General features: G+C 57.8%; 1 protein-coding gene across 1 annotated transcript; it reads right to left on the bottom strand.

Annotated features, from left to right (window-relative positions):
- Positions 1 to 11015: 11015 nt before the first annotated feature.
- On the bottom strand, positions 11016 to 56047 carry ASB18 (ankyrin repeat and SOCS box containing 18). Its single transcript, XM_054570450.1, has 6 exons — positions 55807 to 56047; positions 41706 to 41850; positions 38038 to 38305; positions 24207 to 24711; positions 11872 to 11985; positions 11016 to 11201 (listed from the first exon to the last, which is right to left on the bottom strand). Exons 1-6 carry the CDS (start codon positions 55999 to 56001, stop codon positions 11016 to 11018), a joined length of 1413 nt encoding a protein of 470 aa, XP_054426425.1. The 5' UTR covers positions 56002 to 56047.
- Positions 56048 to 58999: the final 2952 nt, after the last annotated feature.

The following is a 58999-nucleotide window of genomic DNA, read 5'->3' as shown; positions in this document are numbered from 1 at the left end:
GCCCAGCTGTGCGGCCCGGAGCTCAGCGCGCGCCGCGGGGAGCCCCTCGGACTCCTGCGCGCTCCCTAACTCAGGCCCCTCTGCCTCCCCAGGGCCGCGACACCCTGCAGGGTGTGGTCTTTAAAGAGGACACGGCAGGGTTTGCCTCCAGCTCATCCTTTTAACCCTTTAGAGACCACACTGGAGGGAACGAGAAGGTGCTTGGCTCACAGCCGCCCACAGGGCTCTGCCTCTGCGGGGACCCAGTACCGAGCAGCCAGTGCGTCTGACAAACACCCGCTCTCCTTCCTGCAGAGTCACTTGCAAAGCAGGGCCGTTTCCTGTGGCTACGGCCCCCTCGGACAGGGAACCGCGCAGGGGTGGGGAGTGGGGGGCCCCGGGGGAGGGAAGGATGTCACAAGACTGGGCCAGGGCAGGGGTGCAAACTGGGGGGAGCAGCCTGCTGCATGGGCAGGGACGCTGGAATGACAGAGGCCCCCCGCGTAGATTCCCGGGGAAGGTCGCATAGTAAGTCCGCTGCGCAATCGGCTCAGCTGGGAGACTCAGGGGTGAGTATGTCTGTGACTGACGGACCCGCTGGGCGAGGTTTCCCCGAAGGACAGCGGTGATGATTAGGGAAAGCTCCTTAGAGGGACCGCCTTACATGACAGACCTTTCCAAGGAGAGGACGGGAGGGCGTGTGTTGATGGGGGCGGGGGGAGAGCCCATCTAGTAATCAATTAAATGGAGATCACCATTGAGGCCAGCCCCTCTAAATGGTAAACAGGGACACCTGACCTGCAGCCGCGCTGGCTCCAAACCCCCAGGCAGACCATTCCACCTGGGAGGGGAATCCCAGTGTAGGCCCTGGGTTCCCCGTGAGGGGCTTGTAAGCCTTGGGGACCCAGGGCGGTCAGGAGAGACTGGCCACATGGCCTGCTGCCCCTCCCCCACCCTGCCCCTTCACGCCCTCGGAGCCCTCAGCCCCTGGGCGCTCCTTGTGCTGCCCTGAGGGTTGGACAGTCAGGGCTGCTAGGGCGGGAGCCAGTTTTCGTCGGTGGGGCTTGAGAAATGACACATGGGTGGGCACTAGCATTTGCCAGGCGGGGCCGATCTAAAACTGCCCCCTAGTTAAATTGTGCAGATCCATTGTCCCTACGGCTCCCTGGCCCTGTCTGTGAAGGTTGGCAGGGCGCAGCAGGGAGGAATCCCTTGTTTTCAGGTCTCAATTGTCCCCACCGCCTCAGGTGCCCTAAATATACAGCCCGCACTTGGTGGTGACCACAGGAAAAACAGGAAATGGTGGCCTCCTAGGCCGTTGACACCGGGGACTCTTTGAGGGGGCTCGGGCTGTCAACGGGAAAAATCCAGAGGACTCAGGTTGCATGACGTTGCTGCCAACAGCTCCATCCCCCTCATCCAGGCAGCCCGAAGTCCCCAAACTTTGGAGAAAGAAGGGGCCCACGGCAAGGACAGAGGGAGCAAACTCACAGTGCACACGGCTTCCTCCAGGGACCCACCTGCCGGCGCGTGCAGGTGACCGCGGAGGAAGGAGGAGCAAGGAGAGGTGCTCTTTGAGACGCAGTGGGCAGTCCAGAGAGCTCCAGAATGCTGTCCCCGGTCCCCACACTTCCCTCGGGGGCACTTCGGGGTTTTGAGGGAAATGAAAACATGATGCACGGGACATGTTGTCTGTGTGTGTGTGTCTGTGTGTGTGTGTGTGTGTGTTGAGAGCGTTTTTTCTCTGTTGTTATTTTTAATGATGAACAGAAGGTCAAGGAAAGGATGTTCACGCCTTGCTATCCAGTGTTTGTTCTGTACCCCGACTCTAAAACACCCCTCCTGAGAGGACGTTAATCCTGTAGCTTCTTCACAAGGGGGCCGTGCGCGGTGAGTGCTTCCAGCAGGGGACACTGCCAGGGGCACCGTGGGCACCGGAGGAGGGGCTCCCAAGGGTGTCGGATGGCGGTCCGGACCAGGCCACAGCAGAGCGGCCGTGGAGGACGGTGGCAGCCCTACAGCAGGGCAGAGGGCCGGCTGCCCCCTCCAGGCCGTCGCCCTCAGCTCCCCTTTCTCCCGGGCGTGCGAGGAGAGCACGCTTCTGCGGGGAAGCCGGCCAAGGTCGGAAGCAGCCCTGCGTGTCTCCCCCCGGAGAGCCGCCTCTTCTCTGGCGTCGGTGACAATAATGAGCACGAGTCTTCAGAAGGAGCAGAAGTCGATCACGGTGGCTCAGAAGACGAGGGTGGTTGGACATCGTGGGGCTGATAGGACGCTTTCACGGGGTTCAGGGAGCCCCCCTCCCGCACCATGCCCCCCTTGGTTGTTTATAGAAGGTGAGTGTTTTAGAACCTGTTGGTTGCTGTGATCGTTCTAGCTTATCACTTGGTTATTATAATCCTCCTTCTTACGTTCCTCACAGAGCCACGTATACTGCAAACAAAACAAGGAAACCCCACAGAACTAAAGAAATCAGAGATATCTTAAAGTTCAACTTCATTCTAACCCCCAAACCTTCTAATTTAGTCCCTCAGCCCAGTGTGGGTCAGCTGGATAGTTATACTTTAAAATGTAATGACCCGAACAATTTATTGTACAAGCCAAATTTTACATTACACATTTTAATTTTAATAATCTAATGAGTTTTTCTCATATCTGTAAACAGAACTCATATAAGTATTGTATCCTTTTGCAACTTAATGAGGGAGTAGCAGGAAACAGTTTTATTTAAGGCTTCACAATGTCAAAAGTAGCCCCAACAGCGCATGGGTGTGCAGCGCTCAGGGATCGGGAGCGCCCCCTACGGGCCGTGCGACTAGTGGCATCTGCTGGCCGAGCGCCCCTTTATCGCTGAATTACAAGGTCCGAGACGTCAGTCTTTTTCATGCCTACGGTTGCCCAAGGAAAAGATGCCCAATTTCTTTTCATTGTAAACGTCTGTACCACATGCGACGTCTATGTCACAAACGAAGGTAAAAACCTCAGACCTCCATGATTGCATAAGGTGTGGAATATGATCAGATTTTGGACATGGTAATAGGAAGCTCACCTCGGCTCTCATATAAACCCACGGAGTGTCTCCTGACTCTGACTCATCCCGAGCAGCGCCAGAAAGCTGATGGATAAGAAACCCCTTGACCCCTGAGCTGGACGGGCCTGGGCGCAAGCCGAGCTTGTCAGCGCCTCTGCTGCACCATCTGCGTGCGTGATGGGTGGGACTCCCGACCTTCTCCCACCAGCAGCCTGACGACGTCCCTATAACGCGAATGATTAATATTATGTCAGGGGTTGTGGCAGGGAACTGAACTAGCATTCCGGCAGGGGACGTGGCCCACAGGGAGCCGGAGGGCAGCGCGGTTGCGAGCAGGCCCGCCATCCTGGGCACTGTGGTGCAGGGCGGACGCGGGGCCGCCAGGGGCGCCCGCCTATGCGCTCCCAGCGAGGATATCCATCGGAGGCAGCCTCTGATCACTGACTCCCGAGCACTTAATAAAAAATCGCAGGCCATCAACCGATCAAGACGAGGTCTAGTATTTAACAGCGCGCGGCGCCTCCTGGGAAGAGAGGGCCGGAGCACCGCCCTGGAGCGCGCAGCGCATTCCCCTGGGCGCAAACGAAGGCCCAGGCGCCGACGGTCCCCGGGGCGGTCATCTGCCGTCGCTCTCCGCACCAAGCTCAGCGTCGGAGGGGCGCAAGGCACTGCCTTCCCAGGGAAATAAATGACTTCTAAGTCATTTTAGATTATTTTGTCTTAAATAAAAGATCTGTTTAGGTGCTAAACAAACAAACCTCAACATTGGGGGAAAGACAACCAGTGCATTTTGGCCTCTTGCTTCACCCCAAACTCTGCCTCCCCAGAGTCCCACCCCGACCCCATGGTGTGAGTTTTGAGCACCTCGGGGGCACCGCGGGAGGAAGAAGCTGGGGGGCGGGACGCGAGCGGCAGTCAAGGGGACCCAGGGCTGACCCGCCCCCTCCCCTTGCCTCTGCTTTCAAGGCAAAACCTTAGTTCAAGCGCGCCCCCTGCGGGGCGACGTCGGGATCGGCCCCGCCGAGCCGAGGAGCCGGGCTGCCCCGACCACTGCCGGGCGCCCCGCACCGAGGTCCCGGCGGAGACCCGGCCGGCGCACTTCCCCACTTCCGGTCTCTGAGCAGCCGGGGCCTCCTTTCCTCACTTCGGGTGTGCGGGGAGCGCTTTTACTCTCTCTCAGCTTTTATTTTTTTTTGGGGGGGGAGGGAGGAGCAAACATTTCCAAGTTTAATGTGGCCCAATTATCTCGTTTGCACGACTTAAAACGTTTCTCTTTAACTCATTTCAATCTAGTAAATATGCTTCAGCAAGTAGCTAATTTCTCAGGGATGGCTTCGCCTCTGCATTTGCATATAAAGCGCGTTGAGAGCCGGCCCGTCTCTGGGTGCGCGGGGCACAGGCAGCAAGGCCTCCTCCTCCGGGAGATGCGCCTGGACTTGTCCGGAAGGCGGAGGCCCGCGATGGGGCCCTGGGGGCGGGGGCCGAGCGGCAGGGGTATGGGGACCGGGGCCGAGGAGGCGTCCCCCGCCCCGAGCCCCCCGCCCGCTCTTACCCCGGGGAGGGGGCGCCCCCAGGTGCCACAGGGGCGCGAGCGCCGCGGGGAGGGGGCGCCTTTATCCCCAAGTGCGTTTATGAAATCGCGTCTGGAGATAGATGGACGTGGATACAGGAGAGGAAATCGCAGCGCTCAGCCGAGCAATCTTCTGGCTTTAAATTCCGAATAAAAGTCTCCAATATTCCCGGGTCAGGGGGCACTGTCTCATTAAAACCACTCTCGTCCTGAAACTGCAATGCAGACATTAAAGTGCAGTATTTTTCAATTAGAGCTGACGAATTCAATCAAAATTCCATAGATTAGGATGAAATGAGGCATGGGTCATTTACAGGGGAATTTAATTGCCGAGCCATTAGACAAATAGTATATTTGCCATTCCCGCGTTATCCATCATTTTCGACATCAATACCGGGCCGCGTCGCCCCGTCCCGCAGCCGCCCGGCGTCGGCTGTAAACACGGCCTTCTCCGCGTCTTCTGATTATATCTGATTTCATTTAGGGCCACGGGGGATTATAAATGTTCACGCAATCAAGTTCATTAGGACTTCAAATCGCATTTCTGATTGGGATCGCTCTGCCGTCGGCCTCCCCGCGCCTTTCAACCCCCAGGACGAGGCTCTCAAAAACATCTTTTTGAATTGAAAGCTTCACATCCTTTTGTCTTCCGACGTCCCACCCCCCCAACCTCGCGCGCCTCGGGCCTCCTTCTCGGGGGAGCAGCCCTGAACCCTACTGCGCCGCGAGAGGGGCGGGAGGAGGGTGGGGGGGGGCCCCGCGGTCTCCGGGCGGGAGGGAAGCAGCCCCCCCACCACGCCGCGACCCACCCCCCAGCGCTGGAGCGAGGACCCGCCGCAGAGTGGGCGCTCAGGAGCCAGAGACTGAGCCGGGCTCCGGGGTCGGGCCCCGCGGTTCTCCGATCGCGGGTGGGTGTCAGCCCTTCACCGCACGCCCCCCGCCCGGCATCCTGGAGCCCGCGGCCGCAGGCCTCTGAGCAGCAGCGAGAGGGACCGACCCTGGGGACCGATGGGACCCCCTTGGGGCTGGTCCCTTTCTCTCCGGAGACCGGGTGGGGGCGGAACCCAGCGGAGCAATTCTCTCTTCCTATTAGCAAACCCAAGAAACAAAGGGACGGACTCTTCCGGGGCCAGCCGGCAAGAGAGGCTCAAGACGTCCCTTCCAGCACAGTTGAAAAATAATAGCTTAATATTAACTGCTTCTCATAAAAATATACTTTCACAGAGACACAGTTACAAGAAGAAAACCCTCATTTTACCCTCGTACTTTGTGCTCATCGCTGTTAGCTGCCTCAGTAATTTAATTGGAATGAAACGTGAGAAATGTGTCATTTTTGAAGCATTTATGCATCGCTTCCTAGAAATCTCATTGTGTTAACTAGGAGCCTACTGCGTTCTGTTTAGAACCCATAATCACATTTTTATGTGTCTGTATTACGAGCTAATGTGACCTCCTGTCTTTGGCAGATTAAAAAAAATGTTCTCTTTCCATAACATCTGCATCAAACTCTGGCTTGCAGAAAGTAGGCGGAAACCCCGTTTTCCCAAGGTTCTCCAAACTTACTGACTTAAGGGCAGGGAAGAAGAAATGCGATCGGAAAAGTGCCCACCGACTGAATAATTACACACCGAATTAAAACCCTGCCTTAAACATAGTCGACAGTGAACACTGCATTCTCCATCATGTTTATTGCTTACAAATTGCATTACAAAGAAATCTACTCTTTTTATTGGAGTGATTAAGCCGAGTGCGAGGGCTGCAGAAGCACCATTCCGGAAGATTAGATGGAGGCGGGAAAGCCGGCCGGTTACACTGCAGTGGTGAACATGTATAATTTTGTTAAAGAACACGTTTAACACGCAAATGAGGGTTGGGCTGTCACGACGGCATCATAAAAGAGTCAACTTAAAATAACATTTATATATAAACACATGGCCTATAAAATGTGCGTATTTAATACAAAGGAAGTAGGCACTTCCGTAATCAATATTTTAATTACTCAATTTTTATGATAGCATCACAATTCTATACGATACGTCACGATTCTATAGTTTCTTTATACTCTACTCCCCCCTTACCGTGTGAGCTCAAATCTTGTTTTCCTTCGTTCAGGGGTGAGCAGGTTGGTGGACAAGGATAAGACCGTTTGCTTATGGCGCCACCTGCAGGGCCCTGTGAGAATGAGTTTCAATGTGCCAATCCTCCCTGAGGCTCTAGAAATTTAACCTCAGGCTTATTTTAGCCATGCAATGAAATTAATATTTGTTTTAAAAGAGAAAGACGTTGGCGATTTCCAGAAAAATCCTGGATTTTGGAAAGTATATTTAAATCCAAAAATAAGATGCGGTATTGGCCATAGTTGAGACTTTGGGGCTTCCGAATAGCCCGAGTGCACAGAGAACGTTTGTCCGAGGAATAATTTATTCTTCAAATAACGGAGTAAGAGATGCCATGTTCCTGTTTTATCACGTAGTCCTTGGGCAGCCCTTAAGAGATGAGAAGCACTCGGCCAGCTAACGGCGTTGGCGATTGTAGTGATTAAGCTTCCTCTCCGGCGCGCGGCAGGGCGGGTCACGGAGTGCCCGGGCACGTTCTCCAGGCCTGTATTTTATACCATTTTGGTAGAGGGTTAAGTATTCTTTGCCAGAGTTCAACAGCCTTCCCCTTCCACATGTGTCATCAAAAGGTGATTTCAGCCCTGGCTGGTGCGGCTCAGTGGGTTGGGCACCAGCCTGAGAACCAAAGGGGCGCCGGTTCAATTCCCAGTCAGGGCACAGGTCTGGGTTGTGGGCCAGGTCGCCAGCAGGGGGCGCGTGAGAGACAACCGCACATTGATGTTTCTCTCCCTCTCTCCCTCCTTCCCCCTTTCTGAAAATAAATAAATAAAAAATTTTTAAAGGTGATTTCAGAGACGGGAAGTATGATGATTCTATAGTTGCTGGGGTTAGCAAATGCTTCTGAAAGAGCCACTGGTTTTGGTTTTCTTCAAAACACGCTGAACTGATGATTATCACGTAACTTAAAATTAAATGGATACAAATCCACTAAAAAGAGAAGCCCAAGGCTGTGTTCAGAATTTTAAATGCCGTATGCCACAGGGTGTCACGTGCCACGTCCCAGTGCTGACAGCCAGTTGGCCGTCCGGCCGTGCTGGGGACCCGTCACCCTGTCCAGGGTACAGGCAGGATGGAGAGGGGCCGGACCACATGGTTGGTGGAGAGCCTCGCTTGCATGCTTGGGGATTCTCTGTGGTCAGAGGGCGAGGAATACGGTCGAAGATATTCAACAAAAGTGGGCGGGAGCAGTGGTCCTCTGCTCTCTTTTTTAAGTAGAAACAACATTTACCCTTTTGTTACCTTCTGAATTTTGGGCCATGTGAAAGCATCTTTAAAAGCTACATGTAAATTTAAAGAGAGCCACTTAGGTCTTATGGGATTGAGTTTAGGCAATTTGCTCAAAGAGAAAAGTAACGGTGGCCCCCATATAACAGAAATACCAAGGGACACCCTGTTCCCTGGAGAGTGTGTTTGGGAGGCTGATCTTGGCCACCTTACTTCTCTCCTCCCTCCCGCTTTCCCTTCCTCTCCTTCCCCCTCCCCCGCCCCCTGGCCTCACCCCGCCCCCTGGCCTACCCCGCCCTTCCCTGCCCCTGGTCCCTCCTTTCCTTGTCTGTGTGGAATGAGGCAGCCCCCTCAACCCAGAACTTCCTAGTACGTGTGGCACGGAGCACAGTCAGACACAGTCATCAAACAACACAGTTGTGACACTTATTTTATTTTTTGATTAATAAAGCAAATTGCTAGCAGTAATTAAATTCTGAAAAACTAATAACGGGTCATTATTCATCAGATTTTTAGAAATATGAAATTAACATGTTTTCAAAGAGTTCCACTTTGTTCTAGGACTCTGCAACCCATTTAAAATTTAATGCACTTCTGAAAAACAGCCAAACTGCTTCCTAAGGTGGGTGGGAGGAACGGGGAGGGGGGGCTGAAGGTTGGGGGCAGAGCAGGGGGGGGTGTCAGGCCAGGCCAGCGTGCTCACCCCGATTCTGATGGCCATGCCCAGTGAAGACAGGGAAGCTCAGGGCTGTGGCTGCCTGTCCTACTGTCCTCGCCGTTTTATTTGTTCTCATACATAACCCTGCTTTGCTTCTCCCTGCTTTGCAGCCTTTATCTGAATATTAGACTATTTTCTTCTAACAATAATAGAACAATCAGAGTCATAGAAGGAACTACTCACCGAGCTCCTGCTCTAGGCGGGCTGGGCGGGGCTGACCAGGAGGAGGGGCTCCATGCAAGCTCCGCCCCTGGTGAGGCCAACTGTGGCTCAGGGACTGCGCTTCCCGCTCAGCAGAGCAGCCTGGACCTGGGGCCCCATCTCTAGGGACCATCCTGGGCTCCTACCCACCCCCCAGGCGCCACACCCCTTTCCAGATCAGAGTCCTCTTCCCGGGATCCCACTGCGGCCTCACCCGCTCACCTGCCGTGTGGTCCTCGCAGCCTGTCCGAGACGTGCAGGACCCTTGGTCTGCAAACCAAAGCTCCCCCTATCTGCGCCCCCACCCCAGCCGTACCTCCTTCTCGTGGCCAAAGCACGGGGACCCTCCCTCCAGAGGACAGGTCACTGCTCCTCCTCCTGCCCTGCACCGTCCTGCATCCCGGCCTTTGTTGAGGAGGGGCTGGGGACAGCCACGTTGCGTGGCCTTTTCTAGGTCAGGTGAATCGTCCCTCTCGGCGGGCAGATGTGGGTGGTGAGCTGAAGGTTCTGCGGGTCGCTGCCCTGTCACGCATTCCCTTGCAGACCCTCTGCATTGAAGTCTGACCGTCTGCCAAGGCTCAGCCAGGCCACCCCCGTGACCACGTGGGGGGGGCCTTGACCCACACTGGGCTTCACTCACGGCGGGCACAACGCCCCACCTCACGCGGCAGTGTTTGCGGCGGTGCGTGAAGCCCCCTCCCAGCCTGCGACGAGGGGAGGGCATGCTGCCCCCTCTGAGGTTGTCCTGGAAACACCTTGTCCTGGTTCAAACTGGACAAAAATGGTGCCATCACTGTCCGCAGGGGATGACCTTAAGAAGTCCTTGTTTATATGGTGTTGAGCCCTGGCTGGTGTGGCTCAGTGGACTGGGCACTGGCCTGCAAAGCACAGGGTCACTGGTTCGATTCCCAGTCAGAGCACAGGCCTGGGTTGCAGGCCAGGTCCCCAGCAGGGGGTGCGCGAGATGCAACACCACAAGGATGTTTCTCTCCCTCCCTTCCCCTCTCTCTAAAAATAAGTAAATAAATAAAATCTTTTAAAAAAAAGTGTTGAATAGAAAACTTGAGGTCAAGTAAGGTCAACAGGTGAAGGGATGGCTGTCATTGGAAAGATAGTTTATTACTCACGGCTCCCAAGAGAGGGGACACGTCCCCCCAGGAGGCCACAGAGGGAGGCACCAGGGCTGGCGGGGGGTGGGGTGTGCGGGCAGAGACTTGACCGTGCTTTCCGTGGAAGGACCACGTGAGGCAGGACAGGCTGGCGCGGGATGGGCTACTCAGAGTCACTTCAGGCGCGGGGCCAGAGCGGCCGACCCAGTTGTCTGGCGCCAGGTTGCGGGGTGGTCGGGGTGCCGGGGCGTGAGCGGCGGGGGGAGCGAACTCTGGGTGCATTGGCGTGCCTTAGAAAGCGTGCTGGGTGGCAGGTTGCCTGCTAAGTCTAGGAACGGGTGACCCTGGGGGGGAGCAGTCTCTCCAGAGGCAGCAAGGCCTCAGATATCGAAGCACCAGAACCCAGAAAATAAGAGACTGCGTTGATACCGTCCTGGCCCGTTCGGACATCTCTCTTGTTACTGATGTTGGGCTGAGCTGGCGGCAGCCTCTGTCAACCTGTGGCTTCCTGGATCACCAGCTAGAGCTGGGCCAACCGGGGATTGGTGAGAATGTCACACAGAGGACTCCCGGGGGTAAACGTGCCCGGCTCACAGCCCGCCGATGTCCTTCTGGGGTGCCCTGGACCGCCCTGTGCTGGGAAGCACCCGTGGGCTCCTGGGAGGGTGATTCATTATGGAAGCAAGTGTCCTCCTTCCACAGACACGTCTGTCACGTTTCGGGGACAGTCTTTCCAGGCGCCCAGCTCCCAGGAGGGGCGGGGCATTTTCCTGGAGGCAGCGGCCTGAAGCCGGGGGGCAGCAAGCCTAGTGCTGCGCCGTGGTGGGCAGGCAACAAACCTGGGACACGCAGGCACGCCTTTTAGCTCCGCTTCTGTGGAAGGGCACTTTCCGACACAGCACTATGACGGTCACACTTGTCACCCTCAGTAACAGTGCTGAGAGACAGCAGGGCGCTCGAGTGCATACCAGGGGGAACCTGAAGGCGCCGCCAGGTCCGCCTGCCCGCTCGGGTCGCTCTCCTCTCCATGGAAGGGCAGGGACGGGGCCAAGTCCAGAGGCCCTGGTTTTCAGTGCAAAACACCCTCTGGCTCCAGAAGGAGGTAGCTTCGCAGGGGCGCGGGCAAAGGTAACCCGGGTACCAGGCGAGAGCACTTCTTGCCAAACTGCCTGCGGATGGCGCAGCGGCAGAGGTGCTGCAGGCTGCGCGGGCGGCGGGCCAAGGCGAGCAGGGACTGGTAGAAAAGCCGGTGCGCCTGGAAGGGAAGGCAGGGGCGTCAGTCCTTGGCCCCGCCGCCACAGCCGCACGCCTTCCTGCTGGAAGGCCCCGGGGGTGCTCTCCACGGCTCCCCGCGGAGGAGCAGCACTGCCAGGCACGATGCCCCCTCCTCCGGGGGTCCGCCCCTTCCTCGAAGGCAGCGCCTGCGCAGGCGCAGCGAAGGGTTGGCGCTTTCCCAGGGCGCAGGCAGTCTAGGGAATTCGGCTCTGCCCCGCCCCTTTGCACTGGGCGGCACGTGCTGACCAGCAATGAGCACAGGGCTCAGTCAACGAGGTTTCTGGGAAGAAAAGCTCTCTCTTTCTTAATCAAGTTGCGCGTGGCCGTAGTGCCTGCAGCTGCCTCGGTCAGAGACGAAGCCGCTAGGCGGGCGCCAGGACCCGTGGACGCAGGGGCTCGCGTCCACCCTTGTCCGCATGCTGAGTCCTCGGGCCCTGCTAGTCCTCTAGCCGGCGTGGGCCTGCCTGTGCTCCGGGTAGCGGACAGCGCCCCAACCTGGCTGGGTGTCAGCTGAGCCCCCCAAAAGGAAAACAGCAGTACTCACGGGCGCCCCAAGGCCCCCTCCGCTCTCCTCCAGGTGCTGCGTGTTCACGGGGGAGGCAGCCCAGACCGCCCCCGCGGGAGAGCAGACGCAGCCGGCAGCGCCTCACCTGAAACGCCTCCTCGGGAATCACCTCCCTCCAGGCCTCGGACACGCGGAGCTGCGGGTAGGAGTTGAAAAGAACCTCGATGACCGCTGGGGCGGGCGCGCACGCCTTCAGCACCTGGTCGGACGGACGCGGGGAGACCAAGGTCAGGCTGACTGGACTTGGGCCCCAAGGGTGGCAAGGGCGGGGCTGTGGAGGTGTGGGCGCCCCGCCACTGTCGGTGTGACCCCACTGGCCTCAGTCCCACCGGGATCGGTGGCGATCACAGTAGCACACAGCAGGCCTACTGTGCGTCCAGCCACTGCGCACGCCCGGGTGGGCGCTCTGCCCTCGGGTGCCAGGAGGCCGCGCTGGTGGGGGGGGGGGGCCGGGGGGGGGCAGCTGCGAGCCGGCGACGAGGTGCCGCGGGGGCGCGTTCGGCCCGGACCGTGCTCCCTACTCCTCACCTCAGTTTTCTCATAGGTCAGGGCGCCGGGAACAAACATTGCTTTGCTGGTGAGTTTCCTCCGGACTTGGCTTTTCCCTTTTATTTTCACAGTCCTCCCTGTCAAAGGACTCCTACCTTGTTATTTGCAAATTTAAAATCCATCAGCGTCATAAAGATGGGGACACTTTGCTTTTAAAAAATAAAGGTTTTGCTACAGAGGAGAAATTTGAGGGGACACAAAACCACCCAATGGCATGATGAACCCCCACGCGCCCACCAGGGGCTCAGGGTGGGCCCTGCCTGTCTGCGCGCTCGGCCCCTCTCCCTAGAGTTAGGTTACAGCAGAGCCAATGCACCTGTCGATATTTTAGTGTCTCTTAAAGGACCCTCTAGATACAGGGGTGTCTAACTTTTTGGCGTCTCTGGGCCACGCTGGAAGAAGAAGAGTTGCCTTGGGCCACACGTTAAGTACACAAACACTAACGAAAACTGATGAACAAAAGCAAGGTTTTAAGTAAATTTACGACATTGCATTGGGCCGTATTCACAGCCATGACCCGCGGGCCACGGGTTAGACACCCCTACGGGAAGAAACATCAACACAGTATCTCTGTAGCACCTGAGAAATCTACATGTTTCTTAGTATCAGCTAGGCAGTGTTTAAATTCACACATTTCTCTTATATGCCATTACATGAAAAATTGTTTGTTTGAATAGGAATATAAACATAAGTGGGTTCAGGTGAAATGATGCAGTTTTAGATTTGTTTTGTTTCATGTGAATTATTTGTTGAAGAAACTAGTTTCCTGTCCTGCAGAGTCCTTGCCGCTGGGGTTTTGCGCATGGGGTCCCCGTGGGTCTGGGGCAGGCGGCTGCACCCCTGCTTCCTGTACATGGGAAGCTGGACTTGGAAGCTCCATCGGATTCAGACTCGATCTTAGGGAGGGGCAGGGGAACCCCACAGCTCTCTGTTTTTGAGGCCTGAGGTTTACCAAGTGTTATAAAATTGGTGTTTGTATTTTGGGGTTGAGAAAACAAGTTTAAGCAATTTTTCCAAGACCAGGCAGCCAATACCTCAGTGGACAGCACAGACGGAGCTCACAGACCCCCCGAGCATGGGGTCACACAGACAGGGTATCTACTGCACTCCTCACTGCAGCCCGTCCGGCCCCCCACGCCCACGCCAAAAGCCCCTTTCAGATACAGAGAAACAAAACGGGAAGTTCATATTTCCGTGTCCCAAGATAAGCCCTACTAATGTTTTGGGTGTGCTAGTGCTTCATGCATTTAGACAAAACATTAACATATGTAACAAGAAATGGGCCAATACTTTGCAAGTTATTTTGAGCCTTGGGTTTTGTATAGTCAGACTGTGACCAAAAATGGTAAGTGGGTATCATTTTAGTGGCTACATAACATTTCATTTTACAAATGCATCATCTTGTAGCCAGTGAGTCAACCACTGTGAGCTGACATCACAGTCTTGAACATAACCCTAACTCCTTCTGCCCCCAGCCACTCCTAGGCAGTAACTCCACGCCTCCCCCACCCCCTCCCCAGCACTGAATTCCTGGAAGTAGAAACACAGGGGCAAAGGCTAGGTGCATTTTAACGCTTTTAGAGCATACTGTCAATTTGTTAGTGTTTAAATTGCTATATTTCTTGAAGAATTGAGTATGAGTGTGCCTCTTTCTCCCTGCCCAAATCATCTTATTATTTAAATTTGAGGCCCAGCCCGTGTGGCTTGATGGGTTGGGCGTTGGTCCCACAAACTGAAAGGTCGCCAGTTTGATTCCTGGTCAGGGCATAGGCCTGGGTTGCGGGTTCTGTCCCCAGTCAGGGTGCCGGGGGAAGGCAGCCAACCGATGTGTCTCTCCCTCTTTCTCCCTCCCTTCCCCTCATCTAAAATAAAAATGAACTAATTAAACAATTACATTTGATAGGTACACTATGGAATATTTATACTTGTTTTGGTTGACCATTTGTCTTTGTTCTTTTCTGAATTGCTACATTATGTCTTTTACTCATGTTTTCTATAGCGTGTACATTTTTTTCATTTGATTTGTAAGTACACCTTATTTATGAAGGCTATTTTTCAGGTAGAAAATCATTTTTGCAAACAATGGTATTTTCTCCTCCTCAGTATTAGTATTCCGTATTTATTTTTCTTGTCTTAGTGCATTGGCTAGAGCTTCAACGTTCAATGTTAAACAGTGTTGATAGCAGGCATCATCATCTTGTCCTTAATTTTCATAGGATTGTCTCTAATGATTCATCAGAAATATAATATTGGATATTAGTTTCAGACGAATACTCTGTTCCAAGTTAAGGAAACAGCTTTCCATTCCTAGGTTACTCTACATTTCAGGATTTAATTTTATTTTTTGCCTTTTTTAAATCAGGTTGATGCAAAAAGACTTTCCAATATTGACCCACTTTTGCCTTCATAAAACAGATTTGGCTGTTCTTCTAAATAAAATGGTAGATTTCATTTATTAAGGTTTTCATATCTCTGTTAATAACTAAATTTGGTTGATAGTTTCAGTTTTTTGTCTTTTTGTCAGGTTTTAATATCACTGTATGTTAATGTAATAAAACTATCTGAGAACATGCCTATCTTTTTAATACTCTGAAAGACTTTTAAAAAGTGGATAGTTATTGAATTAAGAAGGCACGATTGCTCTTGCACTGGATATCACCTAAGCCTGTCATTTAGTTGCAGGCAAAAATTTGATATTTTCAATTTCTTCCCTGGTTATGGGCGTATTTTGTTTTCACTCCATCTTGAATCAATGTTGTTAATCCCTAGTTTCCTGGGAAACAATCTTCACTTCACAGAAACTCAGTGTTGCACATGTCTCAGGCAGGGCCCGGTGGGAAGCGGGCGGCAGGCCCGATGCGGACGGGGGCTGTTTAGCCCGGTGCCACTGCAGGGGAGCCACCGGGGGGACCGTCCTTGAGGCGGAGCTGGCAGCAACACTCTTTCCATTCCTGGGACCGAGGGTGGCGATGGGGCGGGCTCTCCTGCCGGGGCTGTGATCCTTGCGGGGGACGAGCAGCCAGCCTGGAGCGGGCAGGGGCCAGGCGGACACACCCTCCGAGCTCCCTGTCCGCCCTCCCTGCGGCGGGGGCTGCCGGACTGCGCTGGCCACGCCCAGCAGGGCAGGGGCAGGAGCCAGGGGGCGTGTCCCTCTGCCTGGACAGGAGGTACCTCCTGGGGAAATAACTTTGGTATTTGCATTCAGTTTGAGAAGGTGCCTTGCAGATATTTAAATTGTCTCCCTTTTGCCTGGGTTCTGTGCTCACCACCTGCCCGCTATGCCCGTCACTCCACAGGTATTTCCTGGGCTCCGGCCAGAAGCCGGGGATGTCAGCTGTGTGTTCAATGGCAAGCCCTGCCTTCGAAGACCTTTACAGCGCCAAGGACACAGTCCCAAATGTTAACGCACAAGACCCCGGGGGCCACGGCCCTAGGGTGGGGGACCCACAGGTGCTAGGAATGGCACCTGACCCAGACCTGGGTGTGCAAGGGGGTCGTGAGCTGCTCAGGGAAAGATTTCCCGAAGTGGTGACATTCAAGCTAAGACCTGAGTGTGGGGGGGGGACGACAAAAGGTTTGGAGAGCTGGGGGGTGGGGGGCCAGAGTGTTCCAGGTGGGGAAAACCTTTGCCAGACGCGGGAGGTGGGAGGGACCAAACACCGTTGGCGGGGGCCCGTCTGACATGGGCCGTGACAGCGGGGCTGCAGAGGACAGAGCGGTGTCCCCGTGAGAGGGGCGGCGCGGCATCGGGAGGGCACAGGGAGACCCTGACGGGTGACGAGCAGAGGAGTGACAGGACCAGATTTTCCCTGAGAGGCGGCACCCTGGCCACAACGTTGAGAAGCGGTCCGGGGGCCACTGCTGGAGGCAGAGAGCCCCGTTAGGAGCACGCTCCCGCCATCCCGGGGGGCGGTGGCCGCGGCCGGCCCGCGGGGGCTGGCACGCAGGCTGGAGCACAGGGGCGGCTGGGAGAGCTGCTGAACGGAGGCGGCAGGGGGAGCGAGCCTGCCGATGGGCGCCCCACTCCTGAAACAGTCTTCCCCGCCGCCGCTCGGTCAGAGGGCGCACGGCCACCGTCCCCAGTGCGGCCCGGAGCCCCGCCGCGCTGCCCAGGCGGCCGAGGCTGCGGCGTCAGGGACCCGGCTGCGCCCGGCGCGCGGGGCTCTGTCTTGCCGTGTGCGGCAGCAGCCGCGTCGGACACAGGTGTCCTCCGCTTGGATGCAGTCTTCGCTTGGCCTCTGCGAGCCACGCCATAGGCCGTCGTCTCAGTCTCCCTGGTGGCTTTCTCCACTCTCCATCCTCTTGGTGTTGGAAGACCCTGTGTTCAGTCCTCCTTCTTTTTTTTTTTTTTAAACCCTCAGCTGAGATTGTGTTATATTGACTTGAGAAAGAGAGACAGGAGAAACATCGACTGACTGCCTCTCTTACGTGCCCTGACCAGGGATCAAACCTGCACCCTAGGTACGTGCCCCGATTGGGGATCGAACCCACGATCTTTTGGTGTTCAGGACGGTGCTGCAACCCGCTGAGCCACCCAGCCAAGGCTGGTCCTCATCCTTCTTTTATTTCCTCTCACTCCCTGGATGTCCACTCCCACTTCCGGTTGTCTGGCTTTAAATGCCGTCCCTCTGCCCCTGACCGGCAAGGTGTCTCTCCAGGCCAGTCAGCACGCGGGCCTGCCCGCCCCACTGCGACAAGGTGTCTCCGCTCAGCGGTGTCTCCCACCGAGCATACTGGACGCCAGCCCCCTGAGCTGCCCCCCACCCCCATCCCATTTACCCAGGAATCCTGTTGGCTCTGCCTGCCCCAGCGCCCGACCGCCCCTCTCCGCAACGCCCCCGCCATCCTCACGCAGACGGGGCAAGTCTCCTCCTGCCAGCCGATCCCCTCAGCCTAGAAACCAGAGGGTCCTTCCAGAGGCCAGCCAGGACCGGTCCAAACGCATCATGACCTCATTAGGGGGAGTCTGAGTCCAGCCTGATTTTAATTCCTGCATGAATAACCTGTTTTCTGCTTGGATGCTTTGCAAGATTTTCCCATGCCTTCTTATGTTTACAAATTTCATTTGTTCGTTCATTTTTGTTTTTAATTACAGGTGGCATACATGATATGAGTTTCAGGTGCACAACACAGTGATTCAACATTTATGTACCTTACAAAGGGCCAGGCCTTTCAAGAACATTTTTGCTGGAATGTACGTAAGCATGTGACGGCCACCATCGATGCGCAGAGAACATCCATTCACCTTCTAAAAGTTGAAACCGTCAGTGCAGCCGAGTGTGTTTCCACGGCATCTTTGACGGTCGTTTTCCATCCGCTCTCCACGTGTCCTTCAGTAACTTACGTCGCGTGTCTGTGGGTTGGCGCTCTACGCTCCGTCCCTGTGCCCACCGCTTTCTCTTTGTTTTTGGCTTTTCTCTTCCTGTTGCACTTAAGAAGAGGTGGTGTAAACTTTTTTTTTTTAATTCTCATCTGAGGACATTTTTAAATTGCTTTTAGTGAGAGAGGAAGGAGGAGAGAGAGAAACGGAGAGAGAGAGAAACATCGATGTGAGAGAGAAACATGGACTGGCTGCGGCCCCCAAGCGCCCAGATTGGGGACCAGATCTGCAACCCACGTGCGCGCCCTGACCAGGACTCAAACCTACAACCCTGTGGTTACTGGACGATGCTCCAACCAGCTGAGCTGCACCAATCAAGGCAAGAAGAGCTTTTAACCTTCGTCCTCTGTCATGGGTACTGGAGTTGACCTCCCGACACTCCAAACGGTTAGGTTTCTCCAGTTGTGGTAATTCCATCCTTCTCATCATTTATGGGTTTGGCGCAGGACTGGTTTAAGCCAATGGGGCCCGTGAAACACAAGGAGGGACTTCCTCAGGGAAAGGACTTCTGGGGAAAAGCAACGGGCTGGCCCAGCTGTTGCTGGAAGCCGCCTCCTGACCCAGAGAGGCGCTGTCTGGAGGGTGAAGCTGATCCCTGAGTCTGGAAAGCATCAGGCCCCATGCCTGTCACGAGGTCAGGCTTAAGCGGGCCTCAGAGGAGGAGAGAGGCGACGGGAACACAGGAGCGTGCAGAGCGAGAGCCCGGCAGGCGTGTGCCTCCCCCCGACCGCCCCCCCCCCGCCGCAGTGTGCTCTTGCCAAGTTGGTATTCCTGGCCAACCCAGGCCACAGCAGCACGCCATTTCCTGGAGCAGGTTGTCCATCTGATGGACAAATCGTCCTCTTTGGTGTTGGGAGAAACTGTGCCCATAAGAGAGGGTTCACCTGGACCCCAGGTCTCTCAGGGTCACAGGTAGATGGGATCCCAGATGACACCAGCCTCCTCCCGCCCTCCTCAGGCTCCCTCCAGGGTCCAGCCGGCCTCCGATTGGCCAGGTAGCTTCCTTCTGCGAGACGTTAAAGGCTTCCCAGTGGCTGCCTGCGACCGGAAGGGCTTCCTGTCGGCCCCCCCGGCCCCCGCCCCCCCCAGCTCCCCTCCCCCAGCCAGAGCACCCCTCCCCTGGGCCCCTCCTCCCTGGGTCACAGACTGTGACAAAGCCTTATTGCCTGTCTCTGGGAATTCATTTCCTGTCTCTCTCCGGTTCCACCTCTCTGGGGCCCGCGGGCCCTCCCCATGCCCTCAGCACCGTGCCCCCTCATGTCTGCCAGGCAGCTGGCTGCCTTCATTATTTTTACGCCAACACAGTTTAAAAATCTCCGCTGCCTCCTTGCCGTCTGCGGAGGAGCGGCTGCCACATCACTCTGACATGCTGATGTCATTAGCGTCCGCGCGCACTCTCTCCGGCTAATGAGGCGGCAGAAAGAAAATTAAGGGGAAAAATCACACAGGCACATTGCCCTGTGTGGAGATGGAGAAATAAAACGAGCAAGAAAAACAGAGGCACGCTATTTATGATCGCTCCCCCTGCTCCCCAGGGACCGGGCGCACACGCGGCGCCGCGAAGGCAGGAAATGGAGTCCCAGGTTTTGACTATTGCTACCCCCGCATCCGCCCCTAGAAATCCGTGTCATGGCAGCCGCGTGAAGTCACTGGGCCTATTTCTGTAAGTAGGTAAAAAGAAAACACAGAACTTTGCATCTGTATTTTCAGCCTGGCCAATGCCCAGGAGGCAGGGCAAGGCCAGGGCTTTGCAACGTGTCTGGAATCTGTCACTCTTGCCGGCGGCCTCCGTGGCCCCTCTCTTGGCCGCGCTCACTGGACGGACACCACAGGCTGGTTTCCACCAGCCCCTGCCCCCGTGTGCCCTCTGCATGTGAGCAAGGGCCCCCAAACGCCCATTTCATTCCATCACTTCTCTGCGCAGATCCCCATTGTTCTCAAGACACAGGCTCCAACCCTTAGCGGGGCCCTGCCTAGAGGTCCTGTCTCAACGGCCCCTCTGGCTGGCTCCACTCCGGCTCCCGGGCCACCTCTTCACTGTGCGTGTGGGGCGCCCTTTCTGCCCCAGGACATTTGCCTGGACGTTCCTTTCGGCCGGAAGGGCCTCTCCTGCCCTCTTCACGTGGCTGAGGCTTCCGCCTGCAGATCTGGGCTCGCTCCCACGGGCTGGGGGGAGCCTGTGGCCACTCCCCCGAGCTGGGGCAAGCCCCGCTACTTGGCACTCCCAAGGTGTGGAGGGTCTTTGCTCTCCACCTGCTCTCACCGCAGCAACGTCCGACGGGTGTGTGTAGCTGTCACCCTCTTGAGGGCAGCGCATACACACGCCCGCGCAACACACTAACAGCTCCGCCCTGGGCGCAGCAGCTCCTTAGGCGGGCTGGCTGAGGGCCAAGTGCTTCAGGGGCGCCCTTGGGGAGCATGGCCTATGTGGTTTGGGAGACACAGTCCCACGCCGGTGTTGTGTCGGCCCGTCCCCCACACACGGGCAAGCGCCAGTTTGAATATTTACAGCCTCTAGCACGTGCCTGTCCACCAGGCGCTGGGGCCTCGGCCCAGGGGGTGACGGAAGCTCCTCGGGAGCTGACAGCACCGGGTGGGGAACAGGCTGGCAGGACCAGACGGCTTTGACGCGGGAGTCGATGCGAATGGAAAGTGCTCACGGAAGGGTCCCTTTACGTATCAAGGGACGCGTAAAGCAGGCCATGTGCTCCGCGCGGTGAGTCAGCGTGGCTCCCCACCGCCGCCCGCCGACAGGTAGGACAGAGCGGCCCTGGGACACGGGTCTGTCTGGCAGCTCTGACTTCGGGAAGCCAGGTGCCACCTGAGCGTGGGGCCGACTCACCCTCCCGCACCCCCTGAGCTCCGTGTTCTGTTCGGGGCTCTGCCCTTCAGAGACACTGGAAGAGGAAAGCAGTGCTTCGGGGAGAAAAGAAAACACGGGGCTTGGCGGTTGTCTCAGGACCCCGGCTGCGGGCGCCGGGCAGCAGGGAGAAGGCGCACCACGCCCTCGCTCCAGACCAAGCGCCCGCCCGCCAGAGGCAGGGCGAGCCAGCGTGGCCCCGCGGCTGGGTGTGCTGCCCGCCCTGCCCTCGGCTCTCCTCCCGCTGGCCCTTCCGCCCTGAGCACGTCCAGATTTCAGGCCTGGCTGCCTCCTGCCGCCGCTGCCCCCGCGCCCCATCCCGGACTCTGGTGTTAACTAGGGGTCAGCCAGGCACACAGGCCTGGCATTGTCAACACGCCTGCTTCCCAAGCAGTGACACCGCTTTGATTCTCGCCGCAGAGCACTGTCCTCGGCGCGGATGGATGCTTGGAGTCCGCCTGCCGCGGCGCCGGTGCCTTTGTCTGGGCATGAGGGAACTGTGATTTATGTCCTAAGCTCACTGTGAAACCTTTTGCCTCAGTAATTCTGAGCTCCGTGGGTGTCTCTTTACATCTATTTCAAGTGCGGCTGCTGCCCACGGACCGCGTGCGCTGTGACACTCCCAGGCCTCTGTGTACCCTCGCCCTGGTGCGGAGTCTCGCCCGCGGCGTATCTTTGTCGCCTGGTTCAGTGTGTTTGCTGTGCGCGCCACAGGGCCGCTGAGCAGAGTTGGCCTGTGCCTTTGATGTCAGGTGCGGTGATTAGACCCCTTCCCTGGGGGAGCGCGCAGGTGGCCTGGGTGGAGGAAGATGCAGCGGCTGCGTTTCCAGAGTGTCTGCCCGGCTGGTCCTGGGCCCAGGCTGGGACATCGCGGGCACTTGTATCTCAGCTCCGAGGACCCGCAGGATGGTCAAGGCGTTCTGGCCGCACGCTGCTCCCGGCCAGGAGGGCCATGGGCGCCCCCTAGAGGTGCAGTGGGCTGCAGCACAAAGAACAAGCTCGGATCCCCATTTCCCGGGGTTTAACCGCAGGCGAGCGCCCTGGAGTTGCTGGGCCCGCTTCACTCACTCAACACGGACGGGGGCGTGCAGCGCCGGCTCTGCGCATGTGCAGGGGAGGGAACGGTGGGCGACGTTTTTTGGTGAAAGCCTCCGCGTACTAAGATTTCTCAGGGAAACACTAACGGCCTCCACAAGCGCTGGGAGGTTCCCTGTCATTCCTCATGGCCTTTGGGCCCCCGAAACAGGAAACGGCCCCCAAACCTAGACCCAGCTCGCACCTCCACTGACCACGCTCCGTCCCCGCGTGGCTGACACAGGACTGTGCCCCTGGAGGCGCAGCGGGGAAGGCCCTGCGCGTCAAGGTCAAGGCAGGATCATCCCCACAGCCTTGGAGACAGAGCTCCTGTCCCCACGGAACGAACCCCAGAGCTGGAAACCTGGGCACAACCACGCCGACAGAATGCCTTCAAGGCCAACAAAGGCCTCCTTCTAGCCCCTAAGGGAATACACCGACCCCTTTTTTCTTTAAAATAGTTTGCCCCAGATATTGTTCACTCGTGGCCCATCACGTAAGGCCTGTTTGTTTCTCATTTGTGGACGAGACAGGGGCCGCAGGCCAGGCCCGGCGAGCTCGGGGCAGGCCTGCGTGGCGGCCTTGGACGCCCAGCGACCGAGGGGAGCCCCCTTGGATGGCCTGAAACGACCACCTCCTAGCAACAAGCGGCTCGTGGCAGGCGGTCACGGCCTGGGCCGGCGTCTTTTTGACAAAGGTCGACCTTTACCCTACCTGAGCTTATCCTTTTGCCTCTATGAGAACAGGCCTTGGAATGTCAGGGTGCTTTCCTTTCCAGAGCCCTGAGGGCGCAACCTGCCACCAGAGGAGACCACGGAGCAGCTCAGCGCTACTGCCGTCGTGTTAACTGGCAGCGGGTAACCACCCTGTACCCGCCTACGTATAAGGAGTGCATGTCTGTTGGTTTTCCTTTTTTATCCAGTCGCAGAGATTTCCCACTTTGCCTTCTCCCATCTCCCTGATTTATCACCGATCTCCTGTGACCCCCTCACGCCGCCTCCTCGGACTGTCAGGTATAAAATACGGCGCGAAGCTGCCACTCTCCAGCGCATTTTCTCAGTCCGTTGCGATTTTGCTTCCCAACAACTGCTGTCAGTTTGGTTCAAATAAACTCATAAAAATTCTTACAGGTTTGGACATTTCTTACATTGACACACTCGTGACGCGTTTTCACCTGAGGAGGGGTGACGTGCGCACCTGGGTTTAAGGCAAACACCACGTGCCCTGGAGAAACAGCGGGCAGGTCTGGCTTCCACGCTCTGGGCCGATGAACGAAGGCTGCCTGCAGCGGGGGTGGTTAAAAGGGGCAGTAGCACGAGGGGCGGTGAGCGGGCCGGAATACAGGACCGCCGGCACGCCTTCCCTTGCGCGAGTCCGCCTTGCTGGGTCCCCGCCTTGGCAGGGCGCCACGGGAGCCCTGCCCCAAGACGGCGTGAGAGTGAGCACAAGGCACTCGTCACGCTGGTCAGGGACACGCTCCTTGGGGAGTTGTTTGGGTGGGGTTTCCACTTTTCACCTGTGTTTTAACAGATACGAACTTTACACGCATCTGCAATGCAAAGTTAGCTCTGAGAGAAATGCGTGAATCGCACCGTTTCAGAGCATCCAGAATGTGGTCCTTTTTGGGTAACAGCCTACGGTCAAAGCTTGTCCGGCTGAAGCATGTCTCTTGCCACTGACTGGCGGGCGCGGGCAAGGGGCACTTTGTAAATTAAGCGCACCCAGCTTTACAGCTAACGGAACGACTGCCCTTCAGGGAAGTCTTCTGAGGGAGACACTCTCTTATCCTAATCAATATTTTGGAACTTTTCTATTGGAAACATTTTTTGTCTTTTGAGTATTTTCTCTGGGGAGAAATCATTATTCTTCCCCTTTATTATTTCAGGCTAGATGGGACGCGTGGAAAAGGTGACAAGTCGCTCAGAGTGGGGTCTGCAAAGTGGGGTGGAGGCCCCATCAAGCCCAACTCTTCACAAGTCACCTCACCCGGTTGAAACCCAGGAAGAAGAAGCTCCCCCCCCACCCCATCTGCCTGGGATCTTACAGGAAATGCCTTGAGGACAGACTGGGGGGAATTTGCAAATGCGCAATTAATCTCATCAACGAGGCTGGGTATTTCATTTCAGAACAAATGCCAGATGCGATAAGATCGATTTTCATTGTTCCGAAAATTACAACAAAAGAGAAGCTGCCCAAAGAGTGTAAGTCATGACAATGTCATCAAAGCAGGTGTGGGGAGTCCCCAGGTGACTGCCTTGAAAGGACACATGCAGGCCAGGCCGGCTTTCTCACACCCCAACCTCTGAATTTCCTGGAAGCTTCTGAGCCCTCGTCCTCAAAGTGTGGTCCCGCGAGCAGCAGCCTAGGCCTCACCTGGGAACTGTCAGAAACGCGGACGCTGCCCCCTGGACCCACGGAATCAGAACCTGCGGTTTCCCAAGTCCCCAGGGGGTTCCCGGGGTCCCGGAAGTCTGAGAAACGCTGCGTGCCCCCAGCGGCAGGCAGGCCGGGCCCTGCACGGCAAAGCTCGGGGTGCGGGGTCCCGGCCACCTCTTACCTTGGGGAAGGAGTCGGGCCACACGGCGGGGGCGCCGTGGTTGAGCAGCGCTTGCACGATGCGCTCCGGCGCGGCCTGGGGCGCGCAGGCGGCTGTCTGCAGCACGCGGCCCAGCGGCGAGGCGCCCCCGTAGTCGAGCGCGGCCGCGTCAGCGCCGTGGCGCAGCAGGAGGTGCGCCAGGTCTGGGCTCGCGCGGCCACAGGCCTTGTGTAGCGGGCTGCGCTCGTCCTCGTCGCGCGCGTCCGGCGCCGCTCCGTGCCGGAGCAGCAGCGCGCACAGGCGCAGGCAGCGCTCGTGTTCGTCGGGCCGCAGCGCTGTGCCGCATGCCGTGCTCAGGGCCGTCTCGCCGCGGCCATTCCTCGCGTCCACTCGTGCCCCGTGGTCTAGGTAGAGGCGGGCGTGCTCGTCCAGGCTGTGCTGCGCCGCCACGTGCAGCGGCGTGTCCTGGCCGCTGCCGCCCGCGCGGTGCACCGAGGCGCCGTGCTCCAGCAGGACCTGCGCGCACCTGCGTGGGGGGACAAGGCTTGTCACCCAGTGGGCAGGAGCTGATACCCGGCACCCACACCCTGCCCCCGGACCTGCCACGCCCCGGCTGCCGTTTAGGGGGCTTCGGACAACCAGCAGAGTGAGTGGACCCCCGGGAGAGTGAAGGTAGCCCGAGAGAAAGCACCCAAGTTCAGATCCCCAGTGCCCAGGATGCGGCAGTTTAAACTGAGCGGCGGGGGGGCGAGGGGGGGGCGCGGGAAACCCACAAAGATATGGCAGAAACGACAGGGGGCGCGGGCCCCACGGTTACCGACTGGTGATCACAGCCGGGAAGAGTCCTAGGCATCTGCGCAGGGCGGACTGGTAACACTTAGGAGTAATTTGTAGCTGCCTGGTGCTACTTGGGGAGGTGATGCGGCTCACATGATGGTGTTGAAGTACTAATACCCTGGACCTTTGTCGCCTGCGGCAGTTGAGGCCTGGCAGTCACCGTTCTGAGGAGGGTCCCTTAGGCCTCCAGGCTCTTTCTCAGCCCGCAGCGCCCCTTCTGCGAACCGCCCAGCATCGGTGGTGAGCGCAGTGTGAGGCAGGCTCGCCTCGCTCCCGCGGAAGGAACCCACGCAGCCCTCCAGGGCCCAACGCCGGCGCTGCGGCAGTCCTGGGGCGGCGCGTGGTGCACACACAGCCACGCCCAGCTGGGCCCCGCCGGAGCGTCAACGGGACTCTCCCGCACAGACTGGTTCCCCGCTGCTCTCCGCCGTCCCCGCTCCAGGTCCACCCGCTGGAGCCCAGGCTGTCGCCTCCCCCGGCCTCTCCCAGGAGGGCGGCCTCCTCAGGGCCCCGGCCACACCTGGGAGAACTCTGACCCCTCACCCTGAGCTCAGGTGGCAGGCTGCTGACCAGGCTGCTGGGCGCCGCGGCCTCAGACCCCGATGGGAACCTCAGTCTGGCCCAGCCTGAAAGCCGGGGAGTCACCGGGGCCTTCTCCATTGTGCTGGCTCCTGTCCCTGTGGGCACTGCCAAGACACCAGCCCTGCTTCAGTCACCGGCTCCCAAGTCCCGTCCTGGCCATTGTCATCCATGTGGCTGCCCCACCTTTGGAGTCGGACACCGCAGCGCGGCGCCCCCAGACCGCAGCCTCTGGGCCCGGCGGCTCTGTGGGGACACGAGCCCCTGACCCCCATTCCCTCAGACCTCCTGCCTCCACTCCGTCCCTGCGCAGCCCTCCCGACGGGCTGCCTCCTTGGCGCCCTCTGTCCCCCTGACTAGAGGGGACATGGCCGCCATCCCCCATGCCAGTGGCCAGATCCTTAACCTGGAACCCACGTGCCATCCCCTCTCATCCCCCCGGCTGCTGGGCGCTGCCGGGGGAAACCCGCGCGCACTGGCCTCGGGTCCCGGCTAGGCCGCGGGGGCCTGTGGTTCACGCTTCCCGGTGTCGGAGGCCAGCTCCTCCGACAGCGGGGGCCCCCGACGTCATCGCTGTGCGCTGTGGCCGTGCTGTCTCTCCCGCCGTCCCTCGCGGCCTGTTCTGGGGTGCGGGCTCCCGCAGGGACCGCCATCCTTCCGGCCCCTGAGACGCCCCTGCTCCAGCTCCCATTCCAATGTGCTGCAGCGACTGTCCTCACGTCCCCCGCGTTCTAGGGGAGGGAGCCCCTCTAGGTCCGCTTGCCCCAGACGCGGCCCTCTTCGGCCTCCTGGAGGTCTCACTCTGTGAGTGACTGTCCTTTGCCTTTTTCCTGCCCTCCTTCGCTCCCCCGCTCAGTTGGTTGCCAGCCCTGTGGCCTCCATCGTCTATACTCACTCGAACTGCTGCTGCTTTTCCATGGCCACTGTCATGTCTTGTCTGATTGGGAACGACAGGCTCCTAAGTTGTCCCCTGCTCCAGTCCCACAAGCTCCATACGACCTGGAAAGAGCCTTCCCTTGTGTGACTCGGATGGCACGTGCCTCCTGGAGAGGAGGACACAGGACACAGGGCGCCGAGATACCCAGCTCGGGGGTCCTCCCCAGCCTCATGTCCTGGGCTCCATCCTCCCGTGCTGTGCTCCGGTCCTGCCGGGCCAGGTGCGGCCCTCTGTCCCGGTGCTTGGCTCGTGCCTCTCCTCCGCGACGCCCTGCCTCCTGTGAAGGCGGACACAGCCTATCGCTCCTTTCTCCGCCTCTCGGGCGCCGGCCTCCCTGCTGCCACCAGTGGAGGCCGCACGTCTGCGTTGTCCTGTGCCCCGTACAGAAGTGCCTGGGCGCACCACCTCCCACAGCAAGTGTGCATGTGCCTTGGCGCGCGGGACCCCGCCCTTAGACCATTGGCTCCTTGAGTGGAGAAGGGGAGCTTTTGTCACCTCTGCCTATCGGCGGCCAGTGCGGGGCGGTCCGCTATTGTGTGGCCTAAAAGCACGGGAGCACGTCCTCAACGAGCATCCGCAGCTCCCCCTCGGGTCACTGCTGGTTTTCCTGTTACCACCCCGCAGGGGGCTCCGACCGAGACCGGCCGTGGGGGCCTCCCGGCGGTACGCAGCTGCCGTCAAATCCGCTCGCATCCCTACACGGGGCGTGCGGTGCTGTTACTTGTCTCCACACGTCTTCGGCCTCCACGCCAGCCGCTTCCTGAGAAGTGGTCTGTCTTGGGCGAAACATCTTTACAAACAAGTACAATTGGATGTGAAATGTCCTTTGGGACGATAACCAGCTAAGAGGGGCTGCAGATTTCATCGCCGCCGCGCTCCAAGCTGGCTTCCGCCCCGCCTCTCCGGGAGGGGTTTGGAGCGGCACAGCAGGAGGCTACAAATCACGGGGTCCTCTCCTTTTTGCCTCTGAGCCTGTGTGCACTGGCAAACAATGACAAAACATTTGCTTCTACTTGTTTTTTTTTGCTTTTAAAGCAGCCCTGCCGCTCCAGACACATTCACAGGGAAATACGAGGGGCCCGTTTCCACGGCCACAGCCTGTCTGGTGGAGGGACCAGTCCGCAGTTTGCAACCAGGACGCCTTTCAAAGGAGCAAGGACAGTGCCCCCTCTGCCCTCCCCCCAAGAGGGCCACAGACGCCGGTTCCGTTGTTAATGAAGAGCTTCTAATTGGCGAGGCCCTGGCACCTCCTTAGGGCAGGTGATGGCGTGAGTCGCCGACCACAGGAATGAGAAGAAACAACAGGGCCAAGGGGCTGGGGCAGCCTGTGCTGGCCCGCGCTGCGCGGTCATTAAAAACGAAGGTGCAGGAGCCCGTTTAATGGCATGGAAAGCTATTTGCAATGGTTATGTGAAAAGATTAGGTTACAAAACAACACTGAACAGTGCTATTTTTTTTTTTTTTTTAAAGCAGACATGTGCATGCGTAGAAAGCAAGCCTAGAAACAGACAGGCCAGCGTGCGCTTCCCTCTGGCCGACGGGTGCGTGTGCTGCCTTGGGCCTGCCTGCGTTTTCCCAGTTTCGAACAGGAACCGGAGGGACAGTGTGGAAGCAGCAGGACAGCGGTTATTAAGCGCATCGCCCGCCCCCGCCCGGCCACGCAGCAGCGCAGGGACTCTAAGGTAGCTCAGCTCCCAGGGGCCCAGAAGGCGCAGGAATCCTCCCCCGGCCCCGCCCCCGGCTCCAAGCGGCCCAGGCAGGAGCAGCCACCTGCCTCGGACAGGGAGGAGAAGGGGGGCCTAGAGGGAGGACGGGGCGGGTGGGGGGTACTCGATGATAGACAGACAAACGTCCACAGTGCCAGGCGCCTCCTGGGCCTGACCTTGCGTGTGTCACTGTCTCCAGCGGAAGAAGAAGGGGCCCAGCGGGGAAAGCCCCACTGAGGCCGGGCGACCCGGCCGGGCCCTCTCCTCTGCGGGCAGGTTCTGTGCGGTCTCCCGCCAGCCTGAGAGACAGGCAAGCCCGGGGGGCCTGGAGCCACGGGAGGACAGTCACTGCCAGGCAGCAAGGGCAGATTCCGATCTGAGGACATCGGAACCGTTCCTGACCCTCATCTTCAAGAATGGCCGCGGCGACAGGCTGCGACAGGGGCGCAGGGTGACAGGCACAGAAAACGTAGCTTGAGCCAAGGCAGGAGTCCACAGAGAGGAGCCCTCGGGGCTGTTGAATTGGTGTCGTTTTAACGGACCCCCGGACGTGCTCACACCCACCCTCCGGGTTCCTTCAGGGGCAGAGGGTCTGCAGGAATGCCCGGCCTGGGCTGTCCTGGCCTCCCCGCCCCCACCCTCTCCCAGCGCCCGCCAAGCCCCCTGCACCCCGCTGCCCACCCGCACAGGGCTCCTTCCTGTGCCTTCCCTCCGCCCCCTCACTCCATCCACACAAACCCTCGCAAGCGGTACCCCTCACCCCGGCCCTGAGCTGGGAGCCCACCGCCTCCCTGCTGCTTCCTCTTGTTACGTAGTTACTCTTTAAATGTTATCTTTAGTTCTTGCAACAAATCTGCATCATAGGTAGAATTTTACAGGGGGAGATTGAGGCCTAACAGACCTGTGACTTCTGTGCAGCCCCAGAGCCAGGACGTGGCAAAGCAGAGACACCGGCGATGGCTGTGTCTGCCTCCCCTGTTCTCAGCCCTGCCGCCACCTGCTGGCTCCTCCCACTGGCGTCACCTGTGAAGCACCTTCCAGGAGCCAGTCACGGACCTTGGCGCTTCGCACACGTCACCTCTACACTTCTGGTTCCCTCGTGCCTTCGTTCGTTCGAGAACGTCGTCTGTGCTCCGTAGGACAACGGCCTTTCAGTGCCGGGACAGGCGTTCCTTCTGAGTGCTCCACGAGGACTTCCGCACAGACCCGCCGGCAGGACAGTGGAGGCCGTGGGCCCGTGCTGGGGGGCAGGGGACGGGGCCCGCGGCTGCCCGGGCCCGCTGGCAACCCTGCGTGGTCCGTTTCGTCCTCCCCGGTGTTCGGCGAGGATTCAGTTTTCTGTGTGTGCACAGTGGCCTCAGGGGCAGGGACCCAGAAGGCAGCGGCGACCCCACAGCCGGAACATCCGCTTGGGGTGAAACCCAGCTCCCGCGGGACAGCAGCCTGCCTCGCCACCCCCAACAGACGGTGCCGAGAGAGCGGTTTACGGCAACGACACAGGACCGCTAAAACAAGGCCGCGTTCCGGAGAAGTCGCTGAGTGCTGGGGGGGGGAAGCAGACCTGGCGCACGAGCGCTCTGTGAGATCTCTCAGGCACCTCCCAGCCGCGGGAGTCCTCGCACCATCCGTCTGCCCTTCACTGTCCTGGTCACCTGATTGCTGCCCATGTCCCTCTGACATGCAGACCACGTGCCCAGCGAGACCCCGGCTACCAGGGACCAGTCTTGTCCAGCCGTCACGGCCGCTGCGTCTCCTCCTGGGAGGTGACGCGGGAGCAGGGGCTGGGCTGTGCGGGCGGCGCAGAGACGCGACCTGGATGCTGGGTCAGGGCCGGCCGGCGGGGCAGGGGCACGGGCACAGGGGAGAGACTTGGGAGGAAAACGCGGCCATGATTTCCACGGAGCCCGGGCGGGAGGGCGCCCTCCGGAGCCCGTCGCCCGCTGGCTCCAAGGAGGGGCCGGAGGCCACCGCCCGGAGACGTGGGCGGAGGAGCCGCCCGCGTGGCTTCCCCGGCCCTTGCGCTCAGCCTCCTCTGGGGACCCGCCACGCACGCCTTTCTGCTCTGTGTTGTCTCCTCTCCCCCTCCCCCGGGAAGCGAGGCTCTGCGACGGCCGAGCATGGCTGTTCACAGCGGAAATGGCTGATGTGCGCGGGCTGACCCTCCTTCAGGGCGGAGGGGAGGCTGCCGGAGAGACCGGCTGGCCGCTTCCGTCCCGACCCCGTCCCGGAGCGAGGGCTGCCGCGGCATTATTTTCGGAGGTGTTGCGTGGGTGCGGCTGGGGGTATTTTGGGCAGATTCTCCCCAGATGGCGAAAAGAACCCTGCATTTTGGTGAACTGAGAAATGCTTTAGGGAGCAAACGTTGAGAAGTCGGCTCCACTGTTTGCCCCACTTACCCATGGTGTAGCCTCTGACTTTCTAGAAGCTTCTTGGCACAGACAGGGGCGGCCTTTCTCTCCTCCCCTGGCCCCAATGCAGCGGATCAAGACGAAGACTGGAAGCGCCAGGGTTGGGAGGGGAGAAGAACCAGGGAAAGGGACGGGGTGGGGTGCGGTGAGGGGGGTTGAATTGGCCGGGAGGAAAGCTCTATGTGTTTGTGTTTACGTGTTCTTCACGGCGAGGGCAGTCGGGCGCGCAGACCGCTGCGCAGGTCTGAAAGTGCAGTCCCTGCGCGTCCCGCGAGGAACGCACCGGGGCGGCGACCTGCCAATCAGGGCGCGGTGCAGGCACACTGCCCTCTCTCCAACAAGCCCCCTCCTGCTGGTCCCAGTCACCGCCCCACAGGCGACCACCGTCCAGCGTTCTCTCCCCGTGGCTTCGTGTTGTCTTTTCTAGAACTTACTACCTTCTTGTGTCTGCCTTGCTCATGCAACATAATGCCTGACGTTCATCCAAATCGCCGCGTACGCACGTAACTCATTATTTTTGTTCCTGAGTGTATTTAATTGTAGGGAGACGCCACAACTTTAAAATTCATTCTCTTGCTGATATCGGTGGACATTTGGGCATTCCCTTTTTTATTTTTATTTTTTATATTTTTGGCTATTCTGCATAAAGCTTCTGTGAACATTTCTGAATCAGTCTTCTTGGGCGTATGTTCTCATTTCTCTTGGGTAAAAAAAGTGAAATTGCTGGTTAGGTGTATGTTTAAAAGAAAATTGCCAAACAGTTTTCCAAAGTGATTCCATCCTTCTACGCTGCCAGCAACCTCGCGGGAGAGTTCCAGTCGCTCCACATTCTTGCCAGCGTTTGCTGCGGTCCTTCTTCTTGGCTGTGGCCTCCCTCCCGGGTGTGAAACCCCGAACGCCCCTCTGTGGTTGTGCTTCCCCTCACTCCCGTGCCCAGCGGTGCTCGGGCCGCTTGTCTCTCTCCCCTGACGCGTCTGCCCGGCTTTCGCCCCGAGGGTAGGGGTGCGATTGGGCCTGGGTTGCTCCTTTAGTTCCTGCTGTGCGTGGCAGGGATTCGCACGGTCCTCGGCAAATGACCAGAGGCTGGGCCATCTGCCCGGAATGCCGGGAAGGCGCAGGGAGGGGACAGCCCTGGGGGAAACCATGTTAGAGGTGCTGATTAGGTGCGGGCAGAGCCACTGCCTGACCACACACAGCTTTGGGGGGAAATGAGGTTAACAAAGGAGAGATGATCTTTCAGCATGGAGCTCTCTGATGACATTTGACCTTCGCGCCTGGGTCTGACTCTGTCCACGGTGCCCACCTTACTGGCAAAACCTGGGCCCTCCATGGGCATTGGTGTTCGGAGCCGTAGCCTGGGCACAACCGCGTTACAGGCCTCCTGGGAGGGGCGTGGCACGCGAGACCCTTGCTGGTGCTCGGGGGCATGTGAAGCTGTATGGCAGATTTTGCTGTGTCTAACGCATGCCTTTTTTGCCCAAACTTTTGAGGGAAAAATAAGGATGTGCATTATACAAGGGTAGTACTAATTCCATATCTATATGAATGCTTTTAATTCTTTTATTTATGCTTATGCGTTAAAAGTGTAACTCCAGGAAGCAACGCCGATATCCGTTTGCAGAATAACACCCTGGAATATGATCATTGGTTCTGTTTCCAAATATAAATAAATAATTGCATTAGAAAGTTAAAACGAAAGGCATTTTTCCTGAAAGTTTGGGCCAAAAACGTGGGTGCGCATTCTACGCGGCACAATACGGCTATCGGTGCATCTGAGGGACAGCCGCGCTCTGACGCCTTGTTCTTGAATGTTCCCTGCGCAGCCTCGGGCTTCCGGTGAAGCAGGCACACCCTGCTTTCTCCCCTCTCCCCGAACAAAGAGTCGCCCACGCAGCTGGGATGTGGAAGGGTGGGCCGCGTTTGCGTTTAGTATCAATGCCCGTGACCCGGTCACCTCTGCAGGTAAACTCCCTGATACCAGGCAGGGCCTCCTGGGGTTGGCGGGAGGGCTCGGAGCAGTTATTCCTGCTCCGTCCAGCCTTCCCTCGACTTTCTTGCTCAGGAAAAGCAACACTTCCTTCCTCTCTGCCCAGGTGTCAACCTGCCAGGTCTCCACTAGAAAAGGATGTCCCGGTGATTTTCCGCAACGATTCCCCCCACCCCCCAAGACACTTAGGTGCTTCCACAGGCCCAGCACTGGCTTAAGACTCGTTTTTTAATCCATTGAATTGCCACAGCTGGGCAAACAGTAAACGTGCAGCCCCCGTGCTAACGTGTTCAGGAAGGAGGCACGTCCTCGCTGCGGCTCACATCAAGCAGCTTTAGCCGAGAAAAAGAATTGGGACTCCACTAATTCTCTCCCATTTTAATCATCTCGGAATTTGAAAAAAGGTCAAGGAGAGCACTCTGGTAATAAATAGGGCGAGGCCGGCAGGCAGGCTACTGACGTGGGGAGAGCAACTTTACCTGAACTTTTCTTTGGGGGAAAATCTCTTCAAAAGGCTCCCAGATTAAAGCGCAGATGTTCCTCTTTGTGGGTTGGATTCTGAATTCTGAAGCTTGCGGGTTGGAAGGAAGCACAGACATTTTTTTTTTTTTTTTAAATCCCAGGAACTCAGAGACTCAAAGGTTTGAAAGTCCCGCACCCACGGAGATTTGCCGACTGAAAGGGCCGCAGCCGAACCCGGTCCCGAGGTGTGGAGACCGCTGTCATCAAGGGTAAGAAAATGGAATGTCTCTGCGTGGAGGTCAAGGGCCCTCTCTCTACTGAAAGGTTAAAAAAAAAGTAAGGATGACCTAAAATCTAGGTATGAAAAGATTCTAGAGAAAGCAGCTCTTTCTTGTCAAAGTGATGATGTTCCTACGACGTGAAGCCAGGCCTCCTTGGAGACTGACTTTAGGGGACTCTTTCAGCTGAAACGCGCTGGTCAAAACCTCCGGCCCTTCCTGACATCTATTAACTTTTTAGTCTTCAAGGCACTGGGCTATGCCGTGGTGGGCGTGTTGCGTGGGATCTGGCGGCGTTTTTTCCATTGTAATCGCTGAGATCGGAGGGATCCAGAGTCCGCCGCTGCCCGGCCCCACCTGAACTTCTGGCATATTCGTCACATCTGAAACTTTCCCCCAATAACCAGGATTTAAATGAAGCAAGATGGTCAAATTAAATTGATAGGCAGAAAGATTCACATGGAGAGACCATAGACGCAGGAGAGAAAGTGAGGAGAAAAAGAAGAAAGAGGGGGAGGGGGAGGAAGACAAAAGGGATTTTGCAGAGCCCTGCTTTGACACAAAGACCTTTCAGAAGTCCTTATTAAACAGTATCCCGGACCTGTGTGATTTTTGCAAAACCAGCTGAAGCTAGGAAATTAGTCTCTATTACACGATATATAAGCCGAGTGGCTCTAATGGTCTATATGTGCCTTAGCCCCATATGATGCCTAGGCATGGGCTCGTTGGCCTGTGTTCGAGATACTGTCCGGACTCACAGTATTTATGCCCTGAGCTGGTGTTGCATTCCCGTTTCTCAGTAAAAAGCAGTATTTTTCTAATGTGATTTAAGCAGGAGGTTGGAGCTCAAGGCATGAAGCAAACTTGATTTAAAAAAATTTATTATTTTTAGAGAGAGAGGAAGGTAGAAAAGGAGGAGAAACATCAACGTGTGGTTGCCTCTTAGGCGCCCCCTACTGGGGACCTGGCCTGCAACCCAGGCACGTGCCCTGACTGGGACGAACCAGCGACCCTTTGGTTCTCAGGACTATGCTTCACTGAGCCACACCAGCCAGGGCTAACTTGATTTTTAAAACTTTTTATTTTTAAATCAGTTTAGGTTTACAGAGGAGTTGTAAAGATGAGAGGACAGTTCCCTAATACCCTTTACCCAGCTTCCCCTAAAGTTAACCTCTCATAATATGATGGTACATTTGTCTAAATTGAGAGCTTAACGTTGGCATAGTTCCATTAGCTGAATTGAGGTCAAGCCGTCTTGTAGGGCCACCGTAGTCAATTCAAGGTGCTGTTGGTGGCGAACTAGACAAACGCGCCCGTGAAGCAGAACCAGGGAGGAACGGTTCCGCCACATGCCCTGGTGGCTTTGCATGTGTCTGCATGGGCCACGCGACAAAGGCCCGACCAGCCACTGATCTAAGTCTCGGTGGAACACCCGTGGCCCTCCCGGGGGCCGGGGCGCGGGCGTGTAAGGGGCTGCCCTGAGGCTGCGGCGCACTTGCCCCCTGTGTCTCTTGGGAGGCTTCTGCGAGACACTTTCTTGTCGCCCCCAGGGCCCCCCGGGGTTGGAGACTCCCTGCCTTGCCCACCTCAGAGCGCAGCTGCCGACTGTAAAACCGCCCAGCGGAAGTCAAGATTCGGCTGCTTAGCAACGGGGCCACTGCTGCTTATATTGTCAGCAACTGGTCCCTTTTGTTTAGGTGTTGTCCTTTGTGGCGTGTGGGACAAGGACTGCGAGGAATTGGCACCTTTGGCTATTCTTCTGTTTACTGTTCATGTAAGTGATAAATGGTCTGAATCAAACCTCGGGGCTTTACCTGTGTGCACTTGGCGGGGGTCCAGAAGTAAACCTGCACATGTGCAGGCAGTGGATTTTCAACCCAGGTGCAAGGTCAATTTAGCAGAGAAAGGAAAGGCTTTTTGACAAATGGTGCTGGACCAATTGGATAGCCACACGCAAAATAGGAAAAAAACTTCAATCCATACCTCACGCCATACTCAGAAATGAACACAAAATGGCTCATAGACTTAAATGTAAGATATAAAATTATTAAATTTACAGAGGAAAACACAGGAGGAAAATCTTGGTGGCCCTGGGTTAGGCAAAGGGTTTTCTAGCTACAGGTCCCCAGCGCAGTCCCTGAAAGGAAACAATGGACAAGCAGAGAGCCACCAACATTAAGCTCTTCTGTTCTTCAAAAGACACTTGTAAGAGAAGAAAATGTAATCCAGAGACTGGGGGTCATATTTCTACATCACGCGTCTGACAAGGGACCTGCATCCAAAGCATACAAAAGAAATCTCAAAATTTAAGAATGAAACAAACAACCCAGTTTTTAAAATGGCCACAAGATTTGAACGGGCACGTCACCGCAGAAGCTCTACAGAGGGCAGAGGAGGCCATGCAGAGGTGCTCAGGGTCACTTGTCATTAGGGAAATGAGGATCGAAACCTCACACCTACAGAACGTCTACAGCTAGAGAGTGGCCAGACCCAGCCCTGGGGAGGGTGTGGCAGTGGAAATAGTAACGGGAGGGGGGCGGGTGTGGGATCGGAGCCCGCCCCACCGGTCCCTTGACGCTGTTCCTGCAGGCGCGGGCTCTGACTGACAGGCAGCTTGTAGGCGAGCCGTGTGTGTGTAAGGATCCGGGGAACTGCCTTGAAAAGATCCAGCCCGACCTTCAGGCATCCCAGCTCCGGGAGATGTGCTGACCTTCAGCCATGGAGCCGGGATGACGAGGAGCCAGGATGACGCAGGCGGGACTGTCACCGGCCTCCACGGAAGGGACTGGGCCGTCTGCACGTGGAGAGCTTTGCAGCCCCCTCCCCGATCTCTTCGTCCTGTTCCCCCTCCTTCTAAAAACCTCTACCTGCACTGAGGGGGGAGATGGGCTTTGAGTCCCCATCTCCCCGGGAGGTGGTCTCTGAGATGTGAGTCCCCCATCGTCCAGGCGTCTGGCGCCTGCAAATAAACCCCTTTCCTTTACATCAGCACCTGCCTTTTGAGTATTGGCTTTCGTAGTGGCAGGTGGCTCGACCTGTGTCCGGTTACAAGGATGTGAAGCAGCTGGACCCCCTGCATCTCTGGTCGGCCTGCACAATGACACAGCCACTGCGGACACCAGCGTGGCAGTTTCTTAAACGGTTATCTTTAATCGCATCCTATGACCCAGCCCTCCAGGCCAAACAAAGCCGGTGCCCATACAAAGCCCGGTGCACAGATGTTCACAGCAGCTTATGAGCAATGGTCGGAAGCTGGAATCAAGGCGCTGCCTTTCAATGTAGGAATGGTGGACGCCTTGGACCGTCTGCACCATGCAACGCCTAGCAGCAACGACCGGGAGTGAGTAAAGGACATGTGTGACAATAGGGTGATTCTCAAAGTAACGATGGGGGGTGAATGATGCCGGCAAAGAAGATAGATTCCATTTATATAGGGTTCTCGCCAATTCAGACTCAACTACAGGGACGAAGAGCAGATCGGTGGGTTAATGGAGGTAGCAACGGGGCCAGGGAGCCTTTTGATGGTGATGGGTGAGTTCACACTCTTGATTATGGGGATGGTTTCACGGGTGCATAGACGCCTGTCCAAGCGCATCAAATTGCACATGTTAAACACGTGCAGCGCATTGCATACGGTTACACCTCAGTAAAGCTGTTTCTAAAAAATATATACATTGGTACAACACTGTTTCCTTCGGTCACTCTCAAGACTCCTGGTGGCCTGCCTGCCTTTCTGCGTCCCCACTCTGAACTCAGGTGACATCAATAGGTGGGGCCCCGCCTTGGTCACCCAGAGCCCAGCAGTCCCGCCAGCCTGTGCTTTGCTCCACATGGCGATTTGATTTCATTCTCAGTCCAGAGATAGAAGGCCAAGAAATTACGGCCCCGAGGGCAGGGACTGGGACATTTTGACTAAAAGAAATGTCAAGATGACACACTGCACGCCAAGAAGCCAAGCATAAATCGTGTGCATTGACACGGTGGCCCCAGAGCCTCTCCCGGGCCCACCAGACCCCATGGGGACAGACATCCAGCAAGGACAAACGCGGGCTGGGCGCGGCAGCTGCAGAACCTCCTGAACCCCAGCCCCTGGGCGGGCGCTGGGATGGGGCTGCTGCGCCCCAAAAATTCCGAAAGATGCCGGGCCCAGCTCGGCTTCCTAGCGGGACTCCGAAGCCCCGCCCGAGGAGCTAGCCATTTATGTCACGCTGTGACAATTATTCTGCATAAAATTATCATTAAAAACTCTAATTTCTCAGCCTCCCACCCCGCCAGTAGCCTTTTAGCTCTCTCCAGCGTGCGTCTGCGGGCCTGATCAGCCCGCTCATTAGCTCGGTGTGGCGCCGCCCCCCCGCGCTCGCAATCAAGGCTAATTACACCCCCGGGAAGGGCCGAGCGGGGTCCCGGCCGGGCCCGGGGGCGGGGCGGCGGCCCAGGGGCGTGGCCAGCTGGGGAGCCACGGCCTGGCCAGGCGGGGTCCAGGCGCTGGCCGGTCCGAGGTCTGGGAGGGTCAAGGGTCAGGGACCATGGTCAGGGTCCGGGGTCCCCGAGGCGGGGCGGGGCGGGGCGGGGCCCACAGCCCCGGGGGCGGGGCATCGGGGATGGGCGTGGCCTGCCGGCCAGCCGCGGCCTGGCTGTCCAGGTGGCCCGTCACTTACCCGAGCGAGGCGGCCGTGCGGCAGAGGTGCAGGGGCGCCAGGCCCTCGGCGCTGAGCAGGTCCGGGTCGGCTCGGTGTTGCAGCAGCAGCTGTGCGCAGGCCGCGCGGCCCCCCAGGCAGGCCTCGTGCAGGGGCCCGCGCCCGCCGGGGCTGGCGTTGGGATCGGCGCCCCGGGCGAGCAGGTGGCGCACGCAGGCCGCGTGGCCTCGGGCCGCGGCGATGCACAGGGGCGTGGTGAGCTCGCGCTTGTACTCTAGGGTCCAGAGACCTGGGGCGGGGGTGGAGAGGTAACGTGAGCGCGGGGTGAGGGGGGCACCGGTGGGGGCGATGCCCATTAGGGCTGAAATAGGGTGGAACCATCTCTTACAGGTAGGTAGGGGCCTGGTGGGTGTGTGAGCAGATACACAGAGATTCTGAGGGGGGGCAGCGAAAGCGGAGAGACCCACGTGGACGCGCGGTGGAGGGGGAGGGGGTCGGGGGCAGCTACGGAGAGAGTGGAAAAGACAAACAGAGAGGGCAGAGAGCTAACAAGGGCAAACCGGCGTGCAGGAAGAGGGGCCGGGGGGACACGCGCGTAGAGGGGAGCAGAGCACAGGTCCCCTGGGAAGGAGGCAGAGATGGCGACTGAGGGGCACAAAGAGGCGAGGAGACGGAAAAGGCCACGAGGGAGCCAGGGAGAAGCATGATGGCTTTGCCAAATGTGGGGGTGACAGGGAGCCATTCGAGACATTGAAAGCTGGCCACGCAGGGTGGACAGGAGAGGATTGAAGTGTGGATTCACGTTTTCCAGGCTCTGAAGGAGAGGCCGCTGCCGGCAGTGGGCTTTTCCGGAATCCAGCTCCTTCTCATCAGCCCCAAATAGACCCTTTATCATGAAGAGGAGAAGGCAACAGACAACACAGACCGACCCGCCGCGCCGGCGCTGCTCAAGGAGCGGACTCAGAAAGTTGGGTTGCCTTGGAAGGGGCCGCGTGTCAGAAGCGCGCTTTGATGTGGCGGGCCACATTCAGCACAGCCCAGGTTTGTTTCTCTGCGCTTTTTAGGGTTTTGTGTGTGTGCGTGCGTGCATGTGTGTATAGATTGCTTTTTCTTGCAGGATGAATGGAGCGGGCGCCATACATTCTACTTCTCTGAAAACTTTGGGCTTTCAAAAGGCCCGTGGAAGGTTGTTAGCGGGCCCGAGTGCTCGTGGAAACGGGGGAAGCGGTCCCTGGTGAATACACTTCAAGGGGCAGGATTTCACATGGCAGAGATGCCTTCTGGTAACGATGGAAGAATCGATACTGTGTCTGTAATGAGCTGCTGAGGAGACCCTTTCCACAGGCCACCTCCTTCCCGGGACCCATGCTGAGCCGTTTTGAAAGACCACTCATAATTACCTCCCTGCAGAGTTCCGGCCTGCCTGCGTCCCCAAGGCCCAGCCTGGGGCTGCTGTGTGCTCCGTGGGGCAGTGTCGGGGGCCTGTCGTCCTGGCAGTGGATGAGGGTGGCCGGAGGCCCCAGGGATGGGCGCCTGAGGGGTAGCGGCTGCCTTCCCAGCGAGGACCGTGGCTGATTTGGAGCCAGGAGGATGGAGATAGTCCCCGGAGAGAACAATGACCTACATTCCTGCTGAGACAGCTCCTGGCCCTCCGTGCTACTCATTGTCCTGCGGTAGGAAGCCTACTTCCTGGGGGACAGGGAAGAGGGCACCCCCTTCTCCAGGGCGTGCTGAGTCCCCAGCCCGACGCCCACCCTAGTGGCCGTTCACCTGCCCTGTTCCCCGGTCTTCCCGTGGACTGACCGAAGGGGCCATGGAGGGCACCCAGCTCAGGCCTGGATGGGGCCCGCTCGCTCGCCCAGGTCCTAGGAGATGGCGCTGAGCATCCAGCCTTCCAGAGAACCCGGGTTCTGAGCCCGTTCTCAGGGTCGGAAGCCTGAATCAGCCTCCTGTAATTCCCGCCCCCACCCCCAACGCTCTGCCAAACGTCGGGTGGCGAGGGACTCGGGAGGTGCCGGGAGGATGTGGGCTTCTCCCGCACGGCCGGCGGGTCCTGCTTGACGCCGGGTCCCCCGCGCCGGCGCTCTCCTTGGGCTCACGCTGGATGGGGCCGGCGTCCCATCGGGGGCTGGGCCAAGGGCGCGGCCACGGCGACCCTGCTTGGGGATCCCCATCCCCCTGGAGCTGGCCACCAGGAAGGCATCACACGAAAGGCAGCAGAGGTGGGGGCCCGCTGTTCTCAGACAGCATGTGGTCATGTCTGCTGCTGGGCCAGCTGCCGGGGAAGACAGGCAGGACAGGAAGGGCGGGAACCCAGCAGCCTGGGGCACAGCTGCCCCGTCCTGCCAGCCCGCACCGGGCTGCGGGGCAGCACCAGCTCCCCGGCTCGCCCTTCCCTTCGGACAGCTCCTTCTGCCTGTCGGTGTTCCCTAGCTTCCTGTCCCGCGGGCGCACCATAGGAGCGCCGCGGCTCCCAGGGCTGGAAAGACGAAGGAGGGAAGAGGAAGGAGGGGTGGACCCCAGGCATGGGTGACATTAATCTGTATTTGAAATTGCAACATTTGAGCGTGCAAGTGTTCAGGGCTGGGAGGCATAACTTAGAAAAGTAAACGTTAATCAAGCGTTCCAACAGCTGGCATTCTTGACTGAATTGCCACCCAGCCCTTGGGGGATACTCGTGCCCTGCCTGGACCGGCGGGAGGGGCGGAGCTCCAGGACCGCCCCGGGACACCCTCGGCCGGGAGGTGGCCGGACAGGAGAGCACGCGCCTCCCCACGGCCCCTGCCCATCCCGGGCACGGCCGTGACAGCATGGCGGTTTTCCTCCCGTGGGAGGTACAAGCAGAGCTGTGTCAGTGCTGCGGAAGCCAGCCGCCTCCCTCGTCCTTTGCCAGGGCTCATGAGTTGGGGACACAGGATGCTGACCGTTGGCTCGCTGACCACAGTCTCAAATGCTCTCGGTCTGGCAGAGCCACTGTGGCTCCGACGTATGACCCCCTTGGTAAATGTGTTGCATCTGGGCACCCGGAGCAAAGGGAGCCCAGGGCGGAGAGCCAGGCCGGAGAGCCCACTGCGGCCTGGGCGTCGGAGGGGCTGTCCCTCCTGGTCCCATGAGGGGCGTCTCCCCTGGGGGGGTTTCTCGCCTGCCCAGCGCGTAGTGGTGGTCAGGCAGCAAGAGCACCCTGAGGCGCACGCCGCAGGGCCCTCTGGTTCCTTCGCTCGCCCTCCCCGTCTCGAGGTCCCCTCCCTTCCAGGAGCACATACTGGGAACTTGCCCTCTGTGGGCGCTGGCTGTGACCCAGCCACCCCGCTGTGGCCTGCTGTTCACGGACTCACAGAAGGACCTCACGGAGCCACACGCCAGGCGTCGGCCCCAGGCGCCCTCGAAGGAGGGGCGCTCCTCCTCCGTCTCCCGCCCCCAGGCTGCCCGAGGCCAGCGCGGGCTGAGAGGCGCCCGAGCCAGTGTCAGGCAGTCACGTCCCACCGCCACCTCGGCCTTTCCACTGTGGCCTCTTGCACCTGCCACCGGACACCTGCGCCTGAGAACGCCTGCCCGCCGAATGGCAGTTGCAGCCACCCTTTGCGTGTGTTCCCCTGCGAAAGCGGCCTGCCCACGTGGGGGCTCTGGGGCAGAGGAGCGTTAGCAGCTCTGTGCAGCGTCGACGCGCGGCTGTAAAGGAGCAGGGCTACCTGACAGGCCAAACGTGGCCGGGGCGTTCCCCTGCCACTCCATCTCCTCCTCCCTGATCTCAAACACCATGTTGGCGTCCTGGAAGAACTGGTCCATGAGCGGGGCCAGGCGGCGCAGGTTGCCCGCGAGCAAGGCGGCGTGGAACTCGCGCAGCGGGGACGCGGCTGCTGCCTGAGGCCCTTTGTCCATCCTCTCCAAGGTCCGAAGCTGCCCCCTAACCGGCTCTGGCCATCTCTCCATGGCAGGGCCGTTGATCTGGCGGGGTTCTTCAGGAGGGGACAGATGGTCTCATGGAGGGCGAGCTATTTCCATTGTCATGACTCCATTGTCCTCCAGCTGGGGCTTGTGCTGGTGTATTTATAACTCCTGTGGGCTCCAGGGAGATCAGGGTTACTTGATATGACCAGTGTCGTGTGACCACTGAGACGCCAAAGTGCTCCGCCGCCCCCTGGGGATCAGGCAGGGGTGGGCAAAAGCGGCTCACAGCTGTAAGAAGATGAACAGTGCCAACGAGTAACGCAGGGAGGGATAAACACAAGCCTGAGCCGCCCCGCGCACTCGTGGGCCTGTTTTTGCCCAGCACTGTGCGGACGTGAACTCCATGGACGCGCGCGCCTGGGCGTCTCCGGAACAGGTCTCCGCGCCAGGACGGACGCCCTGAGGTGAGCGGCCCTTCTCGCTCCTGCTTGGTGGGGTGTCCCCTTGCTTTTTTTTGTCCCTTCACTTTCTTTGCTGCGGTGACCGTGGTGAGTGGATGTGCCTCCTGGGGCTGCGTCAGCCCCGAGGACGTGTGAGAGAGGCCCAGCTGGAGGCCACAAGGCACGCTCCGCACGAGGGTCGCTGGGGGGATGGGGGCCCCGCAGGGCGGGCCGGAGACCGCAAGGGGCCGCGGTGGTCTGCGGGGTCCTACCGGTTACTGAGAACGGGGCCCGAAATGCGCACTCCTTGCTGGAGATGAGAAATGCCACCATTTTAAGAAAAGGAATGAATGGTAAGAGCCGTTCATTAATAATTCACTTGCTACAGTTTAGTACGGGGCTTTATTTTATAGTCTAAAAATTAATAAGGTCATTTTTTCTTATAACACAGTTAATACACCATTCTCCTGTCCTTTTTCCAATTCTTGTTTTCTCCGACTAGGAAGCCGGAACGGGCCAGTGTGGTTGGGCTGTGTGATCCTCTGCCGTGTCCATGTGCACTATGATAAAAAAGCATGGGACCAGGGACCAGTGTGGGGCACTTGCCCGGGACGGTGACAGGGGGTGACGGCAGAGTTGTGAAGGACAGTAGCCACCGTCCGCGAGCACCAGCCTCAGACCGCGGGCCCTTGGGATCCTGTTGCTACGGGGTGTTGGAATCAAACAAGCAACAGAGAGACCCAGGACAAAAGTCCCAAAGTCCATGCAGGAACAGGGTTCGTGGGCGGTGCCTTCCTCATCTCAGCTGAACCTCTGCAGCTGCCTCCTTGCCCGTGTCTCCCTCCCCCAAACCCCCCCGCAGCCGCCGCTGCCACCGCGCCGCGCCCCTCTTCTCTCTGAGCCCCGCAGCCGGAGCAGCCACCCTGTGTCGGGCCCTTTGCTGGGAGCAGGAACCTGTGGCCTCTTTCACTGAGATTCTCTGCAACACATCGTGGGCCCAACAGAGCGCCCTTGACCTTCCTTGGGAGGGGAAAAGGGCGCCGGGGAGTTTAATGCATTTATACTCTATTAATAAGGACGTGCATTCCGTTGCTGCAGACCAGACTGGCAGGCACAAATGTTTCCGAGCGCAGATGCCTCCGCGCGGGGGGCCTGCGGTCCCCCAGCGGTGCCTCGGTCTCGTAGGCTGACCCGCTGCCCGGCACTCTCGTCCCCCCGCCGCCTGCCTGGGCCCAGCCGTTCTCCTTCAACGCTCGGTCCAGCTCCCCTCCCCCCGAGGCTCGTCCTGAGGTCCGTCCTCACACCCGGTCCGCGTGCCAGGGGCGTGGCTGGCTCCTGCCGGGCGCTTGTCTGCGCCTCCACTGGACTGCGAGCTTCTGCTTCCTTCGCGCATTCCCCGCGCAGCAGGCAGGTCCTCATGCACATGGTTGAAAGGACAACTAGACCCGACTCTTTGAAATATGCTCCACTGCTCGTCATGTCCTCAGTGGTTCTGCCTCTTATTCCTGGTCACCTGCTACCTTCTTCCCTTGGGGAACAGCGCGCTGTGCAACCAAGGGCCAGGCTCCGATGTCGGGGCTGGGCTTCTGCCCGAGGCCCGTGGCCTCCCTGCACGGCCCACTCTCCTCACGTGGGAAGGGGCCTCGCCAGCTTCCAGAAGGCGGCCTTGCCCGCTGTTTGCTCTATGAGGGCTCCCTGAAACCTCATTTCACGGGTTTTCAAGTTTCCCTCCCTGGTCTCCGCAGCTGCAGCAGCGAGGACAGAATCAGTGACTTTAATGGCAATGGCAGGGAGTTCTCCAAAGGTCTGCCCTGTGCCTGACACATGCAGGGCACGGCGGGCAGCGTGGCGGGGAAGCGCATACAGACCACATCTGTGGGGAGCAGGCGGCCGCCTTGGCACGTTAGAGGCAGGTGCGGGCGGAAAGTGGGGGATGGGAACACCACGGAGGCCACTGCTAGTCGCTGTGCCCTGCGGTGAAGTCCCCTGCCGCTCCCTTTGCGCACACACTCTGCACATGCTCTATTCTTTCCAGCAGCAATACTAATTCCTTGGGCACTTCGTGTCTCTGAGCACCACCCTTTTGCCATGGGACCCGTCTCAGGCTGTTAGGAGGTCGTTCCCGAAGGGCTCGCCCGCGCAGAGCGGTATCTGATCCAACCTGAGCTCGCGCGTGACTTCACGCTGCAGGTCTGTTGTACCTGCTATGTTTTGTCATGGGCTATTTTTAAAAGGGGCGGGGATACTGGGGAGAGTCCAGAAACAAGAGCCATTCCACCTGCGCCCTTTGCTAAATTTAGCTTTCCAAGCATTGTATTTGTGAACAGCGCCCTAAATTTCCAAGCCTGACTTCAGGGGGCGGGGAGTCGTAGTCCAGAAAGGCTGGGTTCTTGTAAAAGTTTTAAAAATAGCTCGTGGTAGACAGCGTTGGTCTTGCAAGTAGGCCATGCCACCATTTCAGGAGCGTGGTAGAGGTGTCGTTTTGTTTTTTATCCTAAACCAAGAACATGATTATTGATTTTAGAGAGAGGGGAAGGGAGACATTGATACAGAAAGAAACATCGATCGGTTGCCTCTTGCACATGCCCCAACCTGGGACTGAACCCACAACTCAAGCATGTGCCCTGACTGGGAATGGAACCTGTGAACTTTTGGTTTATGCACAGAATGACACTTCTACCAACTGAGCCACATCAACCAGGGAGGTGTCCTTTTTTTTAAGGAAGAGGCATAGCTCTATGCATGACTATTCCATTAAAAAAAAAAAAGTAAAAACCAAACAACAACCACCCCGCCCCACAAATACCTAAAAACCAATCCATTCATTCATTTATTTGTTCAATAAACATTTATGGAATATTGCATTGCAAGGTGTGTTTTTAGGATTCTGAGACAAAAAATACAATAATTCTGCCCTCAAGGGTCACCTAGGAAAGAACAGTGACCAGAGAACTGCCAAACACAGAGCTCTTTAGGCTTCCTTCCCGCCAGCTGAACGGTGTCCCTCTGCTACGGGCGAGCCACACCGGTCCCCTGCCCAGCACTCTTGGTTGGCCTCTGGCCTGCCTCACACCAGCCCTGCCCACCAGCCCTTGCTTGGACCAAGCCAATTTTTTTTTCCTCATTTTAATCTTCCACATCCTCCTGAGCTCAGTCAAGGCCGATACCTACCCTTCAAGAAGCGACTCAAGTCTCATTTTCTCTGCCTACCTCAGTCCACATAGAAACACTGCTTCTTCCAAGAGAGAATTTGTGTATAAAGTTGCTGAGCAATTGTTAACATCTTTGAGAGATTGTGATAAAACAGGAGAAGGACCAGGAAGCTAGAGTTTCAATTTTCAAGTAGGAAAAGAACTGGGTTCCCCAACGTTTAAATGGACATCAGTCCTGGACAAGATCCCCAAACGGATTATGAAAAATATGGAAAAAATTGGTAATGAAAAGTATTTAGAAAAGGGAGTGGGGCACTAGGTTGGTTTGTTTTCAAGCTGGCCTGTGATTGACATCACTGAGCGAGCCTGGCAACTCCACCGAGGACCTGAGGGGGTCAGCCATCATCTGCGCGGCCCTGTTCCACCTCCTCCATCTCTGCCTGCTCTCTGGGGCCACCACCGAAACCTTCCCCCTCGCGCTGTTGGCGTGGTTCCGCCCCGGCAGCGTGGTTCCGCGTATTCTCAGGCCCTGCCAGCTTCTGCTTCTGCTCCGGGGAGCTGGGCAAGGGGCCGCTTCTGAACAAACACAGCGCCCTGATTGAGAGAGGAGATTCTGATGAATATAGCTTTCTCTAACCCAGGATGATTCATACTTTTAGTTCTTTAGACGTACTCTCAAATGGCGCCCATTGGAAGGAGGAACCTCCTCTGTTTAGTGGGCCATAAAGCACACTAAGGAAATGCCGTTTCCGTGGACTTCGCTGCAGAGCGTGGCGTGAACTTGGAAGACAAAGTTCCAAGCAGGACAGGGCAGCCAACTTTTATCTGGTTGACCGAGTGCACAAGCTAAACCTCTCTAATAACAAGCCAGGTCGTCTGGTGCATTTGAATGTAATTTTGTAGAGGCTATTTTTGGGACTTAAATTAGCAGCATACTGCTTTGGCTGTAAAAGACATAAACACCGGTCCTCCATACCAAGTCTTGGAGGGTAGGTGGCTGACAGGGAGAGTGTTTGCTTCTGGATCAAATGAGGTGAAGGCAGGCAAGTCCACCTGGGAATGACGCGAGACACACCAGTGGTCCCGTTCAAACGGTCATTATCATTTTCACGTGCTCGCAAGGCCTTAGCATCCTGCCATTGAACAGGCGAGTGATTTTCTTTCCCGTGGAAGCGTCTGAGGACGAGCTCAGCGGGTGTCCGTGGACTAGCCCAGCTGAGTCCGCCATGGGGGGCAGGGGCAGGCCGCTTCTCCACGTGGGTACCTTTGCACGTGCTCCCGCCGTGAGCTACGGGCAGCGGGACGGTCGCTACGCCCTCGTGTTCTTGGGGAAGGGCGAGTGTGCGCGCTCTTTCCTAGCCAGGCCACGAGGCGAATGCATGGCTTTCTTCTGGGCTCAGGTGTCCAGGCGGACGGACAAGCTAGGCCGGAAGCCATTCCCCCGTGGGTGTTCTGAGACTCCGTGCACTTCCTCCGGCGCGCCGGTGCATGTTGTCACGCTGGCCGGGTGCGCGCCGCCCACGCGAACTGCTTCTGTCGAAGACTCAGCCCCGCCGGCCCCTCCAGTCCTCCCATTGCGCCGGCGCCAGTAGTCCCTGGCCTCGCGCACCGTTTTCAAGCCTCACTCTCCCCATTTAATTTCTAATGGGCGCTCCTCCTTCCCCCCTGCTCCCTCCAGCTTTTGTAATTGAAGAAGAAAACGTTCAGCCGGGCAGGTGTGTGAGGCTCTGCTCGTGGAACTTCAGGACCCGTTCCCCGCTCACCTGCGTCCGTCAGAGACACAGGCGCTAATGTTAAAAACGTTAGAGCACCTCCACCTCTCCCCGAATAACGACGTTAGCGCGGCACACCTCATTTCCCGCAGCATCAAAACATTTGACTTCCGCAGATCAAGTGCCTCTGTTAATAATGACTTAAATCATCTGCGCTGATTTCACATTATTAAGAAATCTCATTCCCATTGTGTGGGAGAAGACAGTACGGGGAGGAAAAAGGGGAGGAAAAAACACCTTGCAAACTTATTTTCCTGCAAAACAACAAAGTCACGTCTCATCGTGAACGGCATCTTATCCAAAGGTCAGTGCTGCTTTGGTGGCCCGGGAGGGCTGTTCTGGGAGCTCCGGGGCGAAGCTGCCATTGAGCCTGCAGATCCGCCGTGGCCCAGCGTGACAGGGCGCGGCAGCACCCCCGCCCCCGCCCGGCCCACGACCACCGAGACACAGCCCTGGGAGGACATTTACCGGCTCTGGGGAGCCCGCAGGAAGCGTGTCCCTGGCGCCTTCCCTGGTAGAGGTGACGGAGTTTCTTTACAACTGTCATGGGGATTTAATTACATGATAAAATTGCAGCTCCTGCTCTTGAGACAAATTGCATGTGCAGACTGATTGTTTTTCATGAACCTCACACAGGGAGCCTGATACGCTCTTGAAACTGGATTGGTCGGATCGCTATGTCCCTTCTAGGAAGGCGATGTTTACTGATCCTACAGTAAGGGGGGCGGGTCCTGGTGGGGGTCTCACAGTGGCTTTGCCGCTCTGCACAGAGCAGAGAGAGGCCAGTGTCGTCTGATGGATTCAGAGTTCATTCTGCTTATTTTTCTGTTTGCAAAGTATGAAAACTTTGAACTTCCAACAGAAAGATAGGAAGTAGACATTGTAAGAAGTATAAATGACTATTCAACATATGCACAAATTTACTAATTCTACTAAGGGTAAATGCGAGTTAAAATAACAAGAGATCTTTGCCTAAGAAATTGTGAAAGTTTTGTTTTTTTTTTAATTACATTTTGGAAGAGTTTGGTGAAGCTCAGGCCGCCACCGTTTGCGTGCGGAAGAATAAATTTCTGTACAGCGTGTAAACATTCTCTGTAGAGTTTCCACGCACAGGGCGCGCGTCCTGGAAGAAGCCGGCGTGGGCAGAGTAGAAATCGTTGCCCTAAGGCGTGCTAGCCCTGGCCGGCCGGCTCAGCTGGCTGGAGCGCTGTCCCCTACACCAAGCGGTTGCGGTTCAGTTCCTGGGTGGGGCACATATCTGGGCTGCCACTTTGCTTCCTGGCCAGGGTGCGTCCAGGAGGCAGCCGATCTGTTTCTCTCTCACATCAATGTTTCTCTCTCTCTTTCTCTCTCTCTCTCTGCCTCCCTTCCTCTCTCTTAAAACCAGTGAATGTATCCTCTGGTGAGGATTAGAAAGAAGAAAAAAATAAAAGAACTGTCCTGCCAGAAGGAAGATGGGCCAGGCGATCAGCAACCAGCAAGAGGAAAGGCGTCCTGGCTCCGGAGAGGTGCGGGCGCCCTTCACAGGTGTCCGTTCCCAGCGAGCTCCCTGCAGGGCTAACTCCGCTCCGCCCCAAACCACGAGCCCTTGGGGCCCGGGGGTGCCAGGAAGGAAGGGCGGGCGCGTTGTCAGGGCGCGCGAGGATGGGGGAGCAGAGGGGCAGCCTGCCCGAGGCCAAGGACGCGAAGAGAGTGATGGTGTCACTGACGTGGGGCTTGCACCGAGGTTCTCAGCTGCCTGCGGTAAAGGACCAGGGATTTTTTTTTTTTTTAAGTTCCAAATTGTCACAGATGGATTCTTTTTCAAAATACAATTACAGTTAATTACAAGATAAAATAAAGGGGAGAAAAGACGTATGACTTCAAGTCCCGTGGCCACACGTGTGGCTGTTGTGTCGACAGTAATGCTGCCGCCCGTGTTTCTAAACCCGTCCGGTCAGTTTCCACAGCTCACGCTTGTGGCAGCAACGCCTGCCCCCCGCCACGCTCTAGCAGCGCTGCTTCCCCGCAGAGCCCCTGGCATGGCGGGGGGCGGGCGTGGCGAAGGGGCGCCGGGAGGGAGAGGGGCGGGGTGGGTTAGCTATAAAATTTGAAGTCTGTGCTGTTGGACAGTGGTCACCAAACTTTTTCTGTAAAGTGCCAGACAGTAAATATTTCAGGTTTTGTTGGTCACATGGTCTTGGCGGCGAGGACTCCTCTCTGCCCTTGTCGCCTAAAAGCAGCCACGGAAGTTATGCACATGAACAAGCACTGGCCGTGTTACAGTAAAGCTTTATTTCTAAAAACTGGCAGCCGACCCTCAGGCCTCTCTGTGCAGCCTCCTCTCTGCGGGCGCAGGACCTGCCATGGGTTTGTGGGGAGGAGGGTCATGCATCCCTGCCTCGCTCTCCCGCACCTTCCCAGCCCTCCCCCAGCGAAGCCAGCCCCTCCTCCTCCAGGCAAACTCGCCTCGGCAATGGCCAGCAAGCAAAGCCACTGGCTGAGCATACACTCAGCTCCCTCCTCTCCCGCCTCTCTGTCTCCAGGGCAGCCGACCTTCTGGAATCCCTTCATTTGTATCTTTCATCCAGGCTGGGAAAGGTTTGGTAATTATTTCCCTCAATATTTTCCCTGCTCCCTTTTCTTTCTCGAACTCACCTGGAGTGAGCCAGGCCCCCTCTCTTGTTCACAGGCCCTGTTCCTTTCATTTTTAACCATCTCACTTTCTGTTCTTCAGGTGGTGTCCTTTCTGTTGCTCTGTTTTCTGATTGGCTGACTCTTTCTCCTGTCACCTTCGATCTGCTGTTAAGCCCACTGCCAACTGGAACAGGCCCGCCCGGCTCCGGGGTGGCAGGCGCCGCTGTGCTGCCACGGGGACCGTGAGTAGAGACAGCCAGCTGTGCCTCCCAGTGCCAGTCCGTCCATGCCTGTCCTTCCTCCACAGGCGAAGGTGTTGATTTTCCCAGTCACATGCTTTCATTGTATTGCCGGATGGCTGCTCTCTGCGCCCCCAGTGAGCACCCATGGCCAGAACTTGGGGCTGCACACAGGACAGTCCCCACGGACCTGCCTGGATTTCCCTCCCCCTGACTGGCACGCCCCCTTGCCAGCCACGTCCACGTCCCTGTGCAAGGTGCGTGCCCCTGTGAGCCCCCTGTCTGCTCGCTCTGCTGCTGCCTTTCCTTGGGCTCCTCCCTTTTGATCACGGCCTGTTAAGAACGTGTTCGTCTTTGAAGGGCCAACCCAGGGGAGTCTGAGTGTCCGCCATACGCTGTGTGGCCTATTTATATTTATCGCATACCCGCTGTGTGCTAGGGTGTGGTGCCTGGGGCAAACTCGCTCCTTGTCCAACATCCAGTCGCTGAATCTGGTGTTAGAAGACCAGCAGAAGCGGAGGGGGAGCCTGGCTGGCGGACGCTGCCCGCCATTCCCGAGCAGCTCCTCCGCGGTGCTCATCCTCAGCAGAGCGGGCCGTGGCGGGGCTGTGGCCCCCCGGGCCGGTAAAAAGCCTCCCCTCTGCACCCCCGTGTCTTTTTGTTCTGTCAAAACTCTCCAGCAGGCTCAGCGGCGACGCTAATAGAAGCATGTCATCAGCATACATTATTCCTTTATTAGCTTGTTGCTCCGTTTTGATTCTGAAAATATCCTGATTCAGTCTAATTGCAATTTCATTGCGTCTCCCAGGCAGCGAGGGCTCGGACTTGGGCGCGCGAACACCGGGCCCTGCGGGGCTTTGAAGCCGGGCAGTCAGCTCCGAGGCAGGCACCCGTCTCGGTGCCGCGGCGCAGCCGCCTCCGGGGAAACACAGGGCCTGGGGTGGCCGGCGGCGCGGAGGGCGGTGTCCTCATCCCAGGTGGTGGGAGATATTGTTCTGTATCGAAAGCCAGGGCTGCTCCTGGAACCATTCTATTCCTAAATAATTTAACTATGTTCAAAGATAATCTGATGTTATTGTAGGAGAGTGTATTTCTAATAAATTCCACTTGATCTGGGTGAATCAATTCAGGCAGCGCATAATTGAGTCTGTTAGCAAGGACTTTAGCAAGAATTTTGCAATCAGCGTTAATTAAGAAGATGGGACAATAATTCGTGCATAATTCCAGATCTCTTTCTGGCTTGTGCATCAAAGTAATAAGAGCCACACTCTGGCTGGTGGCAGGACACTGTCATTAGTCGCTGATTTATAAGTACTTAGAAAGGTTTAATTTCATTTTGCTCCGAGCAGGGGCTCCCTGCCCCCACGTCCTTTGCTCGGGGCGCGCGGCCGAGATGACAGAGAGCTTTCCCTGCCACCCTTCCCTGTCATCGTGACCCCCTGCTTCCCGCGGCTGCTCCTACCCAGCAGCGAGCACCCCCCTTGCTCGCCCGTGCCGTTCTTGATACTCTCATTGGAAGCCAGGGGCCCTGTTCGTACGTTGCGTGTGGGCCTGTGCGCATGTGTGACGTAAAGCCATTGTGCTCAGCTTCAGTGGGGACGCTTCTGCACAGAGCCTCTGCCACGCGCCCCTGGGCGGCCAGGTATCGAGGCCCCGGACTGCAAGACAGGAACATACCCAGTGAACTTGCTGCTCCTAACTGGCTGTTGAGCGGTAAGGGGACAAATGTGAGCCTTCTGTCCCGCCTGTAAAATGCAGCCACAGGATGAAACACAGGCGTCACAGGGCGCCAGGAAGGGCGCTGGGTCCCTACCCCACCCCCGCTCCAGCTGCGGGGTCTCAGGCTGCAGCTCAGCCTCTCCCAGCCCCAGTCAGCCCCTTGGGGACATGCGCTGACTCTGGGTCCTCACCACACTCAGCGCTGGTTCCCATTCTCACACACCCTGCTCCGGGGCCTTACCCTCTCTAGCAGTCGGGACAGGGCCGGCCCCGGTCACCTTGCTGCTTGGGTGGCACCTTCCAGCTCCTAGACCAGCCGCCTGCCAGCCTGCGGGCAAGGCCTGCTGCGCCCACGGGCTCCCTTTGGAGCGGGCGGTCTGCAGGGGCGGTGAGAGGAGGCGCCGTGCCCCAGGGCCGCGGGGCGGCCAGCCTCTGTGCACGGCCACACTGTGGGTCCCAGAGCCCCGGTGGGTCCGTTTTGCCAAGACCCTGAAAGGTGGCCCGTTTTCCTCAGTGAGGAAGTTAAGGTTCAGAGAGACGGACTGACAGGTTCAAGGCCACACAGGCAATGGCAGAACCAAGGCAGGAACCCGGTCCCCCTGCAGCTGTGGCGCTGCTGCGCCCATCACGCCCCCCGCCCCCGAGGCACCGGCAGAGCGCGATCTACTCTCAGGTTTCAGGGGGCCCCCTAAGGCAGGGGCTGCGCCCATCTGGCCGACACCCAGCGATCCGCCCTGCCCTGGGGGCAGATCCTCTCCACGGACGGCTGGGGACAGTGGCTGCGGCCCTCCCCTCGGGGCGCACTCAGCATCCAGCCTCAGCGGCGGCGCTGGTCGCACGAAGTCCAATACCGAGTCTTGGTGGGCAGACACGTGTCCGGCACGTGTTCATCCAGCGCGCCCCCCGCCCCCCCACGTATGCCCCGCCCCCTCACGCCCCGCCCCACCTCCGCTCGCGGCTGGGTGGAATCTCCTAATAAAAACCCAATTAGTAGTTCTTTAACTTGCCTCCAGATGCTTAAATGCCATTCCCCCAAACACGACAGAATGCCCCTGGTTTTCCATTTCAATCAAGAATTCAAGTAGCATCTTGACTTGTATATAATATATCAGCAGCAGAATCACGAGATGCTGACATCCTTAATAATGGCAATTAGCAATCAGTTGTTCCTTAAGTAGTTTGATTACACCAGTTGCCAAATTGTACTGTGATGCATTTGGGGGCAGGACGGGCCTCGCCCCCCCTCCCCAGCACGTCCTTTCTGCGTCCCTGAGTTGTAGGTGGTGGCTGAGCTGATCGATAGACATTAGAAAGAGGCAAGGACACATAAGGTGACTGTCGTGAACACTACGCAGCGGAGAGCTGACTCTGGCAGGAAGGGGAGGTGGAGGTTTCTTTGCAGAAGGGCCAGCCCCAGGAGAGTCTGTGGACAGGCCGTCGTGCCCGCCCGCTGAGTGACAGCCAAGGAGCGCGGCCCGCCCACGCCTGGCAGGCACCCAGGGTCTGAGCGCCTCCCCAGGACGAAGGCCCCATGCCAGGAGCTGGAGGCCGACAAGGATGAGGCGGGGCCCTTGCCCTTGAGGAGGTTGTACCTGGCTGTGAAATACTCAGTGGGTATAGAAATGAGCCCAGCAAGGCCACGTGTTTCAGTGACTAACGGGGATTGAGCCGGGGTTAGATCGTGGCATCGAACTGGCAGGCTGAATGCCCGGTAGAGGCTTCCTGGCCCTTCCCAGCATCCTGCGGGGCACCCCAAGTCTGACCTGCGGGAGAGCAGGTGGCTTCGCCGGGACAGAGGTGAGCTGCGTCTGCGGGCGACTCCTGAGGGAGGGCCCTTCTCCTGCCTCATGCCTGCCGCCGGCCGAGCAAGGGCGGGTCCGCTCCGCACTTTGTCTCATGAGCGGCGGGGGGTTGTGTTTTTGAGTTGCACATGTGCACCTGAGGGAATTCTCCAGAAAAAGCTGTTCCCACCATTTTCTCACCTGGTGCCTCTTTTTCCCGGTGCTTTTATTGTGGTGCTGATGGGGATACACTGAAATTAAGTATCATTATTTCCTATTTTGTTTGGTGGGAGCGAGCAGTTCAGAGACCACCGGTCCCTTTGCGTTCATGTTGTCAAGCAGAGAGAACTTCTATTTTCTTTGCTTTTTTTTGCAAATTGTCATCTTCTGAAAAATGCCCAGAATTCTGTCAACCAGGTTGTCCTCGGGATGGAAAACGTTTCCTCCCCCGTGTCCCAGAATGCTTGTCTCCGCGTGGTGCTCAACTCTTGCCCCTCCTGGCCAGGGTGGGCGCCCCCCGCGCTGGCCCCTCGCCGGCTGCCACATCCCTTTGCCTTCCTATTCCACCTGCCGAGCGTTTGACACTTTACAGCGTCCATGCCCGCTGCGGGCTGCATTCCAAGGCATCGCCTTAAGTCTGGTTACTCTCCAAACCTTTGAAGACGCCGCTTCTGTGCCTGAATCCAAGCACCTCTTGTCCTGGAGTCAAGGGACAGTCCCCAGGGACTCAGTGGGGCTCGGGCCTGGGTGGACAGAGCTAAGGCCGGGAACAAGGCCTGTTGGTCTTTGTTTGGGATCATTCGTGACTCTTGGGCCTCACCCAGCCATCGGGAAGATCAGAAAAAGAGGACGCAGGAGGCAGGCTCTCTCTGAGCCTCACACAGCAGCTTTGCCGAGACCTCGGGGTGGGGCCCCCGGGGGCTCTGCCCTCCGCTTGCTCTCTTCATCGCCTCAGAGCTTGGTCACGTGCAACGACGCCCCATGCACGTCCCCTTTTGGTGCACTTCCTGCATGTGTGCACGTATGTTTTATGCATGTGTACACGTGTGTGCGCACATGGGTGAGTTTCTGTGTTTGCACACCTGTATGTGTGAGCGTGTGCAGGCATGCACGTGTGTGTTGGGAGGGCGTCCGTTCAGTGGGTAGAGAGGGGCCCTGGAGCCACCGAGGGGTGGTGGAGGGCGTCTGCCCAGCTAGAAAATAGCACGATGCAAGTAAAGGTGACTCTCGGGTCAGAGAAATATTTTCAGCAAATACGACGAAGTGATTTTATGTATATGTTATGTTTAGAAGTCTTACAAAAATGACACAAAGAAACAGGAGGTCCCGCCCAAGGGCCTGACCAGGGAAGCCGCGCATGGAGAGGCCCACACAGGAAGGCGGGCCTGTGGGCAGGGCCTCGGCCACACGGGGAAGGAAGGACGGAGGAGCAGGCGGTGGGGGTGACCGAGGCACACGTTGCGCGGGGCGGGGGACACCCACGCTCACCGCCAGCAGCGTCAGGGCAGCCGAGACACGCGGACTCTCGGTGGGAGGAATCAGAAACCCTCTCAGAAACAATTCGGGAAGTTTCCGAGCCTTGTTCCTGTAATACAGCTCTCAGGAACTCATCCTAAGCATATCGCCCGAATAAGAACAAGCCCTATGAATGCTAATAAAGACGCTAATTACACTGTTATTGATAGCAGCAACAGAGGAAACATAGATTCCCCTCTTGCAGTTGTTCGGTTTAAGTATTTTGTGATTAATCAGCTCAATAGGCGATTGAAACTACGACAACCATGAAGCAACATGGCAGATACTTCAAGTCCAGTAACGCAGTGGAGCAGAACACAAAACTGTACCCGCGACGCGGTTCTACGGAGAGGAGGAAGCATGCAGAGGGACCAGCCCGGGACCACGCGGCGAGGGAGCCCAGGCACTGCGGTGGCGCCCGGGGTGCGTTTCCCCCTTTTTGTATGACACTGAAGCCGGTGCCCCGTAAACACATGGGCACCCCCAGCCTGCACAGCCTGGCGCACGCCGACCCCTGAGGGTCCGGCCGCCGGCCCGCACCCGCCACCTTTTCCTCCGCCGTCCTCCCCCCTCCCCCCTCCCGGACTGGGCGCTCGCCGGCCGCCCGCACACGTGACGAGTTACTTAGAGTTGCACACCGGAGGGTCGCCGTCGTTACCTACGAGCACCCCGGGCGGCAGCTGCGCGGAGGGGTCTTTCAGCCAGTCGTCGTTGGCCAGCTCTATCACGGCGTCCACGGGCTGGACTCGAGCGCAGACCAGGTCTTGCAGGGCCTCGTCGTCCCCGGCTTCCAGTGCCGACTTTAACCTCTTCACCACATCTGAGCTGAGCGGGTAGTCGGGAAGGCGGTCTGAGCTGGACATTGTAAAGCCCTGCGTGTGCTGACCAAACGTCTGTTCTTCTCCACCGAGTCCCGAGTGAGCAGCTGTGCCGGGCGCGGCGGGGGATGCTATATATAGAAGGAACGGGCTTGAGTTACCGCCTGGCACCAGCCCTCCCTGGCCCGCTTCCCCCCGAGAAGGAATCTCCCCGAAGGCCCAGCTGAGGCACACGCTAGAGGTGGGCTGTGGACCGGGGGGCGGGGCAGGGCGGGGCTGTGGGGGGAGGAGAGAGGACAGCGTTTGAAAGGACGATTCTCACAGGTGTGGCTGAACCCTGTCTTCTCTCAAAGTGAAGCTCCACGCAGACATGGGAGCCACTCCCTGAGACGGGGCTCGGGGCCTGTGGTCTGCGGGAGGGGCACGTGGTCGCGTCCCACGCGACGGCGCCTTCACGTCATCTAAAAGGCGAGTCCGCTGGCCTGTAAGTGGGACACGTTTTGGACTGGAGAGAATGGAGTGAAACCTTTCACATTCAGAGGCGGGCTGGCCGGACCAGGAAGGCGAAAGCACCGCGTGAAGGGACAGAAGAGGGTCGCCCGCGAGGGCGCGGCCGCCTCCGCCCCTTCGGGCTGGTCACTGGGCTGAAAGCCGCGATGCCGCGACCCCTAGGAGTGCAAAGCCCCTCTTGTTGATTTCCGGGCATTCTGGGGGCGGGGAGCTTTTCTCTTGTGACCTCTGTGTCTGGGGACCCTGGACCCCCCACGTCAGCCTGCGCCCAGAGTGCAGCTGCCCCGGCAGGTCCCTGTGTGTTGTGGTGACCCGAGGTGCCTGGGCCATACAGCTTTTAAGAGAGTAATACATTTTTGGATTCTTTTTGAATCGAAACATAAATATATATATATATATATTTGCCATATAACATTGTGTAAGTTGAAGGTGTATGTGATGTTGATTTGATACATTCACATGTTGCACTATGACAGCCGTGTAGTGTCAGCTGGCCCCTGTCACCTCACGTGGTCACCGTTCCTTTTTTGTGGGGGAACAATGATGATCCGTCTCTCTGCGAGAGTCCCCGCGTGGGAAGCAAAGGCACCGCAGCTGATGGTCAGCAACGAGCGGGGTAGGGCCTCCCGCGGGACTGCCTTCCAGGGTCGCCGCAACTGAAATAACCTGAGGGAGACATTCCTGAAATCGCTGGCCACCAGCCCTGCCCCGAAAGGAGACAGGCGCCCGCTGGCTCAGTTTTCTATTCAGGCGTCCGGCCAACTTTGGAGAGAGTGTGGCTGGCTCTCCGTTCTTTCTTTGGCCAAAGAATTCCGGGTCTGGAGAAAATTTTTGAACCTGAATTTCCAAGCACACGCGCCTTGCAGCAGCGAATGCCCGACGGTAGAAACCAGTCTGACACCAGCCCACCGGGGTAAGTACAAGGAGAGGGAGGTCAGTGACCGCGGGAAAATGCTCGGAATTGGGGCGAGGCAGTTTCAGGACCTAACCAAGGGCGCGGAGTGTGTGCCATGAACTTCAGATCAGAAGGGAGGCGAGGCGCAAGCCCTTGTGCAGCGGGTAATGAGATGACAAAGCCTCGAAACGGCTGCTCGCGGGTCTTAATTACCAAGCGATCTGCTGGGTGTTTAATCAGCGGCCCGTACGCTATGCTAATTATTCTGGCTAATTTTGTTATAATGCAATTCTTTAACAACCCTGCTATGTATAAATTAGGAATTGAAATGTAACGAACACAAATTATATTTAAGGCAACATGAGTTTCTTTCTTTCAGTGTGAAATCTCCTGGTCTCTACTTCTTTATCTTTTCTTTCCTGATTAGCTCACGAGACCCCCCACCTCCTGCCCGCCCTGCCTCCGCCCCCCATGGCTGAACCACCGCTCAAGGGGTGGGAACCCACACCGCCGTTTCCCCCTTAACTTCTCAGAAACCTTATGTTTGACTTCCTCCTTCTTCGAATGTCCTAGAAAGGTGCAGAATGTATTTAAACAGTCAAAGGCCGGCAGACTCCGGCTGTCTCTCAATCAGGCAGAGGTCGCTTCATTGTGCGGCTTTAATTTTTAAGTCGTCATTGGAGTTTACCATGGTTCACGTATTTTCAGCGATACACGTTGTATGTGACTTACGTCAAGTAATGTCAACACGTGTGTTTAGACAGAGGACTACTAACGCAGATCCCTGTCGAGAAGCCTAAGTATTCTCTAGAATTTTTGGTGGCCCGGGGCTTGCCTCCCACGAGGAGGGCAGGCTGGCGCGGAGGCTCGGTGGGCCATAGGGAGCCCACAGGTGTGCTGCCCCCGCACGCCAGCCTCGGAGCTTTTTCTCTGCCCATACTCTTGGCCTGGAACTATTTTGCAGCAAAATAACAACGCCTGAGCGGATTCGGTGCAGGTCTAGTTTAGTCTTGGCACCATGATAGGACTGACTGTCAGCGAGCGCCCGTTGCCCGCGGAGGGTCATGGTCTGGGGACATGGTCGGTCCCAGGTACTCGGACCCTGCGGTGGCCTCAGGGGAAGGAACAAGCACCGTGCATGTCGAGAGGGACTCCGAGCGGCCATGGAATAGTTCTGCGAGATGGGTGTGCTTGGTTTCCGGAGCTTCGGCCGAGCTGCTCCTTTCACACACACAGCTCCCCGTGCATCGGCCCGGGGGCTCCCTTGCTCCTGTCCCACTTCCAGACCCAGCGGCGCTCCAACCGCATGGGCCACGCTGTGGCTTCCTGCCAGGCCGGGCCCCAGCGTCTCGTGCCACCCCAGGCTCCGCAAAGCCTCATTCGCGGCTCCGCGGCTCCCTGGCTCCGGACACAGGTATGTCTCCCTGGGGTCAGGAGCTTTTCGGTTTGCCCGAAGATTCCTCTGCGTTCCTTTTTAACACGTCTTTTTAGGCTTGGCAGTTGCAACCAGGACATTTGCGCGAATGTGTTTGCCGTTGTGCTTAGGGACTGGCTCGCCTTCCCGTCAGCCTGCGGCTGCGGGAGGCCACTTTGCAATGTGGCATCATTGCAACGGTCTTTACGGGCGGCTCCCTGTGC

The sequence above is a fragment of the Pteronotus mesoamericanus genome, unplaced genomic scaffold, assembly GCF_021234165.1.
Source record: "Pteronotus mesoamericanus isolate MK-2021 breed Mesoamerican mustached bat unplaced genomic scaffold, CSHL_Meso_final contig_1018, whole genome shotgun sequence".
Taxonomy (NCBI): Eukaryota; Metazoa; Chordata; class Mammalia; order Chiroptera; family Mormoopidae; genus Pteronotus; species Pteronotus mesoamericanus.
This window is presented reverse-complemented; position numbering and strand designations above follow the sequence as displayed.

Excerpts from the sequence above, each read along its gene's own strand:
- ASB18 (XM_054570450.1), bottom strand. The coding sequence starts at position 56,001 with ATGTCCAGCTCAGACCGCCTTCCCGACTACCCGCTCAGCTCAGATGTG. Across the intron at positions 11,986-24,206 it reads GGCCCGACTCCTTCCCCAAG|GTGCTGAAGGCGTGCGCGCC; the intron begins GTAAGAGGTGGC and ends CCGTCCGACCAG. Across the intron at positions 11,202-11,871 it reads TTCCCGAGGAGGCGTTTCAG|GCGCACCGGCTTTTCTACCA; the intron begins GTGAGGCGCTGC and ends CTTCCCTTCCAG.